This window comes from Bidens hawaiensis, unplaced genomic scaffold (assembly GCF_021521415.1).
Source record: "Bidens hawaiensis isolate Kalapana, Puna unplaced genomic scaffold, B.hawaiensis_p1.1 tig00002306_1, whole genome shotgun sequence".
Lineage (NCBI taxonomy): Eukaryota > Viridiplantae > Streptophyta > Magnoliopsida > Asterales > Asteraceae > Bidens > Bidens hawaiensis.
In genome coordinates this window covers 2,945,601-3,017,689 of record NW_027491123.1, presented here as the reverse complement: position 1 = coordinate 3,017,689, position 72,089 = coordinate 2,945,601, and the positions used below count along the sequence as shown (strand labels likewise).

General features: G+C 36.3%; 1 protein-coding gene and 3 pseudogenes across 4 annotated transcripts; 2 read left to right on the top strand and 2 right to left on the bottom strand.

Moving 5' to 3' along the window:
- The first annotated feature begins 16,469 nt into the window (after positions 1–16,469).
- On the top strand, positions 16,470–22,192 carry LOC143616607 (long chain acyl-CoA synthetase 4-like; annotated as a pseudogene). The gene is made up of 19 exons (XR_013150688.1): positions 16,470–16,649; positions 17,437–17,500; positions 17,588–17,677; positions 17,781–17,837; positions 17,976–18,024; positions 18,110–18,186; positions 18,736–18,775; positions 18,897–18,991; positions 19,072–19,236; positions 19,322–19,432; positions 19,527–19,614; positions 19,695–19,761; positions 19,844–19,919; positions 20,012–20,129; positions 20,213–20,457; positions 20,539–20,678; positions 21,568–21,747; positions 21,822–21,941; positions 22,027–22,192. The product of XR_013150688.1 is annotated as a long chain acyl-CoA synthetase 4-like (transcript).
- Positions 22,193–22,903: 711 nt separating this feature from the next.
- Positions 22,904–27,428, bottom strand: LOC143616597 (endoglucanase 6-like; annotated as a pseudogene). Its single transcript, XR_013150685.1, has 9 exons — positions 27,121–27,428; positions 26,611–26,823; positions 26,319–26,519; positions 25,329–25,418; positions 25,067–25,231; positions 24,256–24,540; positions 23,831–24,179; positions 23,683–23,754; positions 22,904–23,499 (listed from the first exon to the last, which is right to left on the bottom strand). The product of XR_013150685.1 is annotated as an endoglucanase 6-like (transcript).
- A 12,745-nt stretch (positions 27,429–40,173) lies between these two features.
- LOC143615276 (putative inactive receptor kinase At3g08680) lies at positions 40,174–41,444 on the top strand. Its single transcript, XM_077088444.1, has 3 exons — positions 40,174–40,304; positions 40,391–40,806; positions 40,906–41,444. The coding sequence occupies exons 1-3, from the start codon at positions 40,261–40,263 to the stop codon at positions 41,442–41,444; spliced, it is 999 nt and encodes a 332-aa protein (XP_076944559.1). The 5' UTR covers positions 40,174–40,260.
- A 6,095-nt stretch (positions 41,445–47,539) lies between these two features.
- Positions 47,540–52,536, bottom strand: LOC143615270 (uncharacterized; annotated as a pseudogene). Its single transcript, XR_013150442.1, has 18 exons — positions 52,474–52,536; positions 52,227–52,319; positions 51,582–51,647; positions 51,411–51,476; positions 51,230–51,309; positions 51,106–51,157; positions 50,959–51,027; positions 50,790–50,857; positions 50,660–50,708; positions 50,484–50,571; positions 50,303–50,404; positions 50,166–50,217; positions 49,994–50,045; positions 49,477–49,696; positions 48,796–49,406; positions 48,405–48,654; positions 48,003–48,209; positions 47,540–47,757 (listed from the first exon to the last, which is right to left on the bottom strand). The product of XR_013150442.1 is annotated as an uncharacterized LOC143615270 (transcript).
- Between the last annotated feature and the right edge of the window lie 19,553 nt (positions 52,537–72,089).

The window sequence follows — 72,089 nt, the reverse complement described above, 5'->3', positions numbered from 1 at the left end:
CAAACTAAAATATGTACAAATAAACCGAATATCAATGTGGCAAAGTGGAGGATTAGAAAGCCTTATGAAGTGGCACATAGGATAGAGAGGTGTTAGGAGTTGCCATGTGGCATTAGGGGTTTTCTTTTATTACTTATAGGTTAGATCTCGTGTACTACACGGGGTGGTAAAAAAACAAAATTATATAAAGTATATCATACATAATTACATATATTTATAATTCATATCATAAAATTACAAATAACATATTTTTTGTCATGCTTCAATTCAAGGTGCAAAATTACGATAATGCCGCTTCTCATATTATCAGTTTATAGATTCATGGATGCTAGCATTCTCCTGAAGTAGATTTAGATTTTGCAGTACTAAAGCCGCATAACATATATATAAGTAAGGCTATTATGTGAGTGACTCATTTTTAGTAGAGTGCACACATAAAAAGAGATTTAATTCTTTATGTTATGCAAAATGTACATTACAAGTTTAATTCTTTATATTATGCAAAATTTACATTACAAGGCACATAATAAGATATTTTATAATATGTAGAGATTATTGTCACACATAAATTTGTAATTCTTTGCTTAACTTATTGATTTAACAAAATGATCTAACATTTGGTTTAAGTCATCAGCAGATTGAATTAGCCAAAAATTCTCATGAGAATCTTTTATGAAATAAGTTTCAACCCATATTAAGAGGTAAACGAAGTAAACGTGATTATTTAACAATGTCAAATTTACCATTGTTTAGCGTCTAATCAATGTTTTTAATATCATATTAGATTTTGGATTTAGAAGCACGCATAATAAGGTTTTGAAATGAGAGTTTATATGTAGATGTTAATTTTAATGTTAATATTAATTAATTAAATATGGAGAACCCAGAGGTTTACATTTTTAATTTGTAGTTAAATGACACATGGCAATTTGAGGTATTAGAAAATTGCCATATTAGATTGAAAGAAGCTAGAGAAGAACATGTCGCTGTAGATGGTTTTTGTTTATTAGTATAGTAAGATTTTATTCCTTTTTTCATCATTTTTCATACACCCATAATAAGTGTTAGTAACATGTCATTAGTTTATTATAGATTCTTAATATATGATTACTGCACACAAGCCAGAATATGAAGGTTATGGGTATGTTTGGCAAAACTAACTTGTGACTGTTAGCTGGAAGCTGGTGGCTGGTGGTTGTTAGCTGTAGCTTTTTAAATATATTTAGGTGTTTGGCAGAGTAACTGGAGCTTTTAATAAAACTAGTTGGGTGCCCGTGCGATGTGGCGGAGTGCGCTCACAACCTGACATCAACCGCATAATCATTGTCGGTACGTGATTCACTTGATAATTGTGACATTTGAGCCAAAACAAGGTATACCTCAGTACGTATTTACCGATTAAGCAAATAAACGCCTTTTGCGTAACAAACGAACGATTAATCGAACGGGTCGGGTTATGACCCAGATATCTCAGGGGGCATCTATAAGTGATATACGATCTATACAAGCTAAAATATTAGAAATATGGTCTTAGTTTGATAGCAAGCAAGTTAAACGAAAATATGCTCGTTTAACTACCCGCTATAGATTTAAACGCGAAAGATAGTTACAAACCAAGCATTGTATCATCCGATAAGCCGAAAAAGACTTACCAAACACTTATTTGAAATGTTTTAAGTGATCCGTGAAAATATTTTTGATTTTTACAAACATATAGTATGTTTTTATAATTTTACACAAAACTAGCCGAAAAACACTTGTTTTCGCGCTGTTTAACGCACCCGATAAGTTTTTCGCGCCAAAAACCGAACCCGAACTAAATTTGGACCGGGCTTTTCATATTTGGGCTTGAGAAACCAGATTAATGGGCCAAAACAGCCCAAAGGGGAGGCCCATGGACTTCCGATCGGACAGCCCACCCCCACCCCCCATTCTTTAATAAAACTTGTTTAGGAAGCTTGTTTATCCAATTTGGTTTGTAAAAATTGAAGTCCAAGCAGCAGCAAGCTGAAATTCCAGAAAACCTTCAAACCCTAAGGTAAAGAGCTTAAATAAGTAGCTTTTGAACTTGTTTAAACTTGTTTAATACCATAAAAACATGTCTTGGTTACTAAAAATCATTCCTAACCGTGTAAAAATCCTAAAAATGGTCCTTAAACATGTTTTGATCATACACATGGTAAGTAACCTGTTTTGATAGTTTTTTTTTGCCATAAACACGGATAAAAGGGTTGAAACGGCGTTTTTACGGTTCAAAAGTTTGTTTTTGTGCAGTAGCCGAAACCCTAAGTTAAGGGATGTTATGTTGATGAAATATTGCTTGGTTTGTGATACAGGACTTGTACCTAGCTTTCTTAGATGCACAAGAACCTGAAAACTTGATTAAAAGGTCGGAAACGAGCCAAACCCGCTAAAGTAATGCCGAAACACTCTCTTACGGGCTATTTAGGTTAAGGTTGTTATGTGCATATTTTTAGGAATTGAAATTTTTCAGGGACATCGGGACTAGGTCAATAAGTCCCTGTTCAAATTTGGTAATTTTTCGACCATCCGAGAATATTTGGCGAATTTATTACCAAATTGGTACGTTTATTTGGGAAAAATAGCTAAAATACTTCAAAAATTATGAAATTTTTCTGAGAACTCATATTTGATGTATTTTGATCACATATGAATTTTGGGATCATTTGGAGAAGTTTAAAGGTGTTTTGTTTATTTGCGTTCGTGTGAATTTTTACAGCCGAATTTGGGCCGAAAAGAATATTGCACGAGCTTTTTACATTCTGGAATTGATACAGGTTATTTTGGGACATGATTTGAGTATTCAGGAATTTTTGTGGAATTTTTGGAAATTTTTTGGGGTAAACGGACGATTTTCAGGCGAAATATAGCTGATAAAATGAATTTTTATAAATTAATAAATCAGTAAATAAATTCCAGAAATATTTTTATAAAAATCTACATATTTTAATTGATAAGTGGTTAAACTTTCATAATTTAATGATTAACGGTTAATTAATTATGCTAATCTGAATATTAAACAAATTCAGTTTTTATAACAACCGGCAAGTTCGCGACTAGTGAACCTGCGGGAAAATCAAAACACCAAGAGTGATCAAAAATCATATGTTTGGACTAATTAAGTGAAAATGAACTTTTCTATGAGAAACCTGGACAATCCGGGTGGATTGTGCGCGTTTCTTCTCAAATCAAACTGAATAAACGGAAACGGGCCCCGTGGCTAATCCGGGACCCCAGTGTGTGATCTTTCTTTATAACTTTATCATGTTATTAACCAATACATTTACCCAAGCTTATTTTCCCATAACTGCTTTCTGAACGCGTAAACGAGCCACTTGGCCCAGCTGGGAAAACGGGAGTCTGAGCCAAGTTCGGTTTTAAGTATTAGACATTGAACAACATCACAACCTAAGCCTATTGCCACTTTTTGGGCGTTCCAGCTACACCCAGATTAGTTATACAGCCCAGTTTAGTATTGAGATTATAATAATATTAAAATATTAATATTATTATAATATTGATTATAGGAACTACTAATCGCGGACCGAACAAACCACGAGCTGATACGGTACTGAATATCTACTAAACCGTGAATTTCGTGACCCCACTTTTAAACTGTTTTACGAACTTTTGGGGTGAAAAGCATGTTTGCTTATATCTATATACTTATCTGAAACATGTGATGATGTGAATTATCTAAGTGCTAACACACGAAAGTCCCCACGATCACAGTGATTAACTTCGAGCCGGTGGCTTGTGAATAGTACTATTGGTTTGACAAACCCAAACGGAATCAGCCTGGTGCCGTGTCACATAGCGCCGTTTGCACATGACCATAATTATACAAACAGGCTATGTAGTGTTAGACATAGCTACCGGGGCATGTTGTGGGCGGAAAGGGAGCCACAGTGGTTGATTGAGCGTGGGAAATGGATGCACGCAGCACATACAGTCAAGGCTTCACTGTAGCTTAGCATAATTACATCATTTACATACATACATACTTATTTCATGATTACAAGTGTTAACTTGTGAATACTCATTACTGTTTTCTTGAAACTCGTGAAACTCACCAACTCTAGTAGTTGACCCGTTTTAAACTTCTTTTCAGGTGTACCTAAATCGGAGTAATTTGGTGAACTGTTACTTGTCTGAAGTGTGTGGTCGATGCTATGTGAATAGAAGCAAGGGTGTTAGTAGTAAGAACGTTTAGTTAACGAATTAGTTTTGTTTGTACCACCTAGACTGTAAAACAATGATAGAACAAAGAAATGTAATATATTATAAATTAGTTTGTAATGTTTCTTTATAAACAATGTGTTGATACCAGAGGTGTCTGTTACATTCCCGTTTTACGCTTCCGCATTGTGCTAGTCGGGGTGTGACAATAATAGTGCATACATACCCTGAATGCAGACGTGTAATTCGTGCAAAGGCAGTAAGCGTGCAACCGGTGACGAAAATCAAGAAATAAAGCTGAAATATGCAGTAATTTCAAATAGATAATTTTTTAAACCAACCTCTTTTGATCTGGAACCCTTTCCGACCAGGCACCGTTTTAATCTGAAACATGTTCTGACCTGGACCCTTTCGACTCAAAACCGTACCGACACGAACCAAACTAAATTAACCCTTTTTATATCGACTCGTTCCGACCCTAATTTGGTCTTACACATGACTCGAGCTCGTCTGACTCGACTTGTTGCCAATCATAATCGGTATTCACGTAGTATACTAATTTTTTAAAGTTAAAGAAGTATAGCAATACCATACTCAAATTAAGGAGAATACAATGCTTTTTTTTTATGATGTAATTTGTTTAAAAAATATTAACGTGTGAAAAAATTATGGTCTTTTAACGAGTCATGGGGATAGTTCGTTTTGAATAAATGTAAAATATGTAATTATTATATAAATTAACAAAAGTTGATGAAAGTTCAAGTATCAAACTTGTAAATTTAAATGTAAAAGTTTCAAGTTTTTCTCAAATGCTAGTAATAGTAGTGTTATGGGGCTTTTTCTTAAAACTTAAAAACTTGAAGCTTCTTTAACCAAACAAAGATTTTTATTAAATATGAGCTTTTTTTTAAAGCTTGAATTTAGAAGTTTTTTAAAAACTCTTTACCAAACATATCCTATAGCTAATATACATGTTGTAAATACGAATGACCACTATTCATTAATTTAAAAGTGTTTTATTTAACTTTAACCTATATTTTTACAGTTTTACCCCATTAGTGTTGTATTTAAATTAGTTAGTTTAGTTAGAATTCATTTTAATGAAAACAACCTCGTTAAACATATAATAGAAAAAATAATATAAAAAATTGATTTCTAAAAATATATTGTCACCCAAATTTGGGTATAGAGAAGATGTATCTTATCTTCAACCAGGAACGGTAAACAAAATTTGAATCTACGAGAAAGTTGAACATATATTTGAAACTAGGTTAGAGCTTGTGTTTTACATGATTAAAAATAAATAAAAATAAAAAATTATTATATGTAATATTTAAATTCAGTTATTTTATATATTGATTTTTATTTTTAATATTTTTAATAAGTTTTGATATATTATGCACTATAATTTTAAGTAAAAAATAAAATATTGGTGTTTGATTTATTTTAAAAATAAAACATTCATACCGATATTGTTATATTAAATATTGTGTGTATAAAAATGATATTTATGACAAATGTTGTCACAGATTTAAAAACTAAATTTATAAAGGCTAAAGTTCGGTTGTAAAAGAAAATAAATAAAAATATGTTATATTTTAAAATGAAAATAGAAATGATGAACAATCTTACATGGTTGTGTTAAAGAAATATGGGAATACAATGCGATATTTGTGAATTGTGAAAATGTTAACAATTAAGTATAATATTGGTTTTATACTTACATTTATATATGCTAAGTCAACAAACCTAACACAATTACCACTTTAGTGGGTTTGTTAAGCACCTTTGGTTTGAAACATGAGGTCTTGGGTTTGAAACTCGTATCACACAATAATTTATTTTTTAAAATTTTATAAAGTTTTACGGGTCATATGTTATAATAGGTAAACGGGTCATGTGTCATGATATAATAGGACTATGGAGTGCTTAGTTAAATGCCATGTGAACAACTTGTTTTGTTTAAATAGTATAGTTAGATTAGATGGGTATTCTGAAAGTTTCAATATAATATTAGGTGACACATGTACGATTATTTTAAATACGTTTGTTCAAATATATTAATAGTTCATATAATCTTATTAGTATTTCCAGCTCGTCTCTTATCTTTATATCTATAATCATACTAAAAATCACTACATTTCTTTATCCTGTTTAATTAAATAATATTTTTTATATCTTTATTATTTTAGTTTTCTCTTTTCTCTACTCACGACCAATTTCAACAAATTTCAAAAAAAAAAACAATTGCGGCAAACAAACTATCCCGAAATTTACAAAAAATCACTAATTTTTCTCTCTCATCCACTCCCAACCACTCGCAGACAAGTATAAAAATATGATGGATTTGTTACAAATTTATAATCTTTAAATTTGTAGAATTGTTAAAAATTCAGTTGATTATTTAATGTTTCAAGTGGGTTAATAAGAAACTCATCACATTTCAGGCAATAAACATCTCAATGGATACTTTTTAACCCACAAGGGTCATAATGCATGCCCTAATGCCCGCAAACTCGACGTATATTATGAATATGGTACTTGGAGAGCATGAAAGTGATGAAACACAATTTTAAAAGCTTATCAAAACTCAGTTATCGAATAGCGAACATGACTACCCTCACAACATGTTGGTCGCAATCACCATCTTTGCTGCTACCTCCCATTTGTCATCACCTACATTGTGGTGGTGGATGATCAACAACCGTCATTGCATGTGTCGCATACATGTTGGGATGACAAACGAATTATATGGGCAAACCCGAAACATTCGAGATATAGTTTTCAAAAAATTTCACAGGTATAGGAACAATATAATTTATTATCCAAACAAAACAATAGTATAATAGTAATTCGTATTATTCCCTCTTCCATTTAATTTTTATATATCAATCAATAAGAAGGTATGGATTAATTAGTAACTTAAATCTGTTTGCATTGTGTAACATTCGTTCTTTTTGGAAACCCGAAACCCGGCTCAATAAAAAAATAATAAAATATAAAAAAAGTAAAATAATCAATTTTTTTTTATTTTTCTTTTTCTTCCTCTCCCTCCTCTCTTCCCGTCGGCTACAACCCCCTCCCCCCCCCCCCACCCCCGCCTTCTTGAGCCACAATCTAAGCTGAAATCATGGAATTTGGTCAACCAAAATCGTTTATGGACTGAAAACGCGTCCTAATCATACCCTAATTACGTTAATCGATAATTAACTAACAGCCAATTTGAACAATTTGAACCGTGACTAAACTGGATGTAATTCACCTATATATACATGATCATAATGCAATTAAACTTGCACACAAGCAACCTCTCGATCATAAACCCTAACGTAAATTCGGTGTTCAAGGCTGCTAAGAACGAGATTGATATCAAGGGTTGGCCGTAAACCCTAATTCCCCTATCACCATCAATCTGTTAACGTTTAAGGTAATTGAATTATGCTTTAAGTTCATTTTTAACATGCAATCAAAACCCCTATATCAATTTAACTGAACATCATTCAGTTAAACCAAATTAAGATCTAGGGTTTATGGGGTTGGGTATGAACTTTTGAACCTGTTTATATTGTTAATCGTTTGGTATGATTAACGAGTTAGACACCTGCCTGGATGGCAGGTGTGTGATGTGTTAAGACTTTGAACCGTCCTGGGCGCAGGTTCGAACCTCCCCATGCCCCTTTTTGTATATTCTTTTTATTTAATTCATTTTAATTATGTTATTGTTAAAATACTATCTAATAAACGTTATTTTGTTAAAATCAAACCCCAAGCTATTATTTTCTGGACTTTTAAACTTTATTCCCCACATCTACATATCATATATATATAGAGAGAGAGAGAGCAAGGTAAGAATAAGAAGTTAGTTTTTTCTTTGAAGTGTAGGAAGGGATCTGGACCGTTGGATTAATTATAACACACAAGGGGACTTTCATCCATATCTTTTTTATTATTTTTGGAATTAAGTTAGAAATTATTATAAATATCTTCTCTCTTTCTCTTAATTATGTGTTCATCCATTTACCACCATAATCACCGGTTATCACCACCATCATGCCTCAATACTCTTTCTCTTGAACCACCTCCGTAATACCGTTCACCCGCTAGACGTAGGGAGGAGCAAAGGTTGTTTGTGGTAGCATCAGCACCAACGACGGCGACAAGATCTTGGATCTGATGGGTTGCGCTAAGGCCGTTACGGCTGTCGGATCGTGTGAGGGCGAAGGTAGTGGCAATATGGGATTTGTATTGTAAGGTGTTTTGTGGTGGCGGTGGCCGGCTACCTCACCGGTAGCGGCTTATGGTGGTTGTTCCGAATTTGGAAACGTATAATGTTATGATTAAGGGTTTGTGTAAACGGAAGGAGTTTGTGTGGGCGAAGGAGACGATGGATTGGATGTTTCGGAAAGGGATGCTACTGGATAAGTTTAGTTATGGGACTTTGATTAATGGGTTGGTGAAGAACAGTGAGACGGATCGTGCACGCCAGGTGTTCGATGAAATGTCCGAGAGAGGAGTGACGCCGGACGTGATGTGTTATAATATGTTAATCGATGGGTTTTATGGTGGCTGTTCCGAATTTGGAAAAGTATAATGTTATGATTAAGGGTTTGTGTAAACGGAATGAGTTTGTGCGGGCGAAGGAGACGGTGGATTGGATGTTTCGGAAAGGGATGCTACTAGATGAGTTTAGTTATGGGACTTTGATTAATGGGTTGGTGAAGAACGGTGAGACGGGTCGTGCATGCCAGGTGTTCGATGAAATGTCCGAGAGAGGAGTGACGCGGGACTTGATGTGTTATAATATGTTAATCGATGGGTTTCAGTGTGTTATTTACGTGGTGGCGATGGTGGTGGTGATAGGCGTGAGGGGTGGTGATAGGCGGTGAATACCTCAGTGATGATGGTTGCTGGAGGTCGGTGGCAGCTTGTGATGTGGAGGTGGGTGGTAACAATGGTGGTGGGTTTGACGGGAGAGAGAGAGAGTGTGTGTGTGTGTGTGCGTGTTTTTTTTTTATCTTTTATGGGTATATATATAAGTGTGTTTTTCTTCTTGGTGTTCTTGATGTTGTGTTATAAATATGGATTAATATTTGGTGTTGTGTTTTAAAACACACTGTAATATAGATTACGATGTGTTTTTGGTGTTGTAAATTAATTTTGTTACCATATATAATATAACACACCGGACGAATATGTCCTTAGAGTGTTATAAAACAAGAATTAAAAAAAACACACCGCCTAAAAAACACACTTTCCATCTAGACCATCAGATTGTCAAATCTAACGCACCAGATTACTTATTTTATATATACTTCGATATGAACGGTTTACCAATAAACATATATATTCATCTTATATTAAAACGAACCGAACTAATAATCTACCAACGACCGAAGTGAATTTGTGTTTAACTTTCCCATTAATATATATATATATATATATAGGTTTAAGTTCAGGAGAGAAATGAAATTATTGTGAGAAATGAATACGGGCCACGAGTTTTATTTTAAGTTTTAAATGTTTAAAAATAAATAAAAAAATGTAAATGCAACAATAAATGCATTCTCTTTTCAATTAATACAACTAATATAACTATAATAAATCAATCTCTAATTATGGATACACATATCCTATAAGTGTGTAGGTTATATGTTTTTTGTGAGTAGGTAATATGTTTTCTTATTCTTAGAACAAGTGTATCTTATATGTTTTTGTTTAGGTTGTATATTTTTTATTGACATTTAATGCAAACATATGTAAGATAGTTTTTTGTATTATTCATCACAATATACCTACGTGTTAATTGATACTGATATATAATATATGAATAAATTGTATTTGTGTAGGATAAAATTTTTGAGTGTAGGTTATATGTTTTTCGTGTGTATGTTATACGTTTTTGTGTGCGTGTGTAGTTTATTGATGCTGAATATTGTGTGTCAGTTATATGTTTTTCGTGTGTAGGTTATATGTTTTCTTATTATTAGAACAAGTGTAGGTTATATGTTTTTGTGTAGGTTGTGTACTTTTTGTTGATATTTAATGCAAACACGTGTAAGATAGTTTTTTGTAATATTTATCACAATGTAACTACGTGTTGATGAATATTAATATATTGAGTTCGAAGAAAATGGTTTTGGATAGAAAGAAATTTTAATGTATGAATAAATTGTACATGTGTAGGATAAAAATTCAAGAGACAAAAAATAAGTTATAAAAATAAATAAATTCTTATTATTTTCCAATTATAATAATTTGATATATATATATAGATATATATATTATAAGGGATGGTTCAGGAGAGAAATGAGATTATTGTGAGAAATGAATATGAGCCACTAGTTTTATTTTATGTTTTAAATGCTTAAAGATAAATGAGGAAAGTATTAATGCATGCTCTCTCTTCAATTAATATAACTAATAAATATAATAGTTATCTATTCAATTAATACAATTAGTGGCCCATATTCATTTCTCACATTTCTCACGGTAATCTCATTTCTCTCCTGAACTTAAGACTATTATTATAATATGTAACAATATTATTATACATAGTTTAATTATCAATAACTAGTATAACATAAATACAAAATAACTATAGTAAATGCGCATCTAGTTTTCTTACAGGTACAAGTAATTGATTTTGTTCAAGATTGAAGAGATTAGTTTTTGCCTAAGGAGATTTATTATAAATTCAAAATATGTATTTGATTATTGTAATTGTGTACTTATTCAATGTTAATGAAATTAAACAATAATTGTCGCTTTAATTAGTGTCTTTTGAACTACTGTCCAATCAATACGTTACGCCCCCGCATATTCCACATTTGGTCGGGGTGTGACACATTGTCTCTTTATTTTATTAATAATTAGGTTTTATCCCCCCGTATTACGGGGGTTGTTTTACATTTTTTGTTTTTTAATATTTAGTCAATGTGTAAATTAATATAATAAATAATCTGACACAGATAAAAAATTTGTTTAAGATAAAATAACATAATTATGTAAAAAAATGTATTTCAAATATACTCCTACATATATTACATATAGAAAAAGTTTTCCAGATATAATAAAAAGAGTATCTAATTTCATACAATACCAATAAAAGAAAATAATAAGGATGATGTCACAACCTCACATTATTTTTGGCTTAATCTCTCATCTCATTCATCCTACCTATCAATGGGGTATGGGGCAAAACCATTTTGACAAATGGGTTATAATTTTCTTTATAATTCTCTAATATATCATCTCATTCTTTCTATCTATTCGTGGGTCATAGGTCAAATATTTTGACAAATAGGTTATAATTCCTTTATAATTCTTTAATTTCTCATCTTATTTATCATACTTATCCATGGGTTATGAGTCAAAACAATCTTGACAATTGAGTTATAATTTCCCTTCTAATTCTCTAATCTTTCATCTCATTCATCATAGTTATCTGTGGTAATGGGTCAAAATAATTTTGCCAAATGCTGTATAAAAATAGATTTTTTTCGAATATGTAAATTTGATATTCTAGATTTCTTATTATTTGTAATGTGTATTTTTTTTTCTTTTTACATTTAATTTTGTTCATTTCTTTCAATAACGGAGCTTATTTATTTTTATTATTCGACAAATCTTGTATAATGCACGTGTTCAAAAGCTAGTGTGTGAATATATAATTTTCCAAATTCATAGTCGATGTGTTTTTAATTTTTATAACACATTAATTTTCACATTATCAAAATATTATTATAATTTTATATATTATAAAGTTGTTTAATATTATACTTACCTTATATTATTATAACTTTAATGTGTTCTAAATAATGCTTGGGTTTTTTAAGGTAATTGATTAATTACAATATATATATATATATTAATTCCCTAGAATTGGTATTTATTACTAATAATTAATGCAAAGTTATAATTCACAATGTATTGTATCCTATTGTATGAAATCGTATCATAACGCATTCTAAAGTAATTAAATTGTATCGTATTACTTTACAACATTACAATATGTTATAAATGTAAACAGGTTTAAGTGAAACTAAGTTGGTTTCTTCATATTAGGCAATGCATAGCCTCTCAACCCTTCTCATTTTATTGTCTTTGGCCGCCTCCATGACTCCTTTCTGCCTGCTTGGAAAATGGGATATTTTTGTTATGAGTGCTATTACAGATAATATTGTTGTTCATGTCAAATCTGGAGATCGTGATCTTGGCAATCAGACAATTCCATTCAATGGGTACTATCGTTGGTCATTTTGTGACGACGCTTTTGGCCGCACTCTTTACTGTGGCAACTTTTGGTGGGGTTCGAAATTCCACTCTTTAGATTTGTTTGCTCAAAATCTTCGACACACATGTTATGATGGTACTCGTTTTGATAATCAACGATGTTATTGGTTGGTACGACCGGACGGATTTTGGGTATCTTCTAATAATTTCACTTTTCCAAATGAAAGGCAGATTAGAAACGTTTGGCGTTAACATGTTTTGCATTTTCTTCTAGTGTATGAAACATGATATAACCTACAATAAAACTCCATTTATATCATCATTCATATGTTATAAGGGTTTATCTAAAGACTAATGAATTATTTCACATATATTAACATTTTAATAAAATATTTTTTTGTGAATGTTTTAGGGTTATTTGATATTCTTCTTTTTTAAGGAACCACATATGAGTGAATGTTTACTTCATCTGTGTCAAACTTCTTATCTATCTTATATTAGAATGCGTAATAGAATGACTTCTTAAAATTTAAGTAGCACAAATTGTAATCTATAAGATATAAAACACTTAGGGGGTGTTTAGGACTCCTTATTTTTTACCTAGCACCTTTTGAACTTCTCAATAAGTTATAAGTTATAAGGAGGCAAAAATAAGGAATCCCAAACATCCCCTTAATGCGTGTTTTTATGTGGTACTCCAAATTATTTGTATTTTGACACATATAAGTACTCCAAATTATTCTTTTTTTTTGGCAAATTAGATTTTAATAATCCCAACTAACTGTATTGGTCATTAATAATCATAACTTAGTTTATTGCCACTGGTGGTCCCAAATTTTAAAAAAAATGACTCTCAATGGTCCCATATTAAAAAAAATTAACGGCTTTAAGTTTTTTTCCGAATTTCAAACTGATTTTCTAGGCCTTTTAATCGGAAGGAGAATATGAGTTGATTGATGTAAAACTTAGCTCGAAACAATGGTCAAAACAGTTTAGTTTTGAAGTTCAAACAACCGACATGAAGCACTCATCAAGTCGTTTTTGTCAATTTGAAGTTCAAACAACCGATATAAAGCACTCATCAAGCCGTTTGGAGTATCGATTCGAGCTAAGGTTTACATCAATCGACTGTATCATCCTTCCGATCAAAAGCCCTAAAAAATCAGTTTGAAATTCGGAAAAGACTTAACGCCGTTAAGTTTTTTTAACGAGGGACCATTTAGAGCCATTTTTTTAAAAAAAAAATTGGGACCAACAATGGCAATAAACTAAATTGGGATTATTATCAGTAAATAGCATTTAGTTGGGAAATTTGCCTTCTTTTTTCTATTATTTTCTAATGTTCTTACATATATATGTAAATAATCGACCAATGCATGTTTTTTTTTCGTAGATGAAATTTAATTTAATACATATGAAAACATAAAAATAAATAAAATAATTTTTGATAGTTTCTTGTAACTAAAGTGAGTTCTCAAAGTATTCGTCTCCTACACACACTAGCACATGTGAAACGGTTCATGCGAGAAGTAATATTAGTGCTAGAAGTGCAAGTGATTAATCTTGACTCTTGATTGTGTTAGATATATGGTAATTAGTTAAAATGACATACTTGTAATTAGTAATACTATTATTTAAATGACTTTAGTAAGATATAGGTATTTTGATACTTTTATTATAATTAATAATATAATTAAGTGTTTTAACTTAACTTTGTAATGATAAATCAACTGGAGTTATTATTAAAGTTTTATAAGATCATGCGTAATAGAATGACTTCTTAAAATTTAAGTCACCGAAAAAACGAGCTCCGCTCAATCTATCTCCACCTTCACTGCTCGTCGACGCCATCAACACTCTCAGTCACCATCATCGGCGTCGACAACGAAGTTGTCAAAAAATGCAGAACGTCGCTCCCTTTTGTTCACAGCTTTGTTTAGCTTTTTGATAAGAATTGAAATTGCTAATACTAATTGATCAATTAACCTTGAAATCGATCCAATTAATCATCAATTTGAAGCTTCAGTCGATCAATTTTTGACTTTGAGTGATGGGTTTTAACCTTGAATGTATCAGGATTTAAGCCTGAACGTTTTAGGCTTTTTGGCTGAACGTTTTAGGATTGAGAATTTGGCATGAACGTTTTTTGTTTTTTAGCATTGAATGTATTTCGCGTACCTAATGTACATTAAATAATTATTGTACGTTAACGCACCCCCTACACACACACACACACACTAGGTTTTATCCCCCATATTATGTGGGTTGCTTTACATTTTTCGTTTTTTAATATTTATGTTTTGGATTTTAATTTTCTTTATTGTAAGAAAGTTAATAATAAACTTAGGGTTTGATGATAAAAGGGTTTTACAAATAAATGATATGTTATAACCCGTTTAAACTTTTTACTATAAAATTGTTTCTTAATTATAAATAAAAAATATATATTTTTTAAATCGGATATTAATTTTTAATATATCATCCTCTGAGCTGCTGAGACATAAATACTATCAGCTCACTCAAACCCCAACGACCAGTCACCGGTTAAGCAACTAAAATCACCTTAGCTGCTCTCTGGTCGTCGGGTCTCTAACGAATTGTTTAAGTTAACCATCAAAAGTAATAAAAAACAAATGAAATAAATAGATGTGGGAAAATTTGAAATTAAATAAGTAATTTACACATTCAATGTATACTTGAGATGAAAGCAAAATTCACGAATAGCTATCCACATTAACAAATCACATGAGACGTTATAACCTGTTTAAAATCTATCTGGGTTCGGTGAGACCCATGACTATTAATAATATCTTATTTTTAAAAACAAATCGGATTTTATTTTTAGCATATCCTTATTTTATAGGATTTTCATATCAAATATTTGATGAGATTAATTTTTAATTTAATGAGATGTTATAACCCATTTAAGAGCTATCTGGGTTTGTTGAGACCCATATCCATGAATTCGGGTCAAATGCATGAGAAGTCTCCATTTACAAATACAATTTAGTGACTTGAGATAATTTAGGAAGCAACCAGAGAGATTTTAAAGGTTTTCGTTAATATATATTACTAGATTTTATCCCTCGTATTACGGAGATGTTTAAATTTTTCGTTTCAAATATTTTCGTTTATAATATTGTGAATGTATTTTTTTGGTTTTAGTTTATTTATTGTAAGAAGTTAATAATATACTTGAACATATTTTAATTAATTTATGTTGGGTTACGTTCATTTTTTAATGAAACGTTGAATGAATTATCTACTTAATTTTTATATTTATTCATTTATGTTCATTTGTTATAATTTGGATATTATTTTGTGAAAATTTTCATTCAAGTTAAACTTAAAAGAAAAAAGAATCGATAATGTAACTAAATCATATTAAGAAATTAAATTAGGGTTTGATTACGGGTTTGTTTTACATTTTACGTTTCCTAATATTTACATATTTTTTTGTATTTTAATTTTATTTATTGAAAGAAAATTAATAATATACTTAGGTTTGATGGTGAAAGGGTTTTATAAATAAATGAGATGTTATAACCCGCTTAAAAGTTATCTAGTATGTTGAGACTCATGATCCGCTTATTTCTTTTACCATAAAATTATTTTATAATTATAAATAATATCTTTTTTTAATCAGATATTAATTTTTAATATATCATTATTTTATGAGATTTTGATATCAAATATTTGGTGAGATTAATTTTTAATATAATGAGATGTTATAACCCATTTAATGACAATCTAGGTTTGGTGAGACCCATACCAATAAAATAAAATAATATGGTGCCTTGAGAGAAAATAGGAAGGATTCGTTTATATATATTTAAAATAAAATATATAGATTAGGATAAAAATCTTAAAAGAGAGATGTTTGTTCCATTTATATTATTTTAAAGTTAAATAGAATAATAATAATAAAAAAAGTAAAACATGGAGGCTTATAAAATTCTTCTACAGTCAACCAAGCCAGGCCAGCGTCACACGCTGCTATAAAACACCAACAAAATGTCCTCCGCCACCAAATAAGCTGTTACACGTAGATATATCCATCGGAAAATGCCGCAGAAGAAGTTCATCGTTCAGGTGGAGCCAGCAGTCCCGGCCAAAGACGGACGTCCGTCACTTGGACCGGTTTACCGCAGTGTGTTTGCTAAGGACGGTTTTCCGGCTCCGGTTCCAGGTTTAGAGTCCTGTTGGGATATTTTCCGGTCAGTGCTTCTTTACATCTTTCATTTTATGACAACTGCTAGTTATGTTTACTTAACGGAATTTGTGAATTAAGTTGTGGCTGTAATGATTTTAATCATGTTTGACTTTTTTTTACTTTACGTTGACTTTGATTCTGGTTATTTGATGATGCTGTCATCATATTTGGGCCGTTAAACTTCAAAACTTGATTTATTTAGGCAAATATTTTACAAGTAGTTGATTTTAATAGCTGTAAAGTTATCTAACATGATCCTCATCACATGAGTCCATGCTATATGCTCTTTGATCTGGCTCCTTATTATTTTTTTATGACTATATGCAATTGTTAAACAAATAAACAATCTGATATCTAAGAACACGCGACAAAATCATATTGCTTCCAAGTTTTTTTTCCTCATAGATCGCCTTTTGTTCATAATGTATCACAAATGCAAAAACCATGATGATAAAGTTAACTTTTAGATACGCTTTACGTCTAAGATCAATTTTTGACACAATCATTTACACTTAAAAGACATATGATAAAGGCAGAAATTCGTATTAAGAATATGCATTCATGTAGATAACATATGTAATCAAAGTTGAACTCATTCACCTTTTGTTTAAAGTATTACTGATCATGTGCTTTTAGAATATTTTCTTAACAAAAGAAAAATATACTGTGGATGCTTTGCTTTATTTATGTTATAAGTTATAAAGGTCTGAATTTGATTTTCTGTTTGTGTTCCTTGATATCTGTTTTACTGTTGTGACAGTTTCTAAAATGTTTGTTTGGTACTTATACAGCTTGTCAGTTGATAAATACCCGAATAACCCAATGCTTGGTACCCGCGAATTTGTGAATGGAAAGGTATATTGGTTTTGACTTTTTAATCTCCCTCGCTCTCTTTGACTTTTTGTAGACCTTTTCTAATATGTACTCTTGTTAACCGTACAGCATGGAAAATATGTATGGTTGACATACAAGCAAGTATATGACAAGGTGATACGCATTGGAATTGCTATCCGTGAGTGCGGTGTTGAACCTGTGAGTGATCTGCTGATAACACTTACAATAACATAATCTATTTACTTATTCATTTACTTAATAAATAAGTATTCATGCTTACTGAAACTTATTGTTGATGTAGGAATGACGCTGCGGGATTTATGGTGCCAATTGTGCAGAATGGGTTATGAGCATGGAGGTAATAATTACTGTCACCCTTAAACTATTATTATTATTATTATTATTATTGTCACATGTACATTCGGTTCTAGATGTTAGTTATAGTTTATTTTCGTGGCTAACTGATTACTGTTTTTACATTCACAATTTAATCCAGGCATGTAATGCACATGGGTTGTACTGTGTACCTTTATACGATACCTTAGGTAAGTGTATTCATTGTTATTACTGTATCTGTGATTTGTTTCTTAATATGTGCTATTGAATATTAAACTTTTTTTGTACACATAGGTGCTGATGCGATAGAATTTGTTATTTGCCATGCTGAGGTTACAATTGCTTTTGCAGAAGAGAAAAAGATCCCTGAGGTAATTTAGTAGGGGTGTAAATAAGCTGAGCCCAAGCTCAAGCTCGGCTTGTTCTAATTTAAGAGGGCTTGGATCTAGCTTGGCTTCTGAGTGGTTTGTCAAGCTCGAACTTGGCTCGTTTATTCTTTATTAATTATTTCACTATTTTATTTATTTAGAATTATTTACGCATATCTATAATTAGAATATTTATATATAATATATATTATTTTAATGTTTTTATCATATGTTTAAAAATAGAAAAGTTATTATAAAAATATATTAAATAAAAATTATATAACTAAAATGATAGTTTAGGCTTGCTAGCCGGCTTGAGCTCGATATGTTAAGCTAGGGCTCGAGTTCGTTTATTAAATGAGCCATAATAAAAATTCGAGCTTGGGCTCGAGCTTGAGCTGGATTAAGTTCAACTCGATTTAAGTTTTTAGTGAGCCGATCTCGAGTAGCTTACGGGTGGCTAAGCTTGTTTACACCCTTAGGAAAATAAAAACTCCTAAAAATTTTTTTTTTTTGAATTGTATTATTAATAAACTTTTGTTGATTGTTCAGTTGTTAAAAGTAATTCCCAAAGCTGGAGACCATCTGAAAAGTAAGTTACTCATCATGTCTAATTTTGTAAATTTTTAACTCTTAAACATATAATATATATATATATATATATATATGCGCATTTTATACATACTAATATTATATGCATTTCTTTCTTATAGCAATTGTGAGTTTTGGGAAAGTTACTCATGAACAAAGAGAACAAGTTGAAAAGTTTGGTTTGGCAATTTATTCATGGAATGAGTTCTTGTCATTGGTATGTTTTTCTTATAATTACCTTATTTATATTTATTAATATGGACTCTTCTTTAATTTATTCTAATTTATCATTTGCAGGGTGATAAAAACTTTGATTTGCCACTTAAGAAGAAAAGTGATATATGTACAATAATGTACACTAGTGGAACAACTGGTGATCCGAAGGGTGTTCGAATTTCAAATAACTGCATGGTAACACTTATTGCTGGTGTTAATCGTCTGCTCGATAGTGCAAACGTATCAGTGAGTTCTCATCTGTCTGTTTGATGGAATATTGATTATTATTTTCAGGCTGTTTTCATACTTACGCTTAATATTAACTTTTCAGCTGAATACACAAGATGTTTATCTCTCATTTCTACCTCTCGCACACATATTTGATCGGTTGATTGAGGAGTGTTTTATCAATCATGGAGCATCTATAGGATTTTGGCGAGGGGTAAGCTGATTAGTAAATCTTTTTTTACTTTCTAGTAGAGGTATCATGTATCATACATTATACATATAATTATTTTGATGATTATTATATGCAGGATGTTAAATTGCTGATTGAAGACATAGCGGAGCTGAAACCTACTATTTTCTGTGCTGTTCCTCGGGTTTTGGATAGAATTTATTCAGGTATTTTGCTGTTAGTCACACTGTTCCTTTGTATAATATTCATGTTAATTGATAATTAATAAGTTTCCTTAATTTGTTAGGTTTGCAACAGAAGATTTCTGCTGGCGGTGTTATCAAACGCAAGTTATTTAATCTGGCATATTCACAGTAAGCATTACTATAGTATGTGAACTAAGATTAAACATTATTTTCTATGTTCATTTGTATTTGCATGATGTAACTTGTGCAGCAAGTCACATAATATGAAAGCAGGGAAAGAACATTCAAAGGCATCTCCGTTAAGTGATAAAATCGTCTTTAGTAAGGTAATATATATTTTTTCTTCTGTTTTGGCCCCTGTTCGCTTAACATGCGATATTATCATGACTCATTTTATCATTTTATTTAATTTCTGCAGGTTAAGCAGGGGCTTGGAGGGAGAGTACGCATTATTCTATCGGGCGGTGCTCCATTAGCTCCACATGTAGAAGCTTACCTGAAAGTAGTTACATGTGCACATGTCCTTCAAGGATATGGTACACTTTAGTCAATTTTTGACATGCTTGACTTATTTGACCTGTTCGTTTCAGTTTATTAATTTGTTTTAATTGCAATACAGGCTTGACAGAAACCTGTGGTGGATCATTTGTCTCGATGCCAAACGAAATGGATATGTTGGGTACAGTTGGCCCACCTGTCCAAATTTGGATGCTCGTTTGGTGTCGGTTCCCGAGATGAATTATGATGCACTTTCAAGCAAACCTCAGGGAGAAGTATGCATCCGAGGGGACGTTTTGTTTTCAGGGTACCACAAGCGCGAGGATCTTACAAAAGAAGTTTTAGTTGATGGATGGTTCCATACACGTGGGCATTGATATATTTTGCTCTTAGTACATAAATATATCTCACTTATTTATATATACACATGCATATATTATGTTTCAGGTGATATTGGTGAGTGGCAACCGGATGGGAGCATGAAAATTATTGACCGCAAGAAAAACATTTTCAAGCTCTCACAAGGAGAATATGTGGCAGTTGAAAATCTAGAGAATGTTTATGGACTTGTTCCCGACATTGATGCGGTATGCATTTTAAATTTGGGATGTCAACCTAACCAGGGCTGGGCCCGGGAGCAAAAGCGCGGTCTTAAGAAATCTCTATTCTTCTACCAAAAATTCAGTCCTAATCGAGCTCTATTTTAAACTAGTAATATAAAAGCATAAGATAAAAGTAGAAAAACGTAAATTATAGCATTAATTAATTTAACAAATATATAAACCATTATTCATAAAATTACAAAAAAAATATAAAAAAATAATTTTTTATGAATAATAATACAAATACTAATTAAAAGGATCGTTTTTTTTTTGGGTGGGGGGGGGGGGTAGGCTTTGAGCTTAGCGGGCTTTGGGGCCGGGGTCAAACTAGGCCTATAAACAAAACCAAACGTTTAGTGAGCTGTTCTTAACTGTTCAGCTGGAAGTTCGTTTATATTCATTTATTTAATAAATGAACGAAACAAAGCTTGTTGTGGGGTTCATTCATTTCTGTTCGTGAACGTTTGTTTCGTTTAATTAATTTAAATTTGTATATGTTCATTCATTACGCTCATTCATGTTCGTTTGTTCAAGTCCATTTACATTCATTATAAGATTATTTTGTACTTTTTAGGACCATTACAATTAGTATATTTTTTTTGTTTGTTTTCTTTAGGCTCAACATATTGTTGTTCACGGTCACTTTTTAATTGGTGTTAGCTTAGTTATATCCATTCATCTATGTTCAATTACCTTTGTTCGTTTACGTTCATGAACCATTCGTTTGTACTAGTGAACAATCATATATGAACATGAACACATTTGTTTTCTTAACAAACATACCTTCATGTTCCGATTATTTATTCGGTTAAAGTTAAACCCGAGTTGTGCATGAAATATGCCGATATGAAGAAACGTTTACTTGCTATTTCAGGTATGGGTATACGGGAACAGCTTCGAGTCTTGTCTTGTTGTTGTGAACCCGAATAAACAAGCGATAGAACATTATGCACAATCACATAATATTTCTGGGGATTTTGATTCTTTATGTGAAAACCCCAAGATTAAAGAATACATACTGGGAGAGCTCACTAGAATTGGAAAAGAGAGAAAGGTTATTTTTCTTTTGTTTTTAAGACTATAGTATATCAATGCTTCTGTATATTTAAGTTCGATTGTGTCTTGCAGTTAAAAAGTTTTGAGCTTGTGAAAGCTATTCATCTTGACCCGGTCCCTTTTGACATGGAGCGTGACCTTTTGATCCCCACATTCAAGAAGAAAAGGCCCCAGATGCTCAAATATTACCAGGTACTATTATTATTATTATTGTTGATATTGTTATTATTACTATTGTTGTATCGGTTTCTGATGAATATATCTCGTCTTTTTGCAGAATATAATTGATAGCATGTACAAGACTATTAACAAAAAGTGAATCGCGACATAGATATGATATCTTCTCCTCTCTGCGTAACTAATGTTTTGCTTTCATTTTGTTTTGAATCCTATATTTTTTTTTCTCTGCGTGATTGTACAGTTCATGTGTTGTATGTAATAATATTTTAGTGTCAGACAAATCATGTTTTATGATTTTTGTTATTATTATTTTTTTATAACTAAAATAACTACATGCTTTTTGTGTTTTTTTGTCCTTTTATAAACATAAGCCAGCAGTTGACAAGCTGATTAAGTTAAACCTACTGATAACAAACTTATATTAATCAGTGTTGGGTACACGTTCATGTAAGCTTTGCTATCATTCCAAAGGCTAAAAGAGAAGAGCAACAGTTAGCAAACCACAAAGCAAATAGTTGAGATTGTTTGAAAAAACTTTACTTTGGAACTTCCAATTTTGGGCAAATTAGTTTGTTTTGAAATAAAATTTCTCAAGCAAAGATTCTTCATGTTTTAAATATGATTGATTATGCTTTCATTCACATTTTCATACTGAATCATAACTAATGATGAAACAACAAGATGTTCAGCTAAAACTAAAATCATATTTCTTCATCTACAACCTCATCTTGAATACAAAGATTCTTCATGTTTTAATATGACTATGCTTTTAATTATAAATTTATTAAACACAAGAAGAATCATGAATGTAACCAATAATCCAAGTCACTTTTTTGTTTGCTATGTTTTTCTTATTATGTGCAGGTTGTATCATCATTTAAGGCAATAAACAAGTAAATAACAGGAACACAAGATGTGTTGCATAATCCATGTGCATATTACAATTTGAAATGTTCCAAATTTTCACCACATACCACACCAAAAACAAGTGAAGATAACTTAAAAAAGCTAACTTGAAGTGAAAACAATCAACTCTAACCTATATCATTCATATCCTATGCTAATCAAAGAGGATGAGAAAGAGGATGAGCACTTCTTTAAACTCCTCTCTTCACTCCTTTCTTCCTCCATTCTTTCACACTTTAAAAACTTTAAATAACCTAAAAATCACAACTATAAATCCACTTCCATTAGTAGCTTCTTGTATGGCTTCATCAATCTTTAACACCTAAAAAATCTATCTCAATTTAATTCGTTTAATGCTCACATTCGCGCTTGAATTACACCAATGTGTAGCCGGAGATGGAAACTTGTGCGGGTGAAGCGGAATGGACGTACACAAACTCCATGCTTTTCCCAGCTGCTAATGAGCTAATCCATGTTGGGAACCCGTATGATCCACTTGGGCTCTTGGTTAGACCCCATAAAGGACCGTAGAGTTTGGAGACCGATAAGTTAAGGTTCTTGATTGTCTTTCCTGATTTGTTGGTCACTATGGCCGAGTATCTGTAGTATGTTTTCCCATTTGCAACCCATGAAGTTGTAGCCTTTTGTTCAATAGCAATTGGAGCTATAAACAAAGCATAGAATCTTGAATCACTTTTTAAAAAATGGTAGAGAAAAATCAACATTTTCATCTAAAATTAATCAAAGAAAATAGTAGGTTTTTGAACATGATTCCATAAAAAAAGATTTCAATTTTTTATCATACATTCAAGAATGCAACTATAATCTAAAAAGGTTGAAATTTTACCTGCAAAAGGTGATTCTTTAACTGGATTAACCTTTGGTTGAGCAGCAATAGGCTTAGCAAGAGGAACTTCAACTGCAAACAATACCAAACGCGTTTAATAAAAAGAACCTTAAACAATGACATCAAATGCACCGAACTTCAACCATACCCGGAAGCAGTTGATTGTAACCACCATGACCACCATGTAACCTAGCCAAAATACCAAGAAGCGGTGCGTTGTTATAAGTAGCAGGCTCGGTCTGCTCATAATTATCTCTATGGTCAGCAAAATTGTCATAAGCATCGGGCCCACCAACAATGGCACCAGTCAAAAGATTCGGGTCACTCGCTTTTCTACTGAACCACGTTGCATAACCACCTCGGCAACTAACAAACGACGGGTCAACCTTGACCGACACAATAGATGACCCTCTATGGTGAACTTGTTGTGGGTAGTTATTCCCATATCCAACCATGTAACTTGTTGCCCTTGGATTGTCACCAAGAATGTAATCCACCTAAAAAAGTTACAAACTTTTAGACACTTTTTAATCATAATGACTCAAATTATTAAAAAATGGTGAATATTTTTACTTGTGATTTGGCAAATACTAGTAGCTCCGAGGGAGCGATGTTGCCTGAAGAACAATGTAGGTCTTTTCGGGCCGACGTTAGGTAATCAGAGTAAACTGTTAGTAGGAAAGATGCACTTGTGACAAACTGTAAGTTGTTCCATCTTTGTTTATAAATTAAACCACCAGGAGTCTTTTGAACATTTTGACTACTTTTGCCAAGACATGAACACATGAAAGACTCGGCTTTTTCTTGGTACTTTCCGAACACTTGAGCATGGCTGTTGGCTTTACCACTCATTAGAAACTGCATCAAATCAATCATAAAACAAATCTTTAATACCCTTTTTGAATATATTATAGGAATGCAAGAATAATTGTATGAACATTTTATAATCAACAAGGGAGTAAACGCGTTGGGCTTAAATGAGCTTGAGTTTATGTTCTAGCATGTATTGGAGCGTATTCAATAAACAAGCTCGACCATGGTAAGCTTCAGTGTGATCGCAAGTCCTAAACACACCTGTTATTTATATAACATTTATTTGATATATTAAATATAAATTCACATAATTATTGTTATTATATACAAATTATGATAAGAATAACTAAAATATTCATATACTTAAATATATTGGATAAAAGTTGTGCTTAAAAGATATAAAAATAGTTATATGTCTATATAAATAAAAGAACTAAAAAATAAAAAATAGAGCTCGAGTTTCAAAAACTACTTAGATACAGATATCAAGTTTTAAAATAATAAGACATGTCAAGTTTGAGTCATGCAATCTCAAGCTTGACTCAATTCATTTACAACGCTGTAACAATACCTTAGCAACAAGAGTCTGAACGCCGGCGTACTTAACATCCCAACCGAACTCGATCATGGCCCACCCGGTCCCACCAAGCGCATCGCCATTTTCACCAAGATAATCCAAGTAGTACTCTTGGCCGGTTGCCTTGTACATCCAAGCAGCTGCCCAAAGCAATTCATCCTGCCAAATTAAAAAATACCAAAAAATGTCAAAAGGGTAAAAAATAAAACAGTTAAAATTGGTAGTTAAGACTTAAGAGGGATTGTAATCTACGTACAGCGTAGCCACTGACAGACCGGTAGTACTTTTGAGCTACGGTGATGCTGCTGTCGTATTTGCCCCTGTACTTGTCGGCAAAATCAAACAGCTGAAAAGAAAAAGAGATGTAATTAGTGACACAATGCAAGGGTAAAAAAGGAAATACCAAAATATTGAAATAATATCAGATGCAGTGTTGTGTTGTACGGTACTACCACCGACAGTAAGTGATTAAATGTGTCGTGTTGGATAGCAATTATACCAACACTTTTATGACCCAACATGTGCGCCGAATAAATTACGATGCAAATTTTTAATTCTATAAATATCTTTTATTTAATTATTTGTGGGTTTGTAACCAACGCATTAAATGTTGCATATCAACTCCATAGCTTAAATTTCTATTTCAAGGGAGGTAATGTTGATAATAAAATGAATATTAGTATATGCATTAAAGGCGAAATAAATGAGTTATTCTATGAAAGGCACGTTATAGAACAGTGAACACATATACACCAAGCTACCTCTGCTAACTTAAAACAGCCAAAAGCTGCCAAGTAATAAAGTTAATAACAGTAACTGTTTTCACACCAACTACTTTGCTAACTAACGCATACCTGTCTTTTGCTAACTTACGCACTACTACTATATTATGTAACTTTACATTTTTTATTCAACATTTTAAATATATAGTTTCTATTTTATAAAAAAACATACATTGTCCAAAAATAACAAACAATAATAAAAGTATCAAAAGAATTACAACTATAAATAAATAAAAATTCACCTGCATAAAATGAACAAAAATAAGAAAACAATAAACCAAACAATTTCAAGCTTGAAATTTTTTTCACAAATTGATTGAAGTTCTAAAACAAAGATCAAAATAAACTAAGCTCGGGCCAAATTCAAGCCAAAACAAGCAAAAACTCGTTTCATCTTAACTCGTCTAACTGTTGCTTTTATATATTAAATTAAAAACTGAATAGAGCTAAAAGTGGTGAAAGACCTGGCTAGCATGGGTGAGAAGCTCCCGAGAATAAGCCGGATTAGATCAACGAAAGACAATGGAAGCAGCCGCCATAGCAGCGGCAGTTTCTCCGGCAAGATCTGAACCAGGGTTATTTTGGTCTATTCTATAAGCATATCGAGACGTGGTCATATCCTCCGGCCTTTGCCAACAAAAATGGTCACTGTTACCATATCCCACCTACATTAACCAAAAAAATTAGCACCAACAAACACACTCAACAACATTGTCAAAACAAAAAAAAACACGAAATCAAACATTGGTACTTTACCTCTCCGTACAAAACATGAGGGTGAGGATGTGCTTTAATTAGATAATCAGTTCCCCACTTGACAGCATCCATAGCATGACCAAGCTCACCACTCCCACTCATCTGATTCCCATATTCCAATATACTCCATGACATCATTGTCACTGTAAACGCCATTGGTAGCCCAAATTTCACATCATCCCCTGCGTCATAGTACCCTCCGACTAAATCCACCTTCAAAATTTCAAAATTATAAATTAAAAAAAAAAACGATTTAAGAATTTAAAAAAAAAAGTAAAAACCCATGTTCAACTTCGACTAAAAACTAAATTTGTTATTATCATTTTAATAATTATTATTATTATGAGTTTTGAATTTATAAGAATAATTTATTTGCAATTCAAAAAGAGCTAGTAACACAGTTTCTGTCCGTTTGTCTTGTGTGTTAACATAAACACTACTTTTCTATATTAATTTAAAATTATATTTTAAGAAAATAATGATAACTAATAATAATATTATTATTATTACCCCATTGGCTTTGCCATCATAGAGTCCAGAATTGCCTCTCCATTTAACTCTTTGATTCCAAGGAAGATAACCAGATCTTTGGGCTTCAAAGAACAAAATGCTTTTGGTTAAGCAGCACCATAGTCATGTCCACCTGCTAAAGCCAAAGGTACAACTCCGAGAAGCAGAAACAGAGCAACTGCCGTTTGAGAGAATGCAACTAGTTTCCCCATTAAACAAAAACCAAACTGAAGTGGGTTTTCGTTAGTTTGGGCAATGCTGCTGTAATTCACCAGGTTTTAGGGAGAGAAAGTGAGGAGAGAGATGGAGAGTTTGGGAAGAAGATGGAACAATGGGCTTGTATATATATGGAGGAGATGAAGGGAAATATGACTAATTAATGCATTAAATTAAATTAAATATTTTGTCTATTAATATTTATAAAATCTAATTATTGGGAAAATTGAAGAATTTATGGTTTTTTGTAGTATGAACAGGTGAGCGATTGAGCGAAAAAGAGTAACGCATGTGAGCTTGTTGGCTTTCATTTACTTCAAAAATCGGTGGTTTTTTTCACATTTTTATAATAATACAAAACCAATTTTAAATGATGTATTTAACTTATTAAGTAAAGTAGGGGGGACACAAGATTATGTAAAAGACACTACGAACAAAAATATGCCAACATACAATAATGATGTATAATAAATATGTCTTGTAGGGAGACAGTTACCGATCGTTTTTCACAATAATGATCTCTCAAGTCTCAAGTCACTCGGGGTGGACCAAACACAAAGTGATGTTCACTCGAGTAGTGTTTTCAATATATCGTCTAAAGATCTAGTTCTCTTCCATGTGATCACAAGTGGTTATGTTCCTCATATACTATCGTTCGGGTCATTTATGGAATACTAAAAATGGGTCGAATAAACATATATTTATTTGCTCGGTGTGTATATACGATTTACATTCTTCAAAATGTCATGGTTTTGGTTTATTCTCAAATTCTAAAATTTTTTGTTGTAAATCAGTCGCTACGGTTCTGTCCTGAAAACACAAAACGTTGATCACGACCAAGCCATCTTCCCCTCATTGATGATTGATGTAGGAAATTTCCGCTAATACTTATCGGATTCGCTGGTGTCGAGTCATGATGTTGAATTGGAGCCGCAGCCGCAACTGGAACCACAAACATGGGATGATGTTTTAGAACATCCCACGAGGCGAGATGACTAAAGTTGTTGTTCATAACTTGCTTACGGTACTAGCGTGTTGCCTCAAAAAAGCATATACTATGGGCTGCTCCGTAGTTGCGGCTCGGTAGAATTGATAGAATTTCATAATCTTGCCATTCAAATTCCTCCACTTTGCCCAAATTTAATGTTTGCTATGATCGGCTAAACCACCATTTTGTTGAAAATCGGCTAGAACTGCTGACAAAAAATAGTTCTCTGGTTGTGTGTTGTTTTTCTACACGTGTATCCTTTGCCAAAGCGATCTCTTCATCATCGGTCCACGGAATCACTCGTGCTCTCGGAGGGATTTATCGGATGAAAGAATTAAGTGGATTGAGAGAGTGAATTGGATGAAAGAACGAAATTTTGTGTTAAAAATGGTTGAACAATGGCTAAATATATGATGTAAACTTTTATCTTTTTTAAACATTTGACCATTCTCAAACGGTCATATTACCCGTTGTGCACTAGGGATACTCTGGGCCACTTCCCCTTTCTGGGTGAAATTTGTTTGGTATCGAGGAGGGTAGGGCGGTGTTCCCGCCGGTACCTCTTGGCATCGCCCCTATATTTGGGGCGCTCCGTCTCGTCTACCATAATACTTTAATAGATAAAAAATATTAGGGATATGAGATCGACATCATACCGAAAAATATTGATATCGAAAACGAGTGAAAGTTTAAACTTAATATCGTATCGATTTTATCTGTTTGATATCAATCGATATTAGTATCATTGAAAATACCAAAATCAAATGATCCCTGCACCAAAACTTGAGAAAAAAAAAAAATGTATTATTCCTTCCTTTTCTTTCTTAACTAGACCCTTTTGCTGGTTTTCATTCTTTATTCTTAAACGTCCTTTCTTCTTTACTTGGTTCCTCCATTTATGTTTCCCTGGTCTTTTTTAGTTCTTTATTCCCTCGTTACAAATCATCAATTCATCATAGCTAATTAGCTAAATAAATTGACATATCATTCCTTTAGGTATTACGGTATAACTGTTTTTTTTTTATCTTCACGTTTATTCTTATTGGTATAATTACGTTTTTTGAACCTATTATTTAAAACCAAAAGGTATTAAAACAATATTTTAAAGTTGTGTATACATGCGTCATTAGATGATCAAGGTATATAGATACTACAAGTTTATTTTATTTAATATTTTGTAACTTGTAATTGTTACAAAATAATCATAAGAAAAAGTGATGATAAAGTGTGAAATGGGATATTTCTGGCGGGAACTCGTCGTTGCGTATCACGAGAAAGAAGACGGGCGTTGGGATTATGAGCCAGCTGAAGCACCAGGTGTCAACATGACATGCATCTGCTTCCCATATGCTATTTATTGTAGTTTACTCCTTGTAACCATCAATGAAATACCAAATTGTAGTAAATGCTTACTAAAGTGTACTAAACTATTTTTTTTTTTTGGAACAGCGTTTACTAAACTATTAATTAAACTATTTTGGAACACTTGTTCCATGAAACCGGTTATAATTTATTTGCCTTACAATTTACAAATATGCATTCGTACTTTAAAATTATTAAATATGACCACTTTTCAGTAACACTTTTAGGCGTTATTTATAAATAACTTTTTTATGTGTATATTATAAGACAACATTCATAAATACCGACATAGGAGTATGAACAGGAAGAAGAGGCAAAGTGCATAGAGCCCATAACCTTCCATGCTCTTTTGCAACCTTCCATACACACACATCTTTGCAAGCTTAACATATCAATGAATTATTTAACATATCATGATCTTTATTGAGCTCGTTTCGTATCTTTATTGGTTTACTAGGTGTGGTTCTCGTCTACTTCACATCTCATCAAGCATATTTAATGGTATCATTTTTTTAATGTTATCTTTCATTTTCTAAAATCTCTCACATGCTATTTCTTATTTTTATATTTATTATAAAACCTAATAATTCGACATATAGAATACCTTAAAATATATTTATTTATTATTATTTTTTGATGGAATTGTCTTTTTTAATGGTAGAATTAGATCTATCATATGAAACTTGGAGCAATAGGTATTCGTTAAAACTTGATTATAGCAATTATTTGTTGAATTTAATTATTTATTGGCAGCATTGTATGGTAATCATTTTCTTTTGTTATTGATTAATAGTCACCTATGTAATTGAGTAATTATGATTTGTCAAAACCCGATAGTTACCTAATGGGTTTTTGGTCGGGTGTACATGACAGATATTTTAATAGACTAACAGGTATTTCAGAAACCCTCGGGCTTGCCCGATTCTCAGTGGTAATTACACAAAAAAAATACCCGATGGGTTTGGGATGAGCTTTACTAACTGCGTATGGTTTGGGAGTGACTAAACCAGTCCTAAACGCAACCCATTGCCATCCCTAGCTAGATCTAATAATGACGGTGAAGGAAGCCTAGACGTTTTAAAAAAGGGCGATGAAGACCTTTCGGATATGTTGAAAGAAGTTAAGATGTCATTTTAGTGATTCGAATAAAACGACATATTCAAAGAGACTATAATCAAGAAAAAAAAATAATGCTTATAAGATGTGATTTAAGCACACTATCTGTCTATCTTGATGCATGTATGTGACATTGTGAACTTATGAAGTGTCACTTTAAATCAGAAACACCTTTTGAAATGAACTTTTTATCGTACACTAATAACCTTTTGTCTATTTAACAAGACGTACATAATTGAGATGAGAGCTAGCCGGCCATTAAATCACCGACAATGTATGGGGTTAAATTATCAACGGTGAATGCATCGTGCGGTGGAACCCTATATAAGCTTGGTTAAGGATAAAGACAACTCAATGACTCATAGTCATTGTGCATGTAATGTCATGTGTGGGTTTGTATCACGTGATACCACATGCACGATCCCACATCTACGTACACTAACAAGACCATACCTACAACGTACAAACATATTTATTTCATTTCATTGGTTTAGTGATTTTTGTCATTGTATGAAGCCTATAAGATAAAACGTGATTTTTGGCTAGAAAAGGTTACTTGCTTACTATTGCGTAGGCTGAACAGTATTCGAGCCGAATAAAGTAATCCTAATATGTTACTTAGGACTGGCCTGAGACGGATTGTTTTTAAGTATATTCGGTTATGTTGTCAGTCTTAATTTTGGGTCTTGCCCAAACCGAAACAACGACCCACCCCATACTGTCTGGTCTTCCATTTTATTTTTCTAAGAATTTAGGCTTCATGCTAGGTCACCGTATTGAATGTTAAAATAAAATGATTTACAACTACTAGTTTGGTTTAGTGACAAACCTTACAACCAAATGATTGTACTTTTTAGTCTTACTTCAAATATTTATAGTTAATGAGACATGGAGCGAAAGGTGAAAACAATTGCTTGCTAATAAATGTTTTGACTTTCAAAATCTGAAGATTTTATAACAAATTTATTAAAATATTACTTTTAATCCACCATATGTTGAGAAATTGTAATTTGTTTTGTAGTCACTGCCTCACAGGTGAGACCGTAAGGGGTTGGGAAAGATGCTTTGGGCCATTTGGGTTTGATCACCAAACAAAAAAAAAACCTTACATGGCCTTTTAACTTCAAGCCCAATTAGTTTGCCCATACTTTAATACTTTTCACTTGAATGTGGTTACTCGATTAATATATATAATTTAATTTTATAAATTTATTTGCCAAAAAAATGTATGACTTTTTTAAACAATTTTTACTATTAAATTTGTAAATTAATGCATTATATCTAGTATCTACAAATAAAGAAAAGAAAAGAATGTAAATTTCAAAGATATAAAAAGGTTCCTTCGAAATTCATAGAGAAAGTGGTGACAAATAAAATGTATCCTCACCCTTCCATATTTATGAGGACGCAAATGACGCCAGAAATTATCTTTAACTAGTTTGCTTATTCTTTGAAGTTTAGGAAACCCTTTCGAATTTAGAAGGTGAAGAAACGTGGATCGACTCACTAGTAGACGATCAACTTTCCTCGGGTGTGATTATGCTATTTCACCGATGGTTCTCTGGGATCTGGATTCTTCCACCTACAAAATGAACAGCACCGTAAACTTACCCCTCAGAAAGGGACAGAGGGGTCCTCTTTGGGGTAACCCTCCGATGTGAGAATAAGAGTTTGTAGGAGAAGATAATAATATGAGAATAAGGAAATTGGAGTGTATTGCTTAATATAGCTGAATACTGTGTAATAGGGTGTATCTCTCCTTGTGGAGTTGATGTGGTATTTATAGTGCTAGGGTTTCCAATGATTGGGCTCAGACCCAATTAGGGCCTTTTTGGCCTCCTCCTATAGCTTCGCGCCACGTGTCCTTGGGATACCTGGTGCTTTTTCATTGGTTAGTTGCACGTGGGTTTTGCTGAGTTGTCCACCTTTCATTGGCAGCTGTCAACATCAGCATATTCTTATTCCTTAAAAAGATACCTTCTGGAAGGTTGTCTGACGTGCACAATCAAGGTTGTCCTTACCCTAATTTAGATAAGGACGAGGTTGATTATGTGCATGTGTGATATGCGCCTATCCTGAGGATGCGCGATGTCTTCTCTTTATTCTCACGCGCAGATGTTTCATGCGCAGATGTGATATGCACAAGCATGTGATATGCGCCACGCGCGGATGCGCCACGCGCAGATGTGATACGCGTGAGCATATGTGATGCCTGAGCATATGATGCATGAGCACATGTGATATGCGTGATGCGCATAGGTTTTGGCTTTGTGCCTTCATAATGTCTTGATTTCAAGCCTCTTGTCTATATCTTGTGGGTTGACCCGCCTCGCTCCGTGTTGAGGCGGGTACATACCTCTTCAAGCCCCCCCAGTCTAATGTGTGTCTTGTCTCGCGCGAGCGAGGTAAGATAGATATTAGACTTAATAGTTTGCTTTTTTAGTTTTGGTTTGTCTTTTTCTTCTTATTACTCATCGTTGCGCGAAATTCTATCCTTTTTGTTGAAAACGAATCGTCCCTGTACGTGGTTGGTTGTTGCTGACATGCGTCAGTGATGGAGACGTGTCAGACCTTTCGTGTGCTCGAGGTGCTACAGTTGCCTTTCATGTCCCCTCACATAGTGTCAGGAACACGTGTCGCGCTCGCGTTGGTCCGTACCTGCGAGTGGTGGCGCGTGAACTCTGGCAGCACCTGTATAGTTTCTTTTCGTGTCCCCTCACACAGTGTCAGGGACACGTGTCGCGCTCGCGTTGGCTTACCCCTGCGAGTGGGGGCGCGTGAAGTCCGATCAGTACCAATTTTTCTCTCTCCTGGGTCTATAAAAGCAAGCCGTTTTGAGTTTTTTATCCTTCATCTTCTTTGTTGTTTATTCAGAGCTTTTTCCTTTCCTTCTATTCCGATTGCCTGTCTTCTGCTTCCAGATCTCTGTTCTTCAGAAGCATCCTTTGTCCGATTTTACAGTTGTATGTCTGATAGCTCAGACAACACAATCTCCCCCAGCCATCGCCGTGTGAAATCGTTAGTAATGTCTACGTTGAAGAAGACCGGCAAGGGGAAGAGGGCTGCTGAGGCCTCATCGGAGGAGGTAGGGAAAACCAAGGCAGTGAAGAAGTGGGATGAGATCCCCTGTAAGCTGAGGCAGTCCGATTTTGACAGCCTTATCGCCTCTCAGGGTTTTCTCCCTGAGTATGGCTGCATGTTGCCGGCGGCCGGGCAAACGGCGGCGGACCCGCCCACCGGCTATATTTCCCTTTATTGCCATTTTTTCACCCACTGCAACATTCGTCTCCCGATGACAAGGTTTGTGGGTGCGCTGCTTAGGTTTTATGGGATTCATATATCCCAAGTCCATCCGTTTGGACTCGTGCGCATGACTCACTTTGAGTTCATGTGCAAATCTCAGCGCGAGGAGCCCACCCCTCGTCGCTTTCAATTTTTTTATAAGCCAAAGATCCAAGATTCTTGGTTCTCCTTCATTCCTCGCAGTCAGAAGGTCAAGTGCTGCACTGTTTCCTTCAAGAGCCTTCATGACTGGTCTGAGAGATTTGTTTACATTAAGGCTGGTGTGATCCCCATCCGCATGACCATGCGCGCGATCTCTTCTGCGCCTGCGGATGTGGGTGTCTTCAAGAACCCAACTGGCGCCTGGGTTAAAAAGTTGACTGCCGAACCATCCCCCGCCAAGAACATTTGCGAGGAGGCGCTGGTGGGGGTTGGTATGAGCAGGAGGTGGGCTGACAGCGCGACTGAGCCCGTTATCCAAGTTGACGGCTTGTGTAAGTTAACTCATTGCATTACTTCTGCGCGAATATAATTCGTTTTGCTGATATCATTTGACTTGTTTTGTGCAGTCAGCAAGGAGTATGTCCACGCCGCCTATGATGAGCATATGGAGGGTGGCTCCGTCGCGCTGGGCGCTGGGGAGGTTGGCTTCCCCGATCGCTTCGATGACATGTTCATCCCTGTTGATCTGGGATTTCTCTTTGACAGCGATGCGCCTGGTAATCCTTTGTACTTATGCTTATGCCTTTATAATACCAAATTTGGCTAACATTTCTGTTGCACGTATTGTAGACGCGCTTGAGAACTACGAGCTGGAGCTCGCGGAAGAGGAGGAGGAGGAGGAGGAGGCTGAGGCGCCTCAACTAAAACGTAAGGCTAAAGGGAAAACTGGCGCAGGGGCCAGTAAGAAACAGAAGAAAGATGTTGCCCCTGTTGCTCAGGATCCTCCTACTCAGGCGAGGGGACTTGAGAAAACCCAGGAGTTTACCTCCACGTTTTCCTTGTCTTCCCTGCCTCAAAAAGTGGGCAGACCTCCTGTCCACACGAGGTATGGTGCCGCTACCTCCTCCCTTCGTGCTGCGGAAAAGGGGAGCGGCGTTGCGCCTGCCGTTTCCTCTTCGACAGGTATACTTTGCTTATCCTTTATGGTTCTATGAGCGCGATTCTGATAGAATTACTAATGAATCTTTGCTCACTCAAATGTTTGTAGAGCCGGCGACCTTGGTGGATCAACCTCAGGCGCAACAAGTTGCCGAGGCTGCGCCGTCGGTCGCTTCGAAGTCCCCTGTTTTACCCTCAAAGGGGAGAATGGACTTCATGGCGATGTTTAACTCGCGAACGGCGTTGCGCCAAGGTATGTATTGCGCTTTTATTTTCTGACTTTTTTCCTTTTAGATCAAGTTATGAACCATTTCTTTTTGTTGATTTTTTTTTTATAGGAGTCATTGCTGGCGTACAAGCTGCTGGCGGCACTGCTGGCGCCGGTGCCAGCGCCGTTGGTTCTGCTTCTGCTCCTGCAAGCGCTGATTCTCCCCTCATCGGGATTACTAAGGAGCAGGAGGACGTTTTACGCGCCGACCTGGCGGCGTCGAGACCTCCCTCACCTGCTCCTGCGCGCAGCCCTCCTCGCAAGACTGATTTTGGTTCTAGGTCGCAGGAGAAAAGGCCTGTTTCAGAGGAGTATGAGGAGGTTCAAGTTGAAGGCTCCGACAGCGGCCGCGCCAGCCCTGTAGCGCCACGAGATTTCGCGGCGCAGTCTTCTCGTGGGGCTGGCGCTGACTTTTCTGCTTCATCCCCGCAGGTATAGGTTCGTTTTTTCTCCGCTGCGCGGACTTCCATATTAGTGTTTTGATAACTTAGATCATTACTTTGTGTTTTTTCAGGCAGCCGATCACATTTACCGCCCGAGATGGAATATTACTGAGGACAGCTCATTTCAGTCCATGGGTGTATGTGAGGACTTCTGGGCTCATTCTGTGCCTCCAGCTGAAAAGAGGTTTCAGGAGGGCCGCGCTCGCGATGACTTGCTCAACGATCATCTGTTTGCTGGGTCGGCTTTCTTTGCTGCCTCCCAAGAGCTTCGCTATGATTACGTAAAGGTACGTGATGCTCTTGCGGAAGCAAAGCAAGAGGCTAAAGTGTCTGCTTGGCATCTTTCTGATGCTCGAGAGAGAGCTGAGAAGCTCCAAGCAGAGCTCAGCGAGAACAGAGCAAGTGCCAACACCGCCTTCGTAAAGCGCGGGCATGAGCTACAGGCTGCGCGGGAGAAGCTACAGGCGGCCGAGGCGGACGCGGCCAAGTACGCGCGTAGAGTGCGCGACTTGGAGCTGGACGCGGAGGCGCGTGACCAAGCTCTTGTCCAGTCTATAACTGACAAATCATCATTGGAGAGTGAGGTTGCGCGCCTGAAAAAGGAGCTGGCGGCCGCGCGGGCCGAGAAAGATGAAGCCTTGGCGACGGCAGCGTCTAGCCAGGAAGCCCTCGATGTTGCGCGAGCGGAAAAGGAAGAAGCCTTGGCGGCAGCAGCGTCCGACAAAGAGGAGCTGAAACAGACTAAGGAAACTGTTGAGTTGTTAAACTCTCAGATTCCTGCTCTTGAGACGTCTGTTTCTTCCCTCGCGCAGGATCGCCAATGGCTAATCTCACAGGGTATGACTCGTTGCGCTTACGCGATGAAATACTCAGACGAGTTTCAGGCCCTTGTGATGGATTGCAACGCTGCCGCGCGCTTGGTGGGACGAGCTGAAGGGTTTAAGGATGGCTGTGAGTATAGCATGCTGAAGAAGAACCCATCCGATTACCCTTATCAGCTCGACGTTACCTGCGCGGACATGGCCGAGATGGGGGAGAAGTATTTGAATACTCTCATTCTCATCCTTGCGCAGGTATTTTAACCTTAATGAGATTACCTTGACTTATTTTCCAAGTCTTTTTGTACTCATATTTTTCCTTATGATTTGCAGATATCCGCGCTTGCTGACCAGCCCGATCTCGGCGCGCTAAAGAAATTACTTGACGAGTGCGAAGGGGCTGGTGGCGGCGATGATAGCGCGGGGAATGCTGCCCCTGCTAGCGGCTCTGGCGTGGCCAAAGGACCCGCTCCTGACACTATTGTGATAGAAGACTCCAATCAGGACGAACAACTTGACTATGGTCAGTTTGGAGACGACGAGGAGCGGGCTGCGCCAGATGCTGAGGGCGGTGATGAGGACGATGAAGAGGCTGACGTCGACGTGGAGACTTGAGAAGTCACACTTTAGTATATTGTTTATTTATTTTGTTTAGGCCAAAGGTACTACTATATAGCAACTAATTTAAGATTGCTAATTACGTTTTGAAAATAATATCTTATATTACATGGTTGATAAAATCAAACTTTTGTTAGTGACAGGTAATTGGTAAGTTATATGGTGTACATTTTATATAGAAAATTGTGAAAACCATACTTAACCAATGTATTTATTTATGTGTTATTTATAACATATGATTATATAACGGCATAGTTTATCGTCTTTCATTCTTTCTCTTTAGCAATTATATGATTATTCGAACCTCACGGTTCTTTACTAAAAGTTGGTTTCGTATTTAATGCGGCTCATCTTGCATTTGGTGAACAAACGAGGTGTTACATATTTTCGTGGTTTTCTAATAAAGAATCTTTTTTGAATTAAACCCGTTTACTAAGTGAATCAAAGAGATGTAAAAGAAATGCCACACATTTGAGATAGGATTAGGGAGGGTGATGGGTTGGACTGGATCCAGGTTAACCCGTTTGCATCAATTTAGCAAGTCTTCTAAGAGTTTATTAATACTTTTATAGCAAGCAATGTGTTAAAAGTTAACTATTCAAGTACTGATTTAAACAAAGTCATAGTCAGAAATTTTGGAATACGAAAGAAATAGGGTCAAATCAAATACAAAAGTAAAATACTTGAAACATAAATTAAAGATCACGTATATTCCTTAATATGCCAGGCTAGAACTACAAATCGTCATTTTGTAAAATAAAACAGCATAAACTAGGCCCATTTAATTTGATAGCAGCCCCCTAAAAGTTAACTAGACCGTTCAATTTGAGAGCAGCCCCTTTATTGAAGCCCCAAGGCCCAAATCTTTCCGTGTGGTTGAAACTTTTTTCTATTGAGTCGTGCTTTTTCGAGTCCACCTGTGACGAGATTTAAACCATCCACAGTTATTTGACGCTTCAAGTCTGACTCGAAAACCCCCTAGGTGGAAACCTCAACAACCGGGCAAAAGTCAATACGTTTGAGCGGACTAGTTGTATATGTTTTATGCGACCTGCTTTGACCAACCAATTTTAAAAATCCGTATTTTTTCTTCCGTTGATGAAAAATTATGAATCCGTCACTGACGAGATGACTTTTAAGTTGAAGGTGACTTGGATACTCGTAAAACTTAAATTGATATGATTCGTGAGTTGATTTAACTCGAACAAGTCACTAATCATCCCGTATTAACGACGCTAATTACTTTAAATGGCCAATCAAAGAGGCCCCGGTTTAGTGTCATATTTGGAGAATTGGAGGCCATTGCGAAGGAAAATGACGCACGGAATATGTAACTTATAATATGTAAAAAGGTACATATATTTACTATACTAATTATAAGTTTTTAAACATTTTACATTCTAGATATATGAAGATGTTGGAATAGAGGTTTCAACAAATGTAAATAAATGAATTTTATTTCTCAATGATCAACACTAAATGTAATAAAATTTGGGTTCTTGAAACATGGGCAACTTATAAGTTGGTTGGTTGCGGAACGTGACATCACCGCCATGTAGGAGGTGGGGCTTAAATTAACTTTCCCATTAACTAGCACGTTATGAGTTGGTTAACTAAACATTAAATGAAAGGAAAAAAAAAAGAAAACAAAAACGAAAAAATTGTGATTGGGTAAGGGTGGCTCTGCCCTTTTCTCCCATTAACACCGCGACGTGGTGAGGCGACATTAGGGGGGGGGGGGTACCACATAAGCTTTAACGCTTCTGTGCTCCATCCACACCAACCAGCCTATTTGTATGCTATTTTTATTTTATACAAACTTTGAAATATCAAAGTAAGGGATAGTTGTAACTCGCAACAAATTAAGATCTGGTTCCATTGAGATAAATGAAGAATATCGTTAGAAATTCATATAAAGAGTTGACTTTAAGAATATACTTTTTATCTAAAGATACAGACTCGTATGATATTTATAAACTACAATAAGGGTGCGTTTGGTTGGAGGTAATTGAATGAAGAGGGAATGGAATGGACAAATGAATGAAATGGATCATTACCATTCCTTTTCCTTGTTTGGTTAACCTTTAGGAATGAAATCAATTATTAATTTTTATTGTTTGGTATCCAAAAAAATTGTAGAAATGAAATAGAAATAATAAAAACACTCCTATCTGAAAATGTTTTTTAACAAAAAATAAAAAAGTAATTTTAAATAAAAAAAACCTACAATGGCGATGGTTGTAGTTCCGGCGACGAAAATGGTGGTGGCAGTGGCGATGGTGGCGGCGACGGTGGTGGTGTCGGCGGAGTTGGTGGTGGTGCCAATGGTGGTGGTGGTGGTTGTTAGGTGGTAGTGTTGTTGAGAAAGTAGGATGAAGGAGGAATGGAATGAAAAAAAAGAAGGGATGTGAGAAGGAATGGTTTTGATGGAATGAGATTCCATGTGTAATGGATGATTCCATTCTATTGAGCAACCAAACATCACTTTTTTCATTTCCACGTAATGAGTCATTCCATTTCTACTGTCATTCCTGCATACCAAACGCTACATAAATTGTTAAATACCGAATGCTACCAATTTTGAGAAACCAAATTAGTCTGGTATCATAAAATTTTATTAATTGTTACCACTACGTCACCTTAAACGTCTTTTATTTGTTTTCTCTATGCAAGGGACAAGATCGCCAATACAAAAATACAAATTGTAATTTATTAAACGAAATAAAAATATTAGTTATTAGATTCAATTGCATATTCTTAAGTTTGGACATATACATGAACTGATAATGACTTCAATAAACAACAAAATTCGAACATCGATTATTTCTAGAGATTAAATATATTTATTAAATGCAAACCAATAAAATCTTTTTAATCCTTTACAGAAGGGGCACCTCCCACATCCTAATTTCTAAGAAATAAAGCACTATGTTATCAAGAGCTTTAAACACCAAGCCCAAAAGAAGCTTTAGGTTTGTTGATATCCCTTTATTATATATTCTGAATATTCAATGAACTAAGTTTGCAACTATTGATCTTTATAAACTTTTCGTGTTAGGTATAACGAAGGAAGCTGCCAATCATCGCTCTCCTTATGCGAATATGATGAGATCTTCATGGGATGCATGGAAAATGAACTGGTTGTGCCATGTGACCGTGACACCATGGAGAAAGATGGCGGGCATAGGTTGAGATTGAAGGATGTGATGTGGGCTTCTGTCGGGGTTGTGGGAGAGAGCGCGTTAGGGGTGACCGAGAAACTGGTGTTTTGCGATGGTACATGTAGGATTTTGAAAAGGTTTAGAACAGTTTGTGTGAGGAGGAAAGGGTTTGGCCAACGTGTAGCACGATTGGCAACAATTGGACAACGCTGCGATTATCTTGTTCCGGTGAGAGCTTATCTTTATTCCAAGAGGTTCAAGTTTGTTTTATGTGATTACTACCCAATGGGTAGTTTGTATGATCTACTTATAGGTATGTTCTTTCTTTTCTACATACTTCTTAAGTTTAACTATGATACTATTGATTGTTATACACATTGAAGTTATATTGTCATGGGGTGGAGTGTTTTAGGGGCAAGAGAACATGGTCGCACCCTCCTTACTTGGAAGAAAAGACTAAAGATAATCTTGCACTTAGCGCGTGCCATTTTCTTCATCCATTCACAAGCACCACGAGAAAGAAACATGATTATGAATGTCCACGGAAACCTTAAAACCTCTAACGTCATGATTGATGTCGATTTCAACGCTTCTCTCTCAAACTACGGCTTTTCACAACTTGGAATAGAAGTTTCTGACGTGCATCAACAGAAGACAACCTCATCCCAATCCCCACGCGAACCCTTGTCACAAAAACATGACATATATCATTTTGGGTTAATCGTGTTGGACATTATAGGAGGACCAAAGGCAATGGAGTGGATCCAATCATGTGAATTTGAAAGAAAAGAAGATATTATAGTTAAAGAAGGTGAGTTTTTTGAGTTCCCTATTGAAGGAAAAGATAGATGGAAAGTTTTGAAGGTTTGGAACATAGCATTAGAATGCACCAACCGATCAAGTGAAGCTAGGCCTTCAATTGAGAACATACTACTACATTTGAGTAATTAATTAATATACTAAAAAATAAATAAGAACATCTTTTAAGATTTATATTATAAGTTCATATTATTATTGGATATGGTCATTATCAAAAGTCAAAAGGTCCAACGACACACACATAACCGTACATAATCAAACCTAACTTAAAACAAGAATTTTTAATCCATACTGAACTCCATACGACCAGTTCAGTGATGTTAGCTAATGAGCAAGCCTTAATCTCCATTTAAGTAACGAATCAGTGTAAAAGTCAAAACAAAATAAACTCGTGTGGTATTCGTGTTAATTGGGTTGCTACAGACGGGATGCTTTCCAACCATTAATCATGGGCTAACTCCACCAATCTTGCTTGTACAATGGAAAGTGCCACTGGTTTATCTCTCCAACAAATCAAATTAGTCAAACATGTGCGTTCATGAGCCCATGCTAAAGTAATGTGCAATTATGTATCCAGGAGGAGGTAAGATTTGGAATGATATGGGAATATGAGATGCAACTTATATGTGTTAAAAAAGCTTCAAGTTAGTGGTGTGGGAAATATGATATGGGGCCTTTGGGTGGGAATTTATGAGGAGAGAATCTTAAACATGATTATAACGTGTACTAATGGAAGTATAACTCGGCTTATTAGTGGTTTATGGAGATTGATATTTTTTTCTTTGTTTAAAATTTGAGTCTTGTTCAATGAATAAACTATGAGACATGGATAAATTAATATAACTATCGAAAAATGCTTTTAAGAATGATTGAAATTACAAATAAGCAACTTGGGTATAGTATAAATAATTGACGTTCATACCTTTCTTAGTATCGTTTAAGTCTTTTTATCACTGAAATCTTGTTAATACATCAACTTTTATTCTCCGCCAATAGGCTTCTAACATGAACCAAAAGAACACACCTTTGAGACAAAAGGATATGAATAGTTAAAGTTAGAAGCCTTTGAGGGATGACAAGTGATCAACGCATTGGAAACCATTCTTGGTTTCTTATTATCCCGCTTATCATGAAACAACTGGACACTATCAAAACATGGATTTTCTAGTCTCCTTCAAAGGCTCCTAACATGACTCCAAACATGGCCTTAAACTAAGGGTCTTGTATGGTCAAAGTCATAAGCCCTTGAGGGAGAGCAAAAAATCAATGCCTCGGAAACGCTTCTTCGTTTCTTCTTATTCCATTGATCATGAAACTATGACAAGTTCTATTGGACATTCAAAACAATGACTTTCTATTCTCCATCAAAAGGCTCCTAACTGACTTAAAACGTACTATTGAGACTAAAGGTAGTTTATAGCCAAAGTCAGAAGCCTTTGAGGGAGAGCAAACAATCAATGCTTTGGAAACACTTAGTTTCTTGGAATCTCATTGGTCTTGAAACCATGATAAGCTTATTGGACAAGAAGCCCTTTTATAAGCCAAAAAAAACATGAAAAGATTTGATTGTTACAAATAGGAATACAATGTGTTGAATAAATTATCCATTTTGGTGGGACACGCATATCTTTGGTCTTTGACATTTAGCGCCAATAATAGATCTTGCTAGTACTATACAGATAAGATACGAGCTCAAAAAAGCATGCCAATCCACATAACCAAAGACACACAAGCATGCTTCTAATATCTTAATCATACAAGACACAATTATTAAAGATATGTCGTTTATTAGTGAAAGAAGTGTTGGATTAAAGGCATATTTAACATTTTATACAAAAGTGATGAAGTTGATTATCTAAAAATCAGGATAAGTAAGTTCATGGAATATTGAACATAGTGTTGTAACTAATTGATAATTTGACATAGAGATACAATTAATATTACTACGAATGTCGATCTGGTAAATTAGTGTGATAAGAGTTTCATAGTTTTTTTTCATGCATAAAAACATGTTCTGTATGTAATGTAAAACTAACCCGACTGCTTTTTAAATTTAAATAATTAATGTTTCTTTAGCAAACCTAAACTACTTATTTACAGAAGTTTTCTTTCTCTATTAATGCTCTTATAGATTAGACTGTTGTTAAAAAAAAATAAATCATTTTAATAAGTTATTTTAAATACCATCTATAAATGTCATTTTATGAAAACTTTGTGATTAATATATATCAGTCGGTAGCGTATCACATATTGTGACAATAAAAATAATTGAAACTTTGTTTGATACTTTTTAGTTATGGGTTAATCACTGCAATAACATTTACGGATGTTAGGAGTAAATACAAAGATTTAACATACTAAACGTACAAATAACTTGTATAATTATGCTAACTCTAGAGTAAGTATTAATACTCTATAACTTTTGAATTAATTACTCTACTTCATTTTTTATAGTGTACTTACTATAGTCATTTGTATGTTTACGTTAATTTCCTTTGTAACGAATCCCACCCTAACATTTATATATGAGTGTTTGTTTTTGAGGGAAAAGTTAAAATACAAAAGGATACAAAAATAAGAAGCGTGAGAAGAATTTGTGATCACACAAAAAACTCTTAAAAAATTCAAAAAAATTATAATAAAAAAATCATAACTCAAAATATAAATAAACCGAAAATAATTAAAAAACTAAAATGTTTCTCCCGCCATTCCCGTTAAAAAAAACGCCGAAAAGACACAATGACGAAAATGAACAAAATACACAATTATAACTAAAAAAGACATAATAGATCGCAAAATATAACATAATGCCTAACAAAATGTAATACAATGTTGAGTAATATAACACAATATCAAGAAAAAAAAAGACACAATCAATTACGAAAATAAACAAGAAACACTATAATAAACAAAAAGACACAATGATTTTTTTCCCTCAACATTGTTTTTTTAAGAATGAGGAAGACGGTGAAAATATTTTTGTGTTTTTACTTTTTTTTTTTATTAAATTTTTAGTTATGATTTTTTAATTATTTTTTTTATTTTTTAAGTGGTTTTTTGTGTGCCTACAAATCCTTCTTATTTTTATCCTCATTTGTAGAATAACTTTACCTTATTTTTAAAATGTTGTATTAAAGATTTAAAGCTATTAAAAGTCACAAATATATTTAACATTTATATAGCAACGAGTTTAATTATTTAAATTTAAAAACACCCCTCCATCATTTTTGATGCATAGTTACTAAGACTAGTTTTATCAACCTAACATAACCTAATATTTTAATAAAAAACTAATTTTTTTTCTTTCACATGCACAACCCAACCTAACCCAATTTTTCATTTTCATTCACAATCTAACCCAACTCAATTATTTTAATACATATATCTTATTTAGATTTTAATTTATTCTATAAAATTTATTAAAATTAAAAAAAATGTTTATTCTGTAAATATCATAATTCTGTAAAGAAAAAAAAACTTGAATTTTTACAAGTAATAAAAATAATTTTACATATAATAATATTATAAAAAATACATGTTTTTAAAAGTGCTCCGTTTTTAACAAAATTTATATCGAAATGCTCATAAAATTAAACTAAACAAGACTGTGTTTTTAAAATTTTAAATTAAGTTAAATAATACAAATTATTAAAGAAAAGCAAATTATATAGAAAAGAAATTGTTTAAAAGAAAAGAAGAAAAAATGAATATTTAAATAAAATGTGGGTTGTGACCCAGGTTGTCTGCTCAATCGGGTCGTGAGACTACAAGAATTTTTAATATTATTTTTTTTGTCATTTAGTGAACAACCCAATTTAAAGGTTGTTGATAAAAATGGTCTAATAGATCAAGTAGGCTGCCCTTTGAGATGAATAAGGAGATAACAAATCTTTCATTTATATATTCTGATACAAATTACAAAGAATATAATAAGCATCTTAAATCCATATATTTGACATTCCTAGCTCGAATATTAACCTAAAAGGGTGGTTGACATCCATCACTTGTTCTTATCTCATAATCAAAACGCATAACTCACCATGCAATTGTCTTCAAAGTAAAGATAATTAGCCATCAAATGATATGATATTTTAAAGTTTTTCTAGTGCATTCAGTAACTCGACTCGTTAAAAAGCTCGATCAAGATCTTAATCGAGCCTGAGCCCGGGCTCGAGCCTAAAAATAAGCTCGTTTAATAATCAAGCCTGAGCCGAGGTTCACTTATCGAACTCGAGCCGGCTCACAAGCTTAAACAAGCCTGTTATTTATATATATTTTTTTAAAATATATATTTAATAGTTATTAATTAGTATATATAATGTTATGAAAAAATAAATAAAAATAACTATATATATTACATAAAACTATAATAGAAAAAAAATATAAAAATTAATTTAAAAATAGTAACAAGCCGAGCTCGAGAATCTACTCACAAGCAGAGCTCGAGCTTTGAAAATAGAGCTCGATCCTAGTTGAGCTCGGACTCGGCTCGTTTGCAACCCTAACAAGAATATTAGGATATTTATTACACTATAAATTAGGGTTGAACGCTTAGCCTACCATTTTATCAATGTGAATTTTAGGCTATTTATTACACTTCATATTAGGGTTGAACGCTTAGCCTGCCCTTCTATAATGTGAATTTGTCTCTATGCATTACTGAATTATTTACATATTGTATAAGTGCTTTTAAGGATTTCAAAAATCTGACCACCTCATATATGATAATATGAAATATGATCTTAATGTTTGTATAACAACTAGTTTTCTAACCGGCACGTTGCGCCGGGGCAGGTCGGTAAAACTCGGACAGTGGTAAAACCTAAACATTGAGGCGATAAGTCATGTGAATTCGGTCGGACAATTGTTACGGGCGTTTTTGTGCCGGTACAAAAACCAAAAACAATACAAAAGTTATAAAAATTAAGGTGGACCAATAAGGCAACGTCGGTTAGTAAAACTTAAGCGTGGTAAAACCTGACTGTTATTGATCCCAAGCGTTAAGGCGATCGAATTCAGGCGGTTTCCATCACATTCTTTACGGCACCGAAACCAAAACAAAAAAAAAATCGACATTCGGCTGGTTTTCGTTACGATACTGGAACTAAAACAAAAAAATTAAAAAAAAAACTTTTCCATCGCTAAGGTGCCGCAAAGTGGCCCAATAGGGTTCTTGTGACACCAAAGTTCTAAAATAAATATGGTAATAATAATATATTTTCTTATGTAGAGATTTAGAGTGATTAATTTTGAAGTTAAATTTGCATAACGTTTGGTGAATATTTGTTTTTTTAGTTGAAGCTTTTACTATCTATTAGAAAAGTCGCACATCAACAATCATATGTCCAAACAAATAATATACCAAACATTTAAATTATTTTCTACCAACATATATAGCAATGACACCTGTATCTATAATCGACTCGTTTTCAAATGTTCTTTCGGAATCTTCATGGGGTACAAATCTAAAGGTGAAGATATGATCTTTGTATTCGAGCAAGGCATAGGCATGCAAGTTGTGCTTTCCAAATAGTTCATAGCATTCACCTAAATCAAGCTTCTTTCAAAATTTTGTGACTTGTCATCTTTTTATTTTTTTATAATAATACTCTGCTTTTAAATTTCTAGCTAATTTGCTTTGTTAAGCTACAAAACAAAATATCATTAGGCCATGAGTATGACCTGTTTTGGACACATATGGGAAATCTATGGGCATCCTAGGTGTAAATAAGGTGTTTTTCAACCAAATGAGTGACCCCTTTTAGTTGATTGTTTAGAATTGATCATTGTTGATTGAACTATTATAGACTTGTAGTTTTCATATAAATATATACATAGCAAAAGTTAACTGTTGGTAATTCAAGACTTTGTTCATCAAGAGGAACAAGAGAGGAAGAATCAGTAGTAATATGTCAATATATATTATATATTTTCATAAGTAATATGTCTATATATATTCGGAGATGACGCGTAGCCACGTGGGATCCATTGGAACTATTCCAAAGGCTTGGAACAGTTGAGAAAGTCAACAAAATAATAACCAGAATTTGCAGTTGCAGTTGCACAGCCAGAGAGACAAAATCGGCTATGCTCTCTAAGTCTCTATATTAGTCTAAATAATAATATATCCATTTCCTTCCATAATTATCAGGCACCACCACTCATCCCATCAATTACTGAACCATTTGCACCTTCCTGTAAACCATTAGCATTTATGTTATTTGCCACTAGGACTTGCAATTGGGTGGTAGAAAAGGTCTAGGAGTGTTCAAAGCAGGTGGGCTAGCAGCCGCTTGAACCGGTTGTATTGGATAAATTATGGTCTGACTAAAAGCATCTGAATAAGCCCGATCCCCCAAACTTCCACGCATGCAACCAGCTGGTCGCCAGTTTTGATCATTGGCTGAACCTGAACCCTGGTGGGTAGTAAAAGCTTGACCAACGCCTAGACACGAGGTGCATAAAATACAAAGGTTTCAAATTAGTAATTGTCATGTAGCAATTTTAACACATAAAGGGTAAATAAGTCTTTTAACAGGGATGTCAGATAGGCAAACTTCACAAAGTTAGCTAAATTGGGAACGGGTCAAATGAGTTTCAAATCACCAAAAGAATATTTTAAGACTCTCTGAGTACACAAAAATTAGATCATTAGTGTGATGGTAATATAATAGTGTTTTAAACTAGTACCTCTTTGCTCTTCTGACGATATCACTGGCTTAGATGAAAATGAGGTCGGGAGTGGAGTGGGAGTGGGTGCTGTCCAGCCATTGAGATAGAAAGTTTGTGGAGCAGTGTCATTGGCGTAGTGGTGGGTTTGTTGGTTGCTTATGGAACCGTTCGTGGGGCGTACATAGTGCTGGCCTTGTTGGTTGCTCATGGAACCGGTCGTGGGACCTAAGTAGTTTTGGGTTTGTTGGCTGCTTATGGAACTGTTCGTGGGACGTACATAGTGCTGGCCTTGTTGGTTGCTCATTGAACCGGTCGTGGGACCTACATAGTTTTGGGCTTGTTGGTTTCTTATGGTACCATGCGTGGGACGTACATAATGCTGGCCTTGTTGGTTGTTGCTCATGGAACAGCTCGTGGGACCTACATAGTTTTGGGCTTGTTGGTAGCTTATGAAACTGGTTGTGGGACCTACATATCTGTGGGCTTGTTGGATGCTAACTGGATTAATTGCGGGACCCACAACAGAAGGATTTGGCATCGTATGGTTGACCGACCGGTGTTGGTAAGAGTTGGATTGATGAACAGTTGATTGATGAAATGGACCTGTCTGAGCACCAAACTGTTGGGCTGCGCGACTTGAAACATTTGCGAGACCGTGATGAACCCAATTCTACAAAGAAAGAAAGTGTTAAAACTAAAAATAAGGATATGGCTCGACTGGGCCCATATCAACCAAATATCTAACCCGGTAATTTTGCAAATCCAAAAAACAAATTAATACAAACTATGAAGGTGGGGTAATATATTGTACCTGTGAGTCCATGTTCTCGAGCATTGAAGGATTTGGAGCTGCGACTGTACGCATTAATTGATACTGATCCGTGGAAGATCTAGAATATTGCTGCGGTCTATCGCCACTGACCATTCCTGCAGAAGTCTGAGCTGCAGGTAGTTGAACAGCATTTGGAACTCTTGTCACATGTCTGCCATAATCATTACTCATGCTGTTCATGCTGTTCTGTTGAAACTGCATACTTAAAGCAGGAATTTGACTTTGACTCTGCAAATTAGGATTTCTGGATGTCCAGATTCCATGTGTTGGTAACTGTGTATTGTTGGAACCAGATATCACAGCTTGACCCTGAAAAACAGCAACATTTGATCTGGTAACTGATGTCCCGATTTCACATGTCTGTCTTGAAAATGTATTCATATGAGGCGAAGTATTTGTATGAAGAGGGTTCATGTTCAAATGGCTGGGAATTTGATCACTGGGAGTAAGTTGGGCTTGCAACTGAGCAAGAGAAGGCTTTTTATCAATTTCTTGATGGGCATCAATATCATTGCCTCCTTCTGTAAGGTCCATAATATCTTTACCCTTGTCTGAAGAGGGATTAGATTCTTGGTGTGGAAGTGATTTATCTTGTTGTTCATCCGCATGATCATCACAGTCGTTAACATCTTTCCAAGAGCCATCAGCAGAGAATTTCACATGTGAAATAGTAACATCTACTTCTTTCAAAACCTAAGGACAAACGAGAAACTTTCAAAATGCAGTTAAAGAAAATCAGTTGTAGTATTTGTAGGTTACTTGCCTTAGCCATTTTCTGGTCAATTCGAATGTCAGTGAAGCATACAGATTAACTACAATGGGGACAACGCCATGATGGCCTTCTTGAGTTTATGTCCACATAGTTTTCATAATCAAAACACTGCAACAAACATAGGATAAGATATCAACTATACCAAACCAGGCACCAAATTAAAAAAAAAGGTCAACATGGTCAAAGTTACCAACACGTGGCATGTAACCAGCGTAAAACATGGTCAAAGTTACCAACATTTTTCGAAGTTGCATTGAATTATATTTTTTGAACTTCAATGGTTGTAGGGTAAGACTAGTTGGTTAAATTGACCAAAGTTGGTTCCATTTTTATGCATTTAAGGTGAAGGCATCCTTAAATGAACCAAACCATGTATTCCATAAGTAATGCAAAATGGAGGCTCGCCTGAAGATGCTTGCATAAATGACCTTTGACAGGTGTTATGATCCGTTTGAAGCTGTATAAATAAAAGAGCCCAGATCCAAAGGCATGATAAATAAGTGAAGATAAAAAAAAATTGAAATGAATGCTAAGAATTTAGAAATTAATAGCTTTTAAAAACAAGTCTGGTGCATACCTTATGGGACAATTTAGTGAAATTCTAGATGGTCCTTCAACTACATCGTTATCTATCATGTAAAAACAAACCAAAAACATATAGATAAGAACATCAAACAAGAATATGTTATTTTCTCATACATTACATGAGTATACCTAAATCAGGTGCGGCAGCGACAGGTGGCACATAATCTTGGAGGGCAGGGCAGCTTGGATTTGTGATCATGCTCATCAAGGCAACAACTATGATATATTTCCCTACCATAAAGTTAGGGATAATTTAACATATAGAATTATAAAGTATGTTGGAAACAAAGTGCATGTGTAGAGTAAATACCATTGAACTGGCCCACTGCTTGAAGAAGATTTGTTGTTCCATACCTAACCAAATATGTTATATCTGTTGGAATCTGTGGTCCAGGATCCTGATAGAAATAAAACACGTAAGTATTCACACAACACAGTCGCTTTGCCACTTGTTGCGGGAAAACCCATGAATTATTGTATACAAACCTTGTAAATACCAGTTCTCCTATCAACTGCTTTCCCATTCAACAAAAAGCTAGAAATTGAACAGAAACAATTACGGGTCAGACCACTTTAATGTAAGAAAAATGTATGATGGATTAAAAGATATGTACACCTGACTAACTGAGGAGTTGTGATGCATGATGATGTATCTGTGTTATCTGTTTGAGCAACAAACAAATACTGTAGCAAAGTAAGAAACAGAAATAACAATATACTTAATCAGAATACATGACAACGCAAACACTTTTGGCATATTTCGAGTTATAATATGGAAATCTTACTACTTCTTCACCAGGAGATTTTGCATTCTTTGTAATGTGGAAATCTTTAACGAATGTACCGTACCCTGGCTACATTATAGACAAAATGATGATTAGTGCATAGATATTTAGCATATCGTTACTTAAGACAAAACTGAGCACTATTACCGGTGCCTCAATACATGCGAAAATTTCGCCCATCTTCATTCTTGGATAGAACCTAAAGGGATATAGTACAAGCAAAAGATTAATTATACAAATTCAAACACAATAATCCAAATACTAAAAACACCTTGTCAATACTGTTGAGATGTGATTAACTGTGCTCTCTCCAGAGTTCAAATCTCCAACACCAGAGAAACTTGTTACTATCTACAATCACAACACAATAGTCTTAGTAAGAGAATTTGCTACAAAAATGAAAGAGATCACAATGCCAACAAATAAAAGTCCTAAAAAAACAATTTACAAACCTCAGTGCAAAGAGTATAAAGTTCTTCATTATCCTTCTCACTGAACCATCCATTTCTACATGCACCCTGTTAAAAGTAAGTTAACAAGATTAAAAACTTCATAAAAAAGATACAATTATAAATCAAAAACTTATATAAACCCTCAGAATGATACTTGAAATACAAGAGTACCTTTATCGAAATCATGAGCACCATGAAAGCTGTTAGCAAGTCTTCATCATTAATCCATTGATGTAGCTAAGCACGTGATGGTGTGAGTATTTTGTGTCACATAGACATAAAGTACTAGAAACTTAATGCATGGTATACATATTGAGTATTCCATAGTAATCACAAACACGTTACATAAAAAAGTATGTACTACAATCCTAGTTACATAATCTAACTATTAACTTGATGTAACAAACGCATATACAGGACATACTCTGTACTTTAAAAGATATATAAAATAAACTAATTTAATAACTCTAGATAGGGATGTAAACGAGTCGAGCCGACGTGAGTTTGAGCTCGACCTCAAAATTAAATGAGGCAGCTCGGTCAGCTCGAGCATGAGCTCGAAGTTAAATGAGCTTAAGATCGAGCCAACGATCCGAGCCGAGCTTTGGCTTGGTTACAAAAATGAGCTAGCTTGGCTCATGTTGTTTGAAATCAAGTTATTTTAGCTAGATTTATTCGAGCGAGCTACGAGCCGCGAGTTTTTTGAACAGCCCTAACTCTAGATTACAATGTTAATGAACCAAACCTACATCAAATCATGTTTAAATATGCTCTTTAACTGTCAATTTTTGGAGTTAGAAAGACAGAGCACATTACCTGCTTTAATAAAATAGGTAACTCCAAAGCTCTGTCAGGAATTTCATTATAACTAACCGCATCGTCAATAGCTCTGTAACAGTCAATGTACATCTAATTAGTAACAAATAACATACAGTTTTACAGAAAAATAGAATGTAAATGTAAAAGCTTAGATGATAACAAATAAACTGATTGATGGTTGTTAACTAGATAGCAAAACTCTTAACAACTTACTGAATAACCTATTTCTTACACCAAATAATACCTTAAAACCATTAGCAAACAAACATGCTCCAATTTCAGTTCTCAAATAGAAATGAGCATTCATTACACTGGACTTGAAACGATTTACTTCAGCTTCTCAATCTCAATCTTAATATATACAATTTCCATATTCAGCCGCAAAATCTCCTAAAGATATTTAGCATTGCTAGTGTTTGTGAAATCAAAGCACAAATAAAGCATCTGCAACCTAGCATTAAGCTTAATAACAAATCAGTAACAATAATTCTGTTATAACAGAACACAAAACACGCATAAATCATGCACGAGTAACAAATACACAAAATGCACCAAATATTACAAACTTAAAACCACTAGCAAACAAACACGCTCCAATTTCACCCTCAAATGACCTAATTTCTACCTCCAGAGTTCAAAACTTGAAGCATGAATAGAAACCATAACCAAAGCAAACACCTGGAAAGAAGAAGACAGAGACCGCATATCTTCCTGTTATTCCTCGTGCCACTGGTAACGTAAGCAAGTAATCGATCAACAATGCCGGAAATACCGAGAGTGTCCACTAAACCGATCATATGCACCGGATTGATCACTACTCCAGCCATGCTCGCTACAATCCTAAACTCAAAACAGCAATTCAACGAACAATCTATTAGAATATGATTAGCGAGTGAAGAGGTAGGTCCCAGCAGAGCCCAGTTGGACCCGCAAGACTCACCTTAAAGAGGGACGTCTGCGCAAAGACCAACTGGTTCCGTAGGACCCACCATGCTCAGAGAGATGAAGACCTTACGCGCAGTACGCCAGCTGTTCCCGCAGGAAAAGCCTCCCAATGGTGAAGTAGCCCGCCTGTTCCCGCAGCTGCGGATACAAGCCATCAGGGAAGGCTACCCGCACTAATAGCAAGGCTACACGCACAAGGCACTAACTCTCAATAATTCAGTAATGTCACCTGAAGAAGGAATGAGCAAGGCGGGAATACTCCCGCCCAAATGAGCCAGTCCGTACGCTTCTGGAGGATCTTTTGTACTATACCTGCCAAGGTATGGACAAAATAGACAAGATCTGACCAAAGCAGCCCATGAACCAATCACAGGGTGACAGCTCACTGACAACAGTACGACGAGGAGCACGCTCTAGTACTTAACGTCACTATCAGCCGCTGCCTACTCACCAACCCTTGTCGTGGCACGTACATAGCCTGCAGTTGGTGGAAAAGGAATAGTACACAGCCGGCCATGTCACTATCAGCCGCTGCCTACCCACCAACCACCAGCATGGCACGTGCGTAGCCCACAGTTGGTAGAAAAGGAATATTATACAGCTGGCTGTACCTGCTTGGAAACCTACCTTCGGCTATAAATACTCCAACACCTTGGAACGGTATCATCATCTTATATCTTATCATATATCATCTAGCTATTTCTCTTAATATACACTTATATTCAGAGCAATCTAGTCTGATTCTCACGCCGGAGGGTGGTCACAAGGAGGTACCCCCCCTTCTCAGTGACGAGCTCACGGTGTCTGTTTTGCAGGTCATCAGAAGAATAACCATCTTTGCCGGACCTAACCCTCGTGGGAAACATCTACTTGACCCCCAGATTATCCGTAATCCGCCGGGGTCACTTAGTCTTTCTTCATTGGCGCCATCCGTGCATAAAAGCTAGAACTACTTTTCAGTTTTTTCAATTCCTCTGGAAAGATGGTTAAGGTTACTCCGTTGCCAAGGCCAACGAGTGACCAAGAAACTCCGGTAACCACAACCCCAGCTACTGGGGGGAACACCGGCGAATACACAATTTTTACGAACACTACCCCGGTTACCCAAGCCGGGGCAAGTGCAGTAAACAATCCTTCACTAGGATTCACCGATACCCAGTTGGAGAGAGAACAGACGAGGCTCCCCCGCCAAACACTTGATCAAGTTAAAGCGTGGGCGGAAGCACGTCAGAAGGAATTCCAAGCTGAGTTGGATGAACGCTTACGTTCACTCCAACAGGCTGACGAATTCGGAAGCACTCGACAACAGCTCAACATGAGCAATGAGTGCGAGTACTTGGACGATGATCGGGAGGAGTCCGACAACGACGCAAACCCTCGTCATAGGACGAAAGGGAAGCGCAAAGAACGGACTTCCAACCGAGAAGGAATTTTGGAGAAACCTTCAAACCAAAAAACGCGGGTGGAAACCCACGTGACTTCTCTAAAACCTTCAGACCAACTGTTGCAAATGCGGGAACGTCCAAGTTTGCAAGGGACATTGCGGAAGCAATTGCCCCGAAAAGTGCCAAACAAATGTCCAACATAGGCACATATGATGGTATATCTGACCCAGACGATCATTTGAACAGATTCATAGCGGGGGCAACCGTCAGCAATTGGACGGAACCCACGTGGTGTTACATGTTCCAAATGACGCTTGTTGGGGCAGCCAGAGCGTGGTTCGACCGTCTACCGGTCCACCACATCTACGATTGGGCAGACTTCCAGCAAAAGTTCAGCCAACACTTCAGTCAACAAAGAAAGTATACCGAAGAGCAATGGACGATCCTCAACTGCATCCGAGAGGAAGATGAGTCTTTACTAGACTTCATCACGCGCTTCAATTAAAAGAAGCTAAGTCTGGGCACTATTAGCGAAGATCTTGTTCGCGCTGCTTTCATCCAGGGCGCGGAAGACCCAGAGCTCATCCGCACCTTGACGGGTAAAGATGGCATGCCATCCACGTGGGATGCCATCATGACAGAAGCTAAACGCTTCGCGGAAACGGAAAAGCAACTGGGTAGAGATCTTCCCCAGAGTACAAACCTCTACACTCAAAAAACAAGAGAAAACAACGTCCTTACCGCCCGACAAAACAAAAAGAGGAAGCTTGGTATTTGGCAGTCAAGGGTAAACTTTGGCACCTCATCCGGCTCGCACCCTCGGTTAGGCGGAAAGGATAACATGCAGTCGTCAAACCGGAACTCCAGATGGACGCCACTCACCAAAAGCGTCACCGAGATATTTGCCACCGAGAGGCTCCCATGGCCAGAGGCTCCAATAATCCGACAGCGTCCAAACGCTGATCAAAGCAAATCCTGTGACTTCCACAAGACAAAAGGTCACACCACGGAGGAATGCGTAGCCTTGAAGGACGTCGTCGAAGCATTCGTCAGAAATGGGAAACTCACTCACCTCGTGGCGTAATGGACGCTAAGCAGGCTAATGCGTGTAGAACCCCAGTTGGGGAAAACATGGATGAAACTGCAGCTTCAATGTTGAAGACTACATACTGCGTAAACAACGAGATTCCGAACCAGGTACATATCGGCTCGAAAGGCTCGATGACACCCCCATCCCAAGAACATGGAAGGGAGCTCAATTACACAGGCTGCATGTAGATCAATTCCAAACTTGTAAAGAAAAGGCCTAGAGCCACTTCTAATGGAAATGATTCTCCAAATCACATTGACGCTGATGGTCTTACATTTATACTTATGATCAAAACACTGATATGCCGGTATTCACCGCATAAATAAGTGGGGAAGTAAGTCGTTGCGTGTGGAAGGCGGCAAAACCCGCATAAACATAAAAAACGGCAAAAATTTCTAAGGAAAAGATGAGGAAAACCTTCACGCAGGTCAGTTATAGGTAAAGTTTGGTCATCCCACTAAATGAAAGTGACGGTCCTACCCGCACAATCATGATAGAGGAAACTGAACATTAACCTATTGACAACCGCGCGTCGAAAGGTTAACTTATTCAAAACACTGATATGCCGGTATTCACCGCATAAATAAGTGGGGAAGTCGTTGCGTGTGGAAGGCGGCAAAACCCGCATAAACACAAAAAACGGCAGAAATTTCTAAGGAAAAGATGAGGAAAACCTTCACGTAGGTCAGTTATAGGTGAAGATTAGTCATCCCACTAAATGAAAGTGACGGTCCTACCCGCACAATCATGATAGAGGAAACTGAACACTAACCTATTGACAACCACGCATCGAAAGGTTAACTTATTCAAAACACTTGGAAAATTGCTAAGTTAAACTAAAGTACGCACGAGCGAATCATATATTGTTTATGAGGCAAAACAAGTGCCAAATTAAACTATAATATGCATGAGCAAGTCATATAACGTTTATAAAGCAAGTCATTAAGTGAAAGTGACGGTCCTACCCGCACAAACATTTCAAACATTACAAGAATGGCCAGGTATCTACCCGCCTACAGAAATGTAAATCTATCCTAACGGTGGGAAGGGATCTCAAGGTTCAAACTTCAGGACCACTCCCTCCAAACCCACTTGAACCCGCATCATCAGTTGGCTGTGGCGGTTCAATGAAAGCCTTGAGAATAGTTAGCCCATCATCAGCAGCAGCAATTTCGTTCACCTTCTCCACCACCGGATGCGGGAAGGCAGCATACTGGTTCACTGCTTGGTCGTAAGCAGCTTCAGTGTCCACGTCATAAAGAGGGAAGTTGGAAGGCGGGATGCCCTTCTCAACAAACCCCAGACCAAGCAGGAAACCAGCCTTTTCCCCATCCTCATGGGAAGCGTTGAGGGCTGCGCTCATGGCATCGTCATAAGATGTGTTCGTGAAGATCCGATGCACAACCTACAAAAAAAAATATATGTATCAAAAACATTTTTAAGTATAAAGAAAAGCGTAAAGATATTATGAAGCTACGCATACCTGCGACAACGCTTCTCGTAGAAGCCATTCTTTGGTGATCAGAGCTTCCTGGAGGGCAGCTTGAGCTTGCTCACGGGCGCGTTCGGCTTCATTTTCGTTAAGGTTGGCAAGCAACACTTCCTTAGCAGCAGCCTCTTCAACGCCCTTCAGCTTACGCTCAGTGTGGTCAAGCATACCCCTCTGGTCCAAGATCTCTTGGAGCTTTTTGGCATCTTCTAAAGCCAAAGCATCATGAGCCTGCTGAAGCCTCTCTAGTTTGGCTTTAAGCTCCTCATTCTCAGCGCGCAAAGGCTCAACAATGGCTTCAGCTCTGGTGGCCCTCTCGGTCGCGTTCCACGCAGTTTCCTTAGCCAACCTAAGCTGTTCGTTAACACCTTGGGTAGCCTAGGAACGGGCCTCGAGCCGGGCCTGAACTTCAACCTCCAGGGCCTTGAAGACCTTTTCCTTCTCCGCAGCAATGGCGGCAAGTCTCCTGTTCTCCTCCCGGATAGCCCGCGCCTGAGCCACTTCCTGGCTACGCGCCGCCTTTAACTTGTCGTTTTCACGACAAAGCAACTCGACGAGCGGCTGCATCCGGGCAAGGAGAATCCGAAGCTCATTCGTCAGCCTACCCTCCTGGTAGCTAGACATGGCTTCCCCCAACGCACCACTTGGGGCTGCGTTACGCGCCCACTCGACGCAATCCACAGCCGTTCGAAGGGTTGTTCCCCGGCGGATGTTCCACCGTGGAACATACACCTCATTGGAATCCGAAACTGCAAAAACAAAAGCGGTTAGGAAAAAATGATAAAAAAAAGAAAAAAAAAGATAATAGGCCAAAATAACCCTACGCACCTGTAGGGTCGACAACAGGCCGGTAGCCGCCAAACCCATCACCCGAACCTAAGGGATATCCATCCAAGAGGTCAGGCAGATGGGAAGGAGGCAGAGATTGGCTAGATACCCCAACCCTGAACATACCTGATGAACCGGCCGGGGACGAGGTAGTCACCGGCGCCGGAGGCACGGTTGAAGCCGCCGCGGTAGAGACCATCGGAGGTGAACTCACAACCGAGGCCGCCGCTGCGGAGGAGCCCGCAGAAAAAATCACTGCCGGCTCAGTGAAGGATGCAGTAAAGATGGCACTGACAGCCGGCGGAGATGACGTCACAATTGGAACAGTTGCCTCAACGGGATGAGCAACTGAACCAACACTGCAAACAGGCGCAGCCGCCTGGGTCATCGCCTCGGGTAGATTGACCAAACCTACCGTCATGGGTCCAGAGATGCTCCTTCCCTCTCCACTTTGAAATGCGGTTGCATCCACGCCTGCATGAAGATAACAAAATATTAAAAACAATGGCGGAAAGAATTGCGGGTAAGATTAATTTATACTTACGAGTTTTCTTGAGCTTGAAGGTTCTGACAGGCGGGGACGAACCCGATGGAGCCGGCCTCTTCACGCCGGTCACCGTCGTCGTACTGGGCTGCCCGGAGGTGACAGTTGTCTCAACCTCCGGAACAGTGGTCTCACCATCACCAGGGTTCCCCACTGCCCCCTCGTTTTCGGTCTCCGAGTCGGACCGATTTCCCTGATCGGCGGTGGAGGCGACCTTCGCCTTGCCCTTCACGCCGGCAGGTTTCTTCTTCCTCACGAAGAAAGGCCCATCTGCGGATCCCTCATCGGAAGATGATAAAATTAGGGAAACTTCAGCAGAGGTTTGAGCATGAAGAGGGCGAGGGTTAAAGAATCCCTTACCTGGCCGCGTGGCGCTCAAAATCTCGTGGCCCGGCGGGTAGACCTCCACGAACCTATCCGTCGTTTGCTCCAGGATGGGCAACTCGTTCTCATCAAGAGCACGAGTACCCAGCCGAGCGGGACCACCGCTCTCACGCAAGTTGTTTCCCTCTGAAAATAAACAGAAAAACAGTTAGAAGAAAAACCCTAAATCAGCAAAAAGAGATGGAGCATACCGTAGGGAATAGAATTCGAACCGTATTCAAGGATGATAGGTACTTGCGGCGTCCCAGAACCGGCATCCTTCCATACCCGGCTCATCCCGAGCATCACCATCCCAGACTCCGTAAAGCGGTAAACCGGAGTCTGGATCCGGGAGATCTTGGCAAACCATTCAGTCTCCTGGTAGTTGGAGGCGTGAAGGTTGGGGAGTGCTCTCCCGTTCTTGAACGTCATCGCTATGGGGACGACGCGAGCGGAGATATAGAAAAACTCCCGCTTCCAAGACCGAAGACTGCGCTCGGTAGCACAGATCTTCAAACCCTTGATCCGAGTGACCAAGGTATACCAGCCATGGATGCACCTTCAGGAATAGAAGGTCATCAGGCGGTCGACGCGGGGCTCAACGCCCAGAATGTGGCACACCCATTCAAAGTGGCGAACCTTTGCGATCGCCATCGGGTGCACCTCCGTCAAATGTACACCGTGTTTCTCCAGAACACGGTATACGAACTTCGTTAATGGGAATCTGAGATTCCCATATATGAAGGATGAGGCATAAACCCCTATCTTACCCTTGGGGGCATCGTACACCGTCTGGTGAGGCTCCGGAAACTCAGGCTCGTAAGGATCGAGCATGAACTTCTTGACGATATAGCTGTATAGATCGACAGAAAGAGCACACTGGCACTCGCCAGCAGTACTCTTATCGTCCTTGTCAGACGCTGACATCGGGTTCTCAGGGTATACGTCGGACTCTTCGGCAGTAACCTCAGGATCATGAGTAGAAGACATTTTGGAGGTATGAAAGAGAACGATTTCAGGAGAATGCTCGGCGGAAAAGTTAGAGTATTCACCGGAAATCGCTTAGAAGAAGAAGTGAAAGTGTGAGTTGAGATGCATCCTCTTCCCCGTTTATATACCCATCGCAATGAATGCGATGAATTTAATGCGGGGGAGAGAGAAAAGCGCAGACACAATGAGACAACGACACGTGGAAAGCAAGCTGGCAACAGCTGTCGAGAGGACGCGTGCCGTAAAATTCGCGCCCACGCGCCCGAAAACTCGCGCCCACGCGCCTGAAAAAGCGTCTGGAATGATCATATACTGTCACGTCGCCATAACTTCCTGCACGTCCTGAAACTGTCAGAAGAAACCGTCGGACGACGCTAACGTCCCTTCAACAGTTTGGACTGTTCTTATCCTTTCATCAACTCTTCGAATTTCAAAAAGATTCAAAGATTCAAAAATAAGAAGGAATATACCCCCTTACCTTGGTAACCAAGAAACCGTAAGACAAGTGCGGGTACAGTGTCAAGGCGAAACCCTTCACATACTTAGCACCTGCAGGGAATTGAAGCCAAGAATACCTTGGTAACCAAGAAACCATAAGACAAGTGCGGGGTACAGTGTCAAGGCGAAACCCTTCACATACTTAGCACCTGCAAGGAATTGAAGCCAAGAATACCTTGGAAGTCAAGTAACTATAAGACGAGTGCGGGTACAGTGTCAAGGCGAAACCCTTCACATACTTAGCACTTGCAGGGAATTAAAACCAAGAAGGATCTTCTGGGCCATGCTTGTGGAAAGGGAAATAACATCCCCGCATAGCGGGAACGTTGAGAACTAGATTGTTTGAAGCTCCAAGATGGAATTGGTTGTTTAACATAATTGATCACTATGTCTAAAACTACCAAAACCTCGTGGAGAATCTACACAAGTGAAACTCAACGCTCCTGACTTGCGAGGAAGTTACACACCTACCCGCATCATACCCAAAGATCAAGCAGAAAAGTCGGGAATTTCTGCACGTGACATTAGGGAAACCGCGAGAAGAATCCCCACGGACAACCTTAAAACTAAAAACCCTTTTCAAAACCCCTTGCTTAAGTCCAAAAGTTCACCTCACTTATTAACAATTCATGAGAAGAACATTGGACAGGGGGGACTTGAAGAGGTAGGTCCCAACAGAGCCCAGTTGGACCCGCAAGACTCACCTTGAAGAGGGACGTCTGCGCAAAGACCAACTGGTTCCACAGGACCCATCATGCTCAGAGAGATGAAGACCTTACGCGCAGTACGCCAGCTGTTCCTGCAGGAAAAGCCTCCCAATGGTGAAGTAGCCCGCCTGTTCCCGCAGCTGCGGATACAAGCCATCAGGGAAGGCTACCCGCACTAATAGCAAGGCTACACGCACAAGGCACTAACTCTCAATAATTCAGTAATGTCACCTGAAGAAGGAATGAGCAAGGCGGAAATACTCCCGCCCAAATGAGCCAATCCGTACGCTTCTGGAGGATCTTTTGTACTATACCTGCCAAGGTATGGACAAAATAGACAAGATCTGACCAAAGCAGCCCATGAACCAATCACAGGGTGACAGCTCACTGACAACAGTACGACGAGGAGCACGCTCTAGTACTTAACGTCACTATCAGCCGCTGCCTACTCACCAACCCTTGTCGTGGCACGTACATAGCCTGCAGTTGGTGGAAAAGGAATAGTACACAGCCGGCCATGTCACTATCAGCCGCTGCCTACCCACCAACCACCAGCATGGCACGTGCGTAGCCCACAGTTGGTAGAAAAGGAATATTATACAGCTGGCTGTACCTGCTTGGAAACCTACATTCGGCTATAAATACTCCAACACCTTGGAACGGTATCATCATCTTATATCTTATCATATATCATCTAGCTATTTCTCTTAATATACACTTATATTCAGAGCAATCTAGTCTGATTCTCATGCCGGAGGGTGGTTACAAGGAGGTACCCCCCCCCTTCTCAGTGACGAGCTCACGGTGTCTGTTTTGCAGGTCATCAGAAGAATAACCATCTTTGCCGGACCTAACCCTCGTGGGAAACATCTACTTGACCCTAAGATTATCCGTAATCCGCCGGGTTCACTTAGTGTTTCTTCAACGAGCGAGAGAGAGAGAGAGAGAAAGTATACCTAAAGAAGAAGGATAGAATAATAAAATGGAAAAGCTGCTGCTGCTAAACTTTATACCTAAAGTTATTAGAATGAGGAACGGATACTAGATTACAAATAGAGATTCGGCATGTTCACCGAGTGCTCGGTATTGATCACCACTCACCTCATGCTTGTTGCTGCTGGCTGGTGTTGAGTGTGGCACACGTAACACTGTACCAGTAAGCGACAAAAACTGTAAAATGTTAATGGCGTTATGGCGGTGCTATCCTTCTGTACCAAACTTTTCGAATAATAAAGAAATGTTTTTTTAGAAACTTATAAAAGCCAAGATAAGGTGTGCTTAAATTTGTATATCAACAAATTATAAAAATATAATTACTCCCATAAAAATATACTTGAGTTGTTTGGCCAGTCCGATCGGGATTCGGCAATATCAACGGTTCGGTTGCATATAATTCGTTGTTCTTGAAATAGACGGTCGGATTGAAGCAGTTGTGCAGTCAGACCGGAAAACCAGTTTGCGGTGGAACTAGTCAGCTATGGAAAATTAAAGAATCTTATTATTTTTTATTTTTCTTTAAAATTCTTTAAACCGTAACGGTCATTTTGAGATCGAATTTGTTCGGTTGGTTGAACCAGCAACTCGTCTGGTTCGTTGTCAATCCGGTTATAAAAACATTGAATTCAACTATATATCACATCATAGGAGTTTTTGATTTGACCATTATTACAACAACGAAGGGTGTATCTTGGTCTGAGTATGGCTAATTGTTAATACTTTTTATATGATTTTATATGATTGTGTGTTTTTAATAATCATATCATCGCTATGCATGATGTTTGACATTATCAAAACAAGCGTAATGACTTGCGTGAAATCATGTTCGTTTATCCACTATTACTCACCTATCGTATAATATAGGAAGACTATAAAAACATTTTATGGGCATATGAGTATAGTAAATGATACACAAACTTGGTTCTTGTTTTTTTAAATGTAAAAACGAAAACCTTAAGGGTACTAGAGATAAGAAAATACTTACGATAAATCTTTTCAAATTTATTAATTCACAGGAACCACAAATTTGGCTTTTTTGGGACCACTAACTTAACTTTCTTGGGACCACTAACATTTTTTAATGTTAAATACCTAAAATTTTATTTGATACGGGCCAAGATTATAGCAAGTCGATTAGTAGTTATAGTTACTATCTGGCAAAGATTTTACAAGTTACTTTATGCAATATGGTTTTAACTTTTAATCAGACCAAATAAAGTATTTACAAGTTATAGAAAATAACTGACGTGACTTGTATTCATGTGTGTTCTTTTTAGAATTTTAGGTATGCATATCTCTAACTATGCTCATGTAATTTATGTTTAGTTTATCAGGCTAAAAGATTATATGTGAGTAATGATTGATATATTAACTTGTAAATACTTTTAAGCAAGGTTAGTGGTCCCAAGAAAGTTAAGTTAGTGGTCCCCAAAAAGTCAAAATTTGTGGCTCTAGTGAATTAATAAATCTGAAAAGATTCCACGTAAGTCTTTTTCATCTCTAGTACCCTCATGGTTATCGCTTTTACATATAAAAAAAAGCGACAACCAAAGCGATAGCCAAGTTTGTGTATCATATTATTATATTCATATGCCTGTAAAATGTTTTTATAGTCTTTCCATATTATACGATAGGTGAGTAATAGTTGATAAACGAGCATGATTTCAAACAAGTCATTGCGTTTGTTTTGATAAAGTTATAAATATCATACATAGCGATTATACGATTATTAAAAACATCCAATTTATATACAAGTATTAGTAATTAGCCATACTCAGAACAAGATAAACCCTTCGATTTTGTAAAAATGGTCAAATTAAAAACTCCTATGATGTGATATATATTTGAATTCAAGGGCTAAGCTAAGGGTGGCAAAACAAACCCAAATGAATTGTTTTAGGTCAATATGGATAACTTTTAAAATTAAAATCGGTCAGATGGATCAAAAGAATTTTACAAGAAGGTCAAGATGGGTCAGGAAAATGCTAGTGACTATTGTTTATCGGCTAGAATCATTGGTGGGTCCAGAAATTTTAGTCAGTGGGTGCCAAAAATGGTTAACCTAGAACGGGTCAGGTCAAACTAAAATGGGTCAAACTAAAACGGGTCAAACCAAAATGGTTCGGGTCAAAAATTACGTTAAATAAATCATGTATAGAAATGTAAGTAGCAAATTTAATCAAAACATAATATACAAAATCTATATTACAATTGACGTACGCATTTCCATAGTTATCATAACTTAAAGCACTTACTATATCATTAAAAAAAATAATAATAATAAAGTTAAATAATACACAACTATAAAAAAGAAATGATATTCTGAATATCTCATATTTGGTCTAATTTTCATAATGGTCCAATTAAGCTTAAGAATTTATCACTATATCAATAACTAATTAATGAAATGGTTAGACAATTAAATAATCTGGGCTTCAATGTTATTTTGTGAAAAACGAAATTAAACTTGTGTTTGACCAGTTGGGCTTTGAAAATTGGGTATGGGACACTAGAAAAAAGATGGATGGGCCACTTAGGGTCTTTGAACCTAATATATTATAAGTTTATTGAAGAAAATACATATTTGAGGGGGTGCCTACGCTCCCCCTGACTTAACACTGAATCTGTCCCTGGTTAGAATGAGTTTGTTTATGAATTAGAATGGACTAAATTAAACAAGCTCCATCCAATTTTGTCTCAAACTAAACCCACGAAACTAAATAGAAATCGAGAAATCGAAACCGAAAACATTGAAACCGAATAGATACGGAAACGAAAAAAAGCAAAACCGAACCGGAAGAACAACTCGAAAAAACCGAACCTGAACCAAGACAAAACCGATTTTTTTAATGAACGAGGATGATGGGAAAAACATTTTAGTTATTTTACCTTTTCCGATTTGTTTATCTTTTGAGTTATTATTTTTTTTGTAAGGGTTTTTGAGACTCTTTGTATTTTAACATTTACTTGGGTCAAGATGGGTTAACTTTACTCATCTTGACCCATACCCATTCTCCCCCTCTACTTAAAAGAAAAACCATCATAACCCAAACCTATTCTTACCCATGACCCAACCCAACTCAACTCATTCATACTACCACAGTACCACTTAGAGGTGTACAAAAAAAAACGGTTTCACCCAAACCGGTTCCCAAACCGTCATTTTTAGGACCGGTTCCCCCTAAGATCCACCAAACCGGTTTTAAAACTGAACCGGTTTGAGGAAAAGCGGTTAAAATGGTTAAAACCGGTTTATAAACCAAACTAAACTGACATGACCAAACCGGCCTATCTTGCTTCTAAACCGGTTTATAAACTGACCGGTTAGAGTCAAACCGGTTTTGACCAGCCATTGACCAAACTGGTTCGGTTTATAAACCGGTTTGGTTTGGGTTCAAAACTGATTTTGTACACCTCTAGGCTAAACTATGATTTCACATTTCTTATCCAGAAAAATAAATAGTTCGTTTTATGGTGTTCTGTTTTAGTAATGTGTAAAAACGAAACCATAACAATAGTTCAATAGCATTCCACAATCCAAAAATTTAGAACATATAATACAAACCTAACAACTATTATATCATATAATGTAATCACAGTTGTATAAATCACCTCATGTGGTGCATTTTTATAGTCTGATTTTCTTTCTAATGATAACATTTTGATTTTTGAGCTCTAAGTTATACAAGTCTATTATACATCTTGATGTAAGAAGCCATGTAACTACATATCACATGCTTTTAATAACCATTATCGCATTGCTATGGGATAATATGTGTGATTTTATAAAGGGAAACAGTAATGACTCGTGTTAAATTGTGTCACTTATCCACTATTATCACCTATCTATCTATATCTATCTGTAATAATATATATAAACGAAAACTCTAAAATCCTATGTGTCGCGTTTTGGTCGCCTCCCACCTCCTATGAAACCACTAAATTGTTTTATTTATAAACAGTGAGCTATCATTGATTTAGCCCGGTTTGACCCGAATTGCTCTACCGGGTCATAACATCTCCAATCGCGTTGACTTATGAAACCAACCACCAAAATCTCCAACCGCTCCTCAAATTCAGTAAAGAAATCAATCGAAACCATGAGATTTACTTACCAATCTGCAGCCGCCGCCAGTCGTTCACGAATCCACCGCCGTTGTGCCGTAACAGGTGTCATTCCTTCTTCCACCGTTCACCTCTACCATTATCGTGATTAGACCAGTGATTCTGATGTTTGTTTTGTATGTTATTTAACACCTATCCGGACACCAACCCTTACCTCGCCAACAACGTGGTTTCTAATTATCCCACTATTATGCTCATAAACCCTAGATCCAAAGCATCTGGAGAATTCAATCGATTCACACTATCAATTTGCAGGTATCAAATTGAAACTCCAATAGATTATTATGAGTATTTATTTGATTGATTGTTTGTTTATGCTACTCTTATGGTTTTCCTATTAAACACATTTATAAAATACTTAAGTTAACTTGATGGCTGAATTCTGCTAGGATTTTGGCGGTGGGATTGTTGTTGTTAAAAATGTTACAGATGAGAAATCTAAATATTTGCCCATGATTCGATCGGGAAGCTGTGCAGAAGAAGGACCAAAACAATATCTGGAAGATGAACACATATGTATAGATGATCTTTTTGGATATTTAGATGGAATAGAGGGGTTCTTTTCAACTAATGCCTTTTATGGGGTATTTATTTTGCGTTTATTGTTCAAATTTGGTCCAACTTTGCATAAAATTATGTCAATGACAGCTACATTAAACTGCAATCATTCATTTGTTGAAGTTCATGTTTTCTGATAACAAGCTTTTATCTTGCTAAGTTATTTGACAAATCGAAGCTAGAAAATGGCGATCTAGCAAGTATATTGGATGCTGATTTGAACAAAGAAGTTCACAAAGATCAAATGGTTCGGGCATCAACACTTTGTCTCACACGTTCGGCTAGAAGATGTCCTCCCATGAGCCAGGTTCAATAAACATGCTTTTCGTGTCTGTGAATTCCTCTAATGTTTGGAGTATGGTTGATAATTTGGAGTCAATTTTGGGTGAATTTTTGTCTAGAACGCGTTGAGTTGGTCAAACTTAGATACTTAGTTAAAAGCAAAAGAGGTCAAATATGGTATATAGATCTTTCGAACTTATATAATTCAAATAATTTAGGTATGATCTTAATAGTAAAATTCTTACCAATATATATTCATTAATATGTAATATTTGGTGTTTAATAAAATGAACGAACATAAACACATGGTTTGTTCGTCCATTTACGTTCGTGAACGTTCGTTTATGCCTGCTCATATATGTCTGTTTATGTCCGTTTTATATTGCATGATTAAGTGGCATTATCATTTCTTAGTTTCTAAATAAAATGGTATTTAGCCTTAAAAGATTGTTTTCATTTTTGGGGTTAAGTTTTTAACACCCACTTAATGTTGGTATACCTTAGTGTATGTAAACAAATATATATGTATTTTTTTTTATATCAGGTGGCATTGGAGTTGGATATTTGCTACTACTTGGGGAGCGAGGACAACATCAATAGCCAAGATTCATGTAAGCAGCTCTTCACTAATTTGGCAATATATACACAGAAAACAAATGTAAACAGATTTGAAACAATTGTATTAGAAAAGCGTTAAGATATGAATAACGGATGATTTTTTAATATGATAAAACTGGACAAAATTGTAATGGGCCTAACAATAAATTAATAAATAAACGCACAAACTTATACAAAACCTTTTGTTCATTTTGTAGCTAAATGAACATAAACGTACCTAAGCAAACTCTTGTCGAACGGTTCACTGAATGTTCGGTTCGTTTACATGCGCATTTGTCTTAATTAATGATGAATATGCTCTACCATGAATTGTTCTGTGAATTTGTGAAGTGGTTTAATGATCATTATGCCCTATCTGTTGAATGTAATTAAGTTTTGAATAAGTAGAAGATCTGGGCTTGAAACGGTTTCTTACTGTTTGGTCCAAATTTATTTTTGTCTTATAAAATTACCCTTTTGGCCCGTTTAGTCCAAATTTAAATTGGTAGTAATACATGTTCTGATATCATTAAATGTAGGGTTGTACTGAATATCCTTATGGTTTCTTTGTATTAGACGGGTTGTTTCGATTATTGCAATATTACAATTTGATGCGGGCTAGGTCAAGCAATGGGTCAAAATAGGCTCGGGTGTAGCAAAAAGTTGCATACTTTAGGTGTTATGAAGCTGTGATAATAAGATATTATATTTTAGTGTTATTATTCATCAAAAAATTTATCTATTTTTTACACTAAAACAGTAAAAATATATATTAGTGTATATGATATTTACATCCTTTGTTGTAAACTTCCTGTAGTAAAAAGGGTCAACTTCAAGATTTGCATAGAACAAAATTTAATATCTTAACTTCTTTATATGACTAGATCTTCGTTAAGTTGATTTTGAAAAAATGTCCCTATTCAGAATGATAGAACGATTGACATTATGAATAAAATGAAAAAAATGTCATGAACAAATGATTGAATAAAAATGTCATATCTTCATTGAAGCAAGTTTGTGAACCGTTTTTTTGTCTGATAAACCTTATTGAACGAACACAAACAAGGTTTCGTTCAGTTCAGTAAGGGCGTGTTCGTTCATTTTTTGTTTGGGATTAACAATATTAATGTTTTATATTTTCAAATTGATATATGTTTGTTTGTGTTCATTTTGCGTCCGTCTAGAAATTTAACGAACAGAAATGAACAAGTTGATATAAATTTTGAATGAATATAACAAACTTCCTTACAATAAAAATAAATTAAATCCAAAAAAATATATATTCACAATAATATAAATGGAAAACGTAAAAAAAAAGAAAAAGAAAAAACATGTAATTCTTTTAAAACTGGCGTAAGTTAATCTGAAATATTCTAATGAAAATATCAAACCTAAACTCTTTAACCTTCAATCATGTATGTATTTGAGATCATATATGTATAAGCTATAAGCAACGGTTTGAATTCTATCTCGGATGATTACATATTGAAACCCAATTTAGATAGTACAGACACAACTAAATATTTTCATACCCAACTATAAACCTACCGATCTCTGTTGAAAGAGATCAGACGTTAAAAGATATAATAAACGTAACAAACTAAGATATATGTATTGAATCAAAACAAAACTCTGTTAAAAATAAAACAAATTATTACAAAAAATAAAATAGAAGGCCGATTAAAAACAAAAACCTAAATAACCCCCCGTGTTGCTAGTCGTTTAATATGGGAAGACAAAATAACATTTTATGAACATACGAATATAATAATATGATACATGAATCTCATTCTTGTATTTTTTTTAATTCGTAAAAATAAAAGTAAGGGTACTAGCTAAATAAAGACACGTGGAATATTTACTATGGGTATGTTTGGCAAAACTAGTTGGTGGCTGTGAGCTGGTAGCTGGAAGTTGTTAGATATATTTAAGTGTTTGGCAGAGTAGCTTGAGTTTTTTAGATATATTTATTTTTTGGCAGAGTAGCTGGGGCTTTTAACAAAACTAATTGCGATGCGGCGGAGCGCTGCGCGCAACTTGACATCAACCGCATAATCAGTGTCGGTACGTGATTCACTTGATATTAGTGCACGCATAACCCGCATGCAAAGGTGTACTTCGTGCAAAGGGAGTAAGCGTGTAATCGATGGCGAAAATCAAGAAACAAAGCTAAAATATACAGTAATTTCAAATAGATAATTTTTTAAACCAACCTCTTTTGATCTGAAACCCTTTCCGACCCGACACCATTTTAATCTGAAACATGTTCTGACCTGGCCCATTTTAACTCAAAACCGTACCGACTCGACCCGAGCTAAATTAACCCTTTTTATCGACTCGTTCCGACCCTAATTTGGTCTTACACATGACCCGAGCTCGTCTGACTCGACTTGTTGCCAATCATAACCGGTAAAGAAGTATAGCAATATCATACTCAAATAAAAGAGAATAAAATGCTCTTTTTATGATGTAATTTGTTTAAAAAAATATTAACGTGTGAAAAAGTTATGGACTTTTAAAAAGCCATGGGGTAGTTAGTTTTGAATAAGGGTGAAATATGTAACTATTATATAAATTTACAAAAGTTGATAGAAAATTCAAGTGCCAAACTTGTAAATTTAAATGTAAAAGCTTGTAGTTTTTTCTAAAAAAAGGAGTTTTTTGTCATGACCAAAAAACTTCAAGCTCCTTCAACCAAACAATGCTTTTAATTGAGTATGAGCTTTTTATTAGAAGCTTGAGGCTTCTAAAACCTCCTAAAATCTTCTTGCCAAACATACCCTATATATCTTAATGTATAAGGACCACTAAGTTAACATTCTTGGGACCACTGAAAGACCTAACTAATTTAATCGGTAATGACGGTTAATTATTAATTGATAAGAGACCGCTTTTGAAACTTACAAAGTTGAAACTTACAAATTCTTGGGACCACTGAAAGACCTAACTAATTTAATCGGTAATGACGGTTAATTATTAATTGATAAGAGACCGCTTTTGAAACTTACAAAGTTGAAACTTACAAATTTCGAATTGATATTTTAGGGCTTTTGATCAAAATGAGAAGACGAGTCGATTGATGTAAAACTTACATCGGAACGGTGCTTCAAACGGCTGAGTCGTATCCTTATTCCGATCAAAAGCCTAAACATCAAGTTGAAATTTGTAAAATAGTTGACGACATTAATATTTTTTAACGAAGATCTAATAAAAACAAATATGATTGTTAAAGTCCGATTTGCGTTACGAAAATAAAGAATGAATGATAGATGTATTTAATGGGCCTTAGCTTCATACTAAGCCCAATTGTTACCCACCCACCCAGCGGATATAAATTGGCGCGAAAATGAATTGGCACTTGACAGTTGGCACATCACCGGAAAAAATGGCTCCGAAACGCCGGCGAACGGTGGACGGTGAAAGCAAAGAAGCAGTACAAAAACGGTCTTCGACGGTCACCAGAAGCAAGAGTTCGTCCGTGAAGGTAAGTAGTAGTGAAGAGGTAGGTCCCAGCAGGGCTCAGTTGGTCCCGCATGACTCACCTTGAACAGGGATGTCTGCGCAAAGACCATCTACTCCCGCAGGACCCACCATGCTCAGAGAAGCCTACGCGCAGTATGCAAGCTGCATACGCAGGGAAAAGCCTCCCAATGGTAAAGTAACCCGCCTGTTCCCGCAATTGCGGATACAAGCCATCAGGGAAGGCTACCCGCACAGCATAGCTACACGCATAAGGCTTAACACTTACAAATATTCAGTGTCACCTGAAAGAATGAGCAAAGGCGGGAGGGGGAAAACTCCCGCCAAAATGGGCCAGTCCGTATGATGGAGGATCTTTTGCGTGATACCTGGCGAGGTAAAGACAAAAGATCTGACCAAGAATGCGACAGCTCACTGACAGCAGCGTGGCAGACAGCACGCCACTGCACTGTGACCAATAGCCGCCGCCTGCTCACCAACTCCTGCCAGAGCACGTGCCTAGCCTGCAGTTGGTAGAAGACGAAGAGTGCACGGTACGCCTGCTCTATGTCAGACGCTACCTGTCCACCACTCACAGGCAAGGCACGTGCATAGGTTACAGTTGGTAGCGTGTTGGGCCGGCTAAACCCCTTGGATACCCACCTTCGGCTATAAAAGACAGCAAATGGTATTATCATTTCATCATCTACTATCTCGTATAACTTACTTGATAACTGCTCTAATAGTATTCATATACTTTTATATTCAAAGAGCAATATAGACTGATTCTCACGCCGGAGGGTGGTCACAAGGAGGAACCCCCCCCTTCTCAGTGACGAGCTTACGGTGTCTGTTTTGCAGGTTCCCTGAAGTACAACTTACTCTGCTGGACCTAACCTTCGTGGGAAACATTACTTAGCCCCCAGATTACCTATAATCTGCCCGGGGTCACTTAGTGTTTCTTCATTGGCGCCATCCGTGCATAAAAGCTAGAACTACATCTT

What these genes read in the sequence shown, in the direction of transcription:
- LOC143615276 (XM_077088444.1), top strand. Translation starts at nt 40,261, where the DNA reads ATGTTATCAAGAGCTTTAAACACCAAGCCCAAAAGAAGCTTTAG. An exon ending in AAGCCCAAAAGAAGCTTTAG is followed by an intron (nt 40,305 to 40,390) that starts GTTTGTTGATAT and finishes TTTTCGTGTTAG; the next exon opens with GTATAACGAAGGAAGCTGCC. An exon ending in TTTGTATGATCTACTTATAG is followed by an intron (nt 40,807 to 40,905) that starts GTATGTTCTTTC and finishes GGAGTGTTTTAG; the next exon opens with GGGCAAGAGAACATGGTCGC.